The sequence below is a fragment of the Orbicella faveolata genome, unplaced genomic scaffold (genome assembly GCF_042242905.1).
Source record: "Orbicella faveolata isolate gen_17 unplaced genomic scaffold, um_ofav_v1 contig_46, whole genome shotgun sequence".
Taxonomy (NCBI): domain Eukaryota; kingdom Metazoa; phylum Cnidaria; class Anthozoa; order Scleractinia; family Merulinidae; genus Orbicella; species Orbicella faveolata.
The window spans coordinates 14,546,611-14,617,383 of record NW_028301576.1 but is presented as its reverse complement, the minus strand read 5'-3'; the positions used below and the strand labels follow the sequence as shown (position 1 = coordinate 14,617,383).

At 39.1% G+C, this 70,773-nt stretch overlaps 6 protein-coding genes and 1 pseudogene across 6 annotated transcripts; 1 reads left to right on the top strand and 6 right to left on the bottom strand.

Moving 5' to 3' along the window:
- Positions 1-1,050: 1,050 nt before the first annotated feature.
- LOC110054750 (uncharacterized) lies at positions 1,051-6,890 on the bottom strand. Its single transcript, XM_020761106.2, has 2 exons — positions 6,464-6,890; positions 1,051-2,036 (listed from the first exon to the last, which is right to left on the bottom strand). The coding sequence occupies exons 1-2, from the start codon at positions 6,776-6,778 to the stop codon at positions 1,533-1,535; spliced, it is 819 nt and encodes a 272-aa protein (XP_020616765.2). The 5' UTR covers positions 6,779-6,890; the 3' UTR covers positions 1,051-1,532.
- Positions 6,891-11,282: 4,392 nt separating this feature from the next.
- LOC110054749 (uncharacterized) lies at positions 11,283-18,441 on the bottom strand. Its single transcript, XM_020761105.2, has 3 exons — positions 18,138-18,441; positions 12,883-12,969; positions 11,283-12,266 (listed from the first exon to the last, which is right to left on the bottom strand). The coding sequence occupies exons 2-3, from the start codon at positions 12,967-12,969 to the stop codon at positions 11,544-11,546; spliced, it is 810 nt and encodes a 269-aa protein (XP_020616764.1). The 5' UTR covers positions 18,138-18,441; the 3' UTR covers positions 11,283-11,543.
- A 4,051-nt stretch (positions 18,442-22,492) lies between these two features.
- On the bottom strand, positions 22,493-31,681 carry LOC110054732 (uncharacterized). Its single transcript, XM_089277839.1, has 7 exons — positions 31,161-31,681; positions 29,183-29,489; positions 28,678-28,802; positions 27,775-27,877; positions 26,673-26,792; positions 24,895-24,995; positions 22,493-24,187 (listed from the first exon to the last, which is right to left on the bottom strand). The coding sequence occupies exons 1-7, from the start codon at positions 31,557-31,559 to the stop codon at positions 24,026-24,028; spliced, it is 1,317 nt and encodes a 438-aa protein (XP_089133965.1). The 5' UTR covers positions 31,560-31,681; the 3' UTR covers positions 22,493-24,025.
- A 2,526-nt stretch (positions 31,682-34,207) lies between these two features.
- On the bottom strand, positions 34,208-45,694 carry LOC110054738 (snaclec coagulation factor IX/factor X-binding protein subunit B-like). Its single transcript, XM_089277209.1, has 7 exons — positions 45,058-45,694; positions 44,610-44,652; positions 42,656-42,919; positions 38,127-38,233; positions 37,138-37,405; positions 36,388-36,499; positions 34,208-34,542 (listed from the first exon to the last, which is right to left on the bottom strand). Exons 1-4 carry the CDS (start codon positions 45,091-45,093, stop codon positions 38,157-38,159), a joined length of 420 nt encoding a protein of 139 aa, XP_089133335.1. The 5' UTR covers positions 45,094-45,694; the 3' UTR covers positions 34,208-34,542; positions 36,388-36,499; positions 37,138-37,405; positions 38,127-38,156.
- Positions 45,695-47,206: 1,512 nt separating this feature from the next.
- Positions 47,207-49,797, bottom strand: LOC110054735 (perlucin-like protein). The gene is made up of 3 exons (XM_020761091.2): positions 49,269-49,797; positions 48,586-48,697; positions 47,207-48,377 (listed from the first exon to the last, which is right to left on the bottom strand). Exons 1-3 carry the CDS (start codon positions 49,449-49,451, stop codon positions 47,989-47,991), a joined length of 684 nt encoding a protein of 227 aa, XP_020616750.2. The 5' UTR covers positions 49,452-49,797; the 3' UTR covers positions 47,207-47,988.
- A 4,344-nt stretch (positions 49,798-54,141) lies between these two features.
- On the top strand, positions 54,142-58,421 carry LOC110054733 (neuronal pentraxin-2-like). The gene is made up of 3 exons (XM_020761088.2): positions 54,142-54,659; positions 55,762-55,978; positions 56,783-58,421. The coding sequence occupies exons 1-3, from the start codon at positions 54,362-54,364 to the stop codon at positions 57,174-57,176; spliced, it is 909 nt and encodes a 302-aa protein (XP_020616747.2). The 5' UTR covers positions 54,142-54,361; the 3' UTR covers positions 57,177-58,421.
- On the bottom strand, positions 58,157-59,149 carry LOC149098539 (C-C chemokine receptor type 8-like; annotated as a pseudogene).
- Between the last annotated feature and the right edge of the window lie 11,624 nt (positions 59,150-70,773).

Below are 70,773 nucleotides of genomic sequence, written 5' to 3'. Positions count from 1 at the left end.
AGTGAACTCAATTTAGTTCAGGGGCCGGTAATGTAGCGACTAGGACTTTCTCTGCTTTGGATGTCACGTTTCTCCGTGACCCCTGGGAATTATGCAACCCACTCTGTAGTACTTAAGCGTTCTTCATTATGTACAGTTTTGTTGTCATTTTCGCCGGTGCTTGTTAGCACTGAAAGTTCGATCTGCTGGTTTCTACCGCGTTTTCCTCAGCTGCTTCACTGTTGTGAGCACTGAAGCACTAATTCTAGAATTCGAGTCGCCATGGCCACAGTTTTGTAAGTTTATTTTCTCCGTTGTCAGTTTTTTTGTCGTTATATTTTTACTGAAATATTTTGTCCCGTTTATTTTTTCAGTTGAATCACGCACACCCACGATCACCTTTTGTTTCTCTCGTGTTTACGCCCAGCGTGATTAAACTTGTGCATTCAAACTGTGACGTCTGTAGCGCTTACTAGACCTACAAGCTAAATCACATTAGCACACACGTGAGCAGCGTACACTCATTGACAAATAATAGACGATGAATTAACTAATCAGAGCGCGCGCTTTGCTTTAGTTATGTTATAAATCAATATTCTAACATGGCTCCGAGGCTTTCAGGACAAACATCTATATTTGGTGGTGTTTTCTTTGTATCCAAGTATTCTTTTGGGAATTGGGAGAGAAATAATACTCGAAAAATGTACAATTTTGACCCGAAAGCCTCGGAGCCATGTTAGAATACTGATGTATCGAACGTCGCCTATTTATATGCTCGTTTTCTAACGTATAACTTATCAGTTTGTAAACTATTTTTCCAATTTCTTTGGTTTGTAATACGTTTTTCGTTTAATTTAGTGCAATATATACCCAATTTCTCTTGAACAAAATCGGTGTGAAAATCAAAGCCATCTTTCACAAGAAATAGGAGCGGATTCATGTGTAGGCGTGAGTGTAGATCTATGGACAACATTTTTCAACATGTTTTCATAATCTACACGCCATGGCTTTTTTAAATAATTTCTTTGTTTTGTCGATCTGTTTAGCTATCTAGGGTAGGCAAGACGTATATAACTTCTCATCAACTTTATTATCACTTCGTTTGCACCCGCTGTTTTTTGCTTACAACAAACACTGAGGGAGACATATAGTCGTACTCATAGATTATCTGTAAAGATTCATGTTTACAAGAAATTCAAATAAGTAGAGGTCTTTGTTATCTAAACGCTAAAAAAAGATCTTAACACTAGTTTCAAAAGCAAAAAATTATCGACCACATTTACACTATCGCATTTACTGTCAAGCGGGGAGGGTTGGGGCAAGGTTATAAGCCCTTAACGGATTCCAATGGCGGTCGCGTTGTAGCCATACTTGTTCCAGCGGTCACTAGAGGTGTAACAACCGCAACCTCCAAAATGGAGCTCTGTCAAGAAGAAGAACTTGCTTGGCATTATGCGACCAGGGTTTGTGATCGGAGAGGCCTGGGAACGCCAGTCCACTGCCACACCATTGGTTTCGAAGTATTGGGTCGAATTGCCGTTGCTGCTCGGGGTTTACATATTGTGGTTTGGGAGGAACGCAAACAGGCTGTTGGGATTTGAGTCACAGTTTTCAAACCGGATGATGTGTCCGTTTGATCTGAAGCCTTGGTAATTTTGATTTCGTGCGGCTGATTCCGGAATGATCCCAAAGAAGATGTAATCTTTCATGAACTGGTTCTTTGGCTTGGTGTAACCAGTGAAGTTGTTGACCAAAACTCCGAAAGGAAAGTCTGTGTAATTGGGATGTGGCTGGATCAGAGTGTAAGACTCGCTGAGATCAACCTTTCTCTGCAACTTGAGAAGAACGTTTTTCTTGTCCTTGAAGAGGGCGTTGACAATCTGCTGGACATCCTTCCTTAAAGTGAGACTTCCAGGAAGGAAAGCGAAGCCGCCCCCTTCAATTGCCAGTTCACAGTAAACCTCAACGGGTTCCGCTTTTGGCAAGGGATAGATCTTGTACATGCCACTCACTGCTTCATTGTCGTAATGTTGGATCTCTTTACAGCTCTTGTAACACTGAAATTAGAAACAAACAGCGTACCTTTTGTTTATTTAACTTTGAAGCTTTTAAGCTTTTTCGAACTACACTCTTATAGACATTGACTCCGTGAAAATGAGGAAATTAGTTTGATATTTGACCAAGGCGAATGTATTGAACTGGACTGGACTTGCACCAGACTAGTCTGGACTGCACTGGACTGGACTGGAAACCAAGAATTCATGAATGTGATCCTGGCTTAATTGTGGGGTAATGCGAGGATACCATCCAGGGAGAGAAGCAATGTTTCTGCTAGTGTCAGGTCATGTCAAGTTTATACTTTTGGATGATATTTTGAAGAGGTCTCCGTCGTTCCACCTCGTTCAATATGTATCGACGCTAACACTAAACAAACAGCAGTAGAAAGCAAAAACAAGTACTCAACTCAAAGCATCAACCTCAACTATGAACTGGGTTTTGCACCAAGAACATATGTGTTCGTAAACTATATAGTGCTTAGAAAACTAGAGAATTGTCTTTAAAAGTAGCAAGGAGAACGCGTAAACAACAAAAGGTATAGATAAGCAGATAACGCCGTTGGGTTACTGCGAAAGTGACAACACCGAGCAAGCCACACGTCCAACAGTCTGGTACACGTACGAGTTGAGCTAACAGCTCTATTACAAACTTTTGTACCACATGTCGGTAAAGCAATTACTTGTCTTCAAGATATTTAAGAGTACTGAGATCATTTTAAATTTCTGGTGGTGTGAAGGTGTGGTCATGGAAAGACGCGTCTTCCTAGTCTCCGAAGTTAATTTCGTTTTATTGCTTCTTTTGGCTCTGAATATTGAAATTTCTACCTACAAGTCGGACCTAAAGGTGAATTCAATCGAAAGTAATCGGTGTTTCATCGAAACTCCTATCAAATGGAGTCGAAATTCGCCGACATCAACCACGAGGAAATGCAAATGGCTTAAGAGTCGCCCACTCTACTATCACAACTCTACCGCATCATTCAATGCCTCAGCGATACTAATTTGTGGGGACGTTCATCCGCATCCTGGACCCGCGTTGGATACGTCTTCGAGCAACCTAAAACCAAAAAGCGGATTTACTGCCAAATGCCCAAAGTGCTCAAAGCCAGTTCAGCGAAACCATAAACATCTTCAGTGCGATAAGTGTTATGATTTAATTCATGTTCGCTGTGTAAACAGCAACGTCAGTTTCCATAAAATCATCAAAGTTAACCAGCCTGGCATTTGGACATGTAGTACTTGTACATTATCTGAGCTTCCCTTCTTTAAAGTAAAAGATCTAGTCGCTCTGGACACGACAGATGATGCTGCGAGTGATTTGCATTGGAATTCCGACCGCCACTTCGATGCTCTCATTGCGAGACAAAAACAACTTTCTTTTATGCACATCAACACGCAGTGTATGACATCAACATTCGACGAGCTACTCCTCGTCATTCAAAGATATGGTTTTGACGTGGTCATGCTTAGCGAAACATGGCTCAAAGACAACCCACAACTACTTAGCCATGTAACTATTCCTGGCTATGCTAATGAGTTTAGGAACAGAGATAAAATCAAAGGTGGAGGCGTTGGTGCATACATTAAAGAAAGTGTGAGGTACAAAAGGCGTAAGGATATTGAATCAAGATACCCTGAATTAGAACACTTGTGGCTTGAAATTCAAGGACGCAATAAACATAGTCACTTATTAATGGGAACCATATACAGATCCACAAGAATACTAGATACCCAACAGTGGATGTCCCAAATGGAAAGCATGTTGGCGGATCTGTCAACTTCGTGGGACGGTTTATTGCTTGTTACTGGGGATTTAAATATTGACGTGCTGAAGCCAAATGCGCCGTTGACAAAACAGTATACAGATTTATTGAACACGTTTAACCGAACACAGCACGTGCAAAAGCCAACAAGAGTTACACCTCACAGTGAGACCTTGATTGATCACATAATCTCAAATGATCCTAAGCGTGTTACACATGTTGATGTTCTTCCATGCTCAAATGTGAGCGACCATGATGCGCCTTACGCGTGCCTCAACATTCGTGCTGAGCGCTTTGTTCCAAGGTTTAAAATGATTCGAAAAGAGCGTGGGTTCAAGGAAGAAGAGTTCATTCGCGACTTTACATCCCTTCCATTTAGTGTCATTCAGGCAACAGATGATCCTGAAGAAAAGCTAGAGATGTTTACTACACTCATCTCTGACTGTATTGAGCGACACGCTCCACTGACACGCACAAAGGTCACACGGCCACCAGCTCCCTGGTTACATGATGAGGAAATTGTAGGTCTTCAAAATCAGAGAAATGTACTAAGACACAAGGCACACTCGTTAAAAACACCCGATGCCTGGCAAGCTTTTCGCGACGTCCGTAATCGTCTGAAAACAACGATCAAAGAGGCGAAACGATCGTTCATCAATACGGCATTATCATCAACGAAACCGAAAGAGGTCTGGCGTATTATACACCGTATTTTGAACCCATGTCCACAGCCTTTACGTCTGGATGTCAATGAGCTTAACAAGCATTTTGCAGAAGTTGCCCAACGCACCACCGGAAATGCAGGTGTTGACGCAAAAGAAGACCTACTGAACTTTGTTGATAGCTTGCAGCCATGCCTGATGGGGGAAAGATCATTCACTTTGCGCCACGTTAAATATGAAGAGGTCCTCAAGGAAATCAAATTAATTCGTTCCGATACATCGACAGGACCTGACCAAATACCAGCTAAGTTCCTAAAGCCTGTAGCCGACCTGATTGCAGGACCTTTGACAGACGTGATAAATTCCTGTATTGCCACATCAACATTTCCCGACGCTTGGAAAGTTGCGAGGATAACCCCAATCCCTAAGACCAGTGGCTCTACCTTCAGTGTATCAGACATGAGACCGATATCAATACTTCCGGTCCTTTCAAAAGTTTTTGAAAGACTCGTACACCACCAAGTCATCGATTACATTGATTCTCACTGCCTGTTAAAAGAGAATATCTCAGGCTTCAGGAAAGGACACTCAACGACTACTGTTCTATTAGGGATCAGAGATGACATTATTCGCGCCATGAAGCGAGGAGAAGTTACCCTCATGGTACTAGCCGATTTCTCTAAGGCGTTTGATACCATCAAGTACAAGACTGTTCTTGAAAAGCTCAGCCTGTTGGGCTTTTCCAAGGAATATCTTAAATGGACGATCCAATATCTTACAGGAAGGAAACACTTTGTGCAAGTCGACGACAAAACGTCAGAGCTTTGTAGGGTGAGTTTCGGCGTACCTCAAGGTTCTATCATGGGGCCACTCATTTTCAATCTCTACGTGGCTGACCTTCAGTCATATGTACGCGGAGTTAAATGTCATCAATATGCTGATGATACCACATTGTACACACAGTGCAAACCAGCAGATCTTCAATCAACTCTAACTGAACTTTCTGCAAGTATAGGCAAATTGGAAGCGTGGTCACGTGAAGCAAACTTAGTCATTAATCCTTCCAAGACTAAGCTGATGTTATTATCTACTCCGCAGTTATCAAAGGTCCATCATTTAAACACTGAAAAGTTCGACATCACAATCAACAGCATCCCCTTGGAACGAGTGACCACCACTAAATTATTGGGGTCTCACATCCATGAGCATCTGAACTGGGAAGGAAATGTCAGACAAGTAGCAGCGTCCTGCTATGCTACTCTAACAACCCTAAGGAAGTAAAAGAACATCCTGCCTTTCCATATCAAAAAGAATTTGGCACAGGCACTGGTTCTAAGCAAGCTATATTATAATGACATAGTATACCACTCACTCCCAGATTATTTAATGAAACGTCTCCAGAGAGTACAAAAGGCTACAGCGAGTTTTGTGCTTGGTAGATTTGTGTTATCCGAAGACATCCTTACGAAACTCAAATGGCTTCCCGTAAAGGAACAACGCGAATGGAACCTACTTAAGGCAACTCACAAAGCCCTTCACAACCCATATTGGCCAAGTTATCTGAAACTTAATGTATTTCAACACGAAAGATGCTTAAGATCTAGTAACAGCATTCAGTTAGAGAGATCTTTAATTAATAATACTCTACAGGACCAGACTGCAAGTTTATTTAACACATTGCCCAGCAACGTGAGGTGCTGCCAAGACTATATTAAATTTTGTAAAGACACCAAAAACATTATTTTTAAGAGAGCTTTAGAACACCTGGCATAATTTTAATTATTTATTTATTCATTTATTTATTTTAGCATATCTTAAAACACAATTTTATCTCGTTTACATATAGATATAAATTCTTAGATATCTTTTAATCTTTTTGTAAATTGTAAATTTAGTTAGCATCGGGCAGGCGAAGAGCCACCCTGTGGATATACTGCCCGAAATGCCATTATTATTATTATTATTATTATTATTATTATTAAATCTTAGTCGATAAACTAACCTTTCCTTTCCTGATCTGCTGAAACACAAAGCCTCTTGAGTAGATGAGGGACTTTTCTCTTTCGCACAATCTGTCAAGTCCACAGTCATTCAATTCACACAGACCATTGGCGCCTGCTGATCTCTCGTAGTTGTAGGAGATGCATCTTGGTTCATCATGACAGGCCTGAAGACAGCTGAACCAGTCTCTGGCGTAGAATTGCTGCAAAACATGGCCGACCAAAACATGGTTGTTTTTAGTGATTGGTTGGAACGCTTCAGTTATTCCCAGCAGAAGGGCACAAAACCACTTGAGAAAAACGAAACTATTGAACATCGCAGAAACGTAAAATAAATTAAGGAAGAAGCTCGTGCTTTTAGAAAGGTAATTTCGCACACCCAACAAGAAGCCGCAAGCCTTCAAAACGTGTATAACTACTTAGCACCTGCCTAATGACCAAATGGTGATATCCAATGCGTTATTCATTTTCTACATACAGTGCTCTGTAATTGGCTAGATTACTCTCAAGTTGAGCAACATATTTCACGTCTCTGGCTTAATTTTATAACTCATTTAGAAGAGGCACCTGAAATGTCGAGTAATGCTTATCTTCTTTGCTAAGTTACTTTATAAAGGGCGGGAGTCTTCTTATAATTGTAGTTCTCTTGAATGAAATATGTCCCTATAGTGAGGTGTTCAATATTTTCTTAGCAAGCTTAGGTTCTTCCCGTGGAAAGGTTAAAAAGGTAGACGTTACCGGGATCTGAGTAACATGTTGACAGGAGAAAATTTAGACGGAGATTAATTACTTATGCAAACGCGCAAGACGTCGCGTAAGTGTTGTTATGACCACAAACTTTCCATTTTGAAGAATTGCAACGAAAACTAGTCAAAGACTCGCATTTGACATCTAATCTGACACGAATGATATTGAACTGAACGCGATGATTTATTCGTAGATCAGCTAAAGCAATTTCAAGTCGACGGATAATTTAGAGTTCCGTTATTGTCATCCGTGGTGTGGCTTGTAATGATAATGCACAACGTATTTCTTCGCGAATTATCTTAGAAACAGAATTCAGAGGTTTATGATGTGCTTAATTTGATGAACCTATTTCAGTATAGTGTTCTTCTGCCTTGCTCTCCAGCTGAAAAAATTTCCTTTATTCAAATGAATACAAAAAGTCTGGGGACTGACAAAGCTTTCAGAAGGCAGCTGGTTTTCAGCTACAGAAGTTAAACACACAAATGACTCTTTACGTTATTCTTGTGGTAGCGGCTTCTTCTAACATAAAATAATAAGAAATTCCCGGTCGCCGCCTGCGCTAAACATTTTTAAGTGATAATATGGGCATACCCTGCTGGCACAATCTCTTTCGATCTTGTAGGAAGCTGTCGCGTGCATATTTTAGGCATTTTGAGATTAAACACGTTAAGAATACAAGACGTCAAAATGACGCCTCTCCTTTAACCTAATTTTGAAATAATTTGCCTCCAAAATATAATCAACTGCCAGAAACGCTGACGTATTTTTCTTTAATCCCGAGTTCTATTACAGAATTTGGTGAGCCAAGTGTAATCAACTTTTGTCTTTAAGACGCCTATTTGTCGGATCAGTTCGTTTGGGTATTAAACTGCTGCGATAAAATAAATGAACCTGGAAACAATACTGGTGTATTCACCGTTTCATTCTCGCCAAACAAAGGCTTTAAAATGTTAATAAGAGAAAGCAGGCGTGAAAAAAACTTCTTAGAATTTAAATAATGGTTCATTTTAAGTTGAAGTGTAATAGATCCACAAGGTCTACGTGTATGGTTTTAACTGGTCTGTGGAAAACGATACCGACAAAACTGTACAGTTGTCGTTTCCTTGCAATAGATGAAATGTAAATATTTCGCGTTTTAATTAACTTAAGGGTCAATTGACACCTTTTTGCGCGTGTGCAGCAATTTGATTTCTGATCCGAAGAAACAGTTTTCAAATGTTTGTGAGAAAAAACCTTCCCCATTGACCTTATATATGAGGCGTGTGAAAATAATATTGCCGATATTGAAGAACTGTTTGGTCATCTATGAAAGAGTTAAACGGCATATTTCGTGTTTTGAGTTTAATACCTTCGAGAAATACGATGTCCTCGAGAGGGGCTTTTCGAAACGGCTAGAGACGAAAGCCATAATTTCGCCCCGTAGCCGTCTTGCGTCTTGTTTCGAAGCAAAAAAAAAAAAAAAAAAAAAAGAAAAGAAAAGAAAAGAAAAAAAACGAATAAAAGATGGGAGGACGAACATCGGAGACTTTATATAGCCGCCGATGTACATGCAAGTTGGAAGAAAGTTAACTATACGTGCTTGTATTCTGCGGACACGGCCTTCACAAAACATAAACATGATTATTATTCTTTACAAAGAAAAAGATCAAAGGCCGGTGGATAAACAGTGTTCGAAAGACACGTGAAACTCCAAGGTGACTCGTGAGACGGTGTGCGTGATAGTATTACGATTTCTATTGCTTAAAAAAAACTAGTGTCAATCAAGACCGCACATGCCTCGCTGTTAGGTCGAGTAGATTATTCATGTGCATTAGGCAACGTTCGATATTTAACAAATGGTAAACACCATAGCGTACACTTTGATTCATGGATGCACGCGAGAGGTTGCTAAGCACGAAAGAAGCGTAAGAGTCGCACGAGGCGATAGCCGAGTACGACTCTAGCTTCTTGAGTTCTTAGCAAATCTCTCAAGTGCATCCATAACTCAATAGCGTACAGCTGTGGCGTTTACCATTTGTTTTATAACGTAACATTGACACATTCAGTTGGAATAAAAGAAGTCCTTTCATTTTTTTCCCAAGCATCTGAGCAGGCCGGAATCCTAAATACTCGAATTTGATTGGCTAATCACGCGCTCCTGACTAGTCCACGGCTTTTAACGATACGGCCGACGGGCCGGATTTTTTCCCCGCTGATCCTAAATTTCGCTCCTAAAAGTTAGCGGTAATCGTCAATCTTTTGCCTTTTTACACTTCCATCGACGATAAGTCAACGCAAAATTATCTCTGTTCACTTTAAAATGGCAAGGAAAGTCACTTTAAGTAAATTCAATTGAGTGTTTTGAAGTTGCGAGAGTTTGCTTGGTTGTTTGTAGCTTAGCGCTGTAATGGCGCGTAATCCTGTGTTTCTCTCGCCGTAAAATTTGAGTCAATTTCAGTCGAGTTTATCTGTCTGATCGTTGCTGTATTTAGGACAATTTCTGTGGAATACACTTAACGACTTTCCTCGCTTTCTCAATTTACGGTAGAAAAGTCTGATTTCAAGTGATTTTAATAGCAACGACTGACTGAAATTGTTTTTGTAGTAAAACTCTGAACTTCGCACGAAATTTCACACCGCAAAAACAATTTTGGAGAACTTAACTGATAAATTCAACTAAAATAAAGTAGTTCGAAAAATATGTTCTTTAATACATCTTTCTTTGTCTACTTTCTGAGTTACTCGCTCGATTCAAAGATATTTTACAAATCGTTAGTAGACGGCGCGCAAGCCGATTCAATGACAAAGTTGCGTAAGCAAATCTATTTGTAATCTGTAAAACCAAGTTACAGCGGGAAAAAAATAAACATGTTATTTGCCGATTTAGGGTCAGTTCGTATAGTGAAAAACTGTGAACTCGGGGTTGAAACTTTTCAAGACCTTGGTCACAGTTTTTCACTATACAGACCTCCCAGCCGGCATATAACGTATATTATTATATAAACACCAGTGAAATACCAGGATTTTTTCTTTTACTAAAAAATCATGTCTTCATCGCGCGCAGTGAAGATACTATTTCTATCTTTCACACAGTAAAGATATTATTCCTTTTTGATAACATTTTTCTTTTGTTCCATTAACTGCAGTTAAATTTGTCGATGTATGATCGAAACATCCTCGTATCTTCTTCGGTCATCTTCGGAAAGTGTTCGGAAATGTTCGGAAAATAGTCGGAAGCGTTCGTCTGCTCTTCGGAACAACTTTGGAAAATCTTCGGAAATCTTCGGAAAGTGGTCGGAAATCTTCGGAAAATCGTCAAAAACGTCGTCATTAGTATGTTTATGTGATAAACAGAATATTACATGCCCGCTTGTGGATACGAATTTTATCTTCTCGTGTTCAACTCGATATCTCACGAGTGAGCGCAGCTCACTCGTGAGATATCGAGTTGAACACTCGAAGATAAAATTCGTATCCACGCGCAGGCATGTAATATCCTCTATTTTATTGAGCTACATCACATTAGCACACACGTCAGCAGTGTACACCCATTTGCAAATAATAGACGACGAATTAACCAATCAGAGCGCGCGCTTTGCTTTAGTTATGTTATAAATCAATATTCTAACATGGCTTCGAGGCTTTCAGGACAAGCTTCTATATTTGGTGGTGTTTTATTTGTATCCAAGTCTCTTTCGGGAATTGGGAGAGAAAAGATACTTAAAAAAATTACAATTTTGACCCGAAAGCCTTGGAGCCATGTTACAATATTGTTATATCGAACGTCGCCTATCTATATGCCCGTTTTCCAACGTATCACTTATCCATTCAGTTTGTAAGCTATTCCAATTTCTTTGGTTTGTAATACGTTTTCCGTTTAATTTAGTGCAATACATACCCAATTTCTCTTTAAAAAATTGGAGTCAAAATCAAGGCCATCTTTCACAAGAAATAGGAGTGGATTCATGTCTAGGCGTGAGTGTAGATCTATGGATAACATTTTTCATAATCTGCCAGCAATAGCTTTTTAATAATTTCTTTGTTTTGTCGTTTATATTCCATCTGTTAAACTATCTTAGGTAGGCAAGACGTATATAACTTTTCATCAACTTTATTATCACTTCGTTTGCACCCGCTTTTTTTGGCTTACAACAAACACTAATGGAAACATATAGTCATGCTCATAGATCATCTGTAAAGATTCATGTTTACAAGAAATTCAAATAAGCAGAGGTCTTTGTTATCTAAACGCTAAAAAAATCTTAACACTAGTTTCAAAAGCAAAAAATTATCGACCACATTTACACTATCGCATTTACTGTCGAGCGGGGAGAGTTGGGGCAAGGTTATAAGCCCCTAACGGATTCCAATGGCAGTCGCGTGGTAGCCGTACTTGTTCCAGCGGTCACTAGAGGTGTAACAACCGCAACCTCCAAAATGGAGCTCTGTCAAGAAGAAGAACTTGTTTGGCATCATGCGATCAGGGTTTGTGATCGGAATGGCCTTAGAACGCCAGTCCACTGCGACACCATCTTTTTCATAACGCAGGTTTGAGCCACTGTAATCGCTTGGAGTTTGAAGATCATGGTTCGGCAGGAACGTAAACAGGCTGTTGGGATTCGAGTCACAGTTTTTAAACTTGATAGGGTGACCGTTGGATTTGAAGCCTTGGGAGTTTTTATTTCGTGCGGCTGATGCCGGAATGATCCCAAAGAAGATGTACTCTTTCATGAAGTTGTTCTGTGGTTGGGTGTAACTTGTGAATCTGTTGATCAAAATTCCAAAATCAGTGTTGGCGAAAGACGAAAGGGGCTGGATCAGAGTATAATACTCGCTGCGATCGACTTTTTTCTGCAACTTGAGCAAGACGTTTTTCTTGTCTTTGAAGAGCACGTTGACAATCTGCTGAGCATCTGGTCTTCTTGTGAGACTGCGAGGAAGAAAGGTAAAGCTGCCACCTTTTATTGCTATTTCACAGTACACCTCAATGGGTTCGGCGTTTGGCAACGGATGGATTTCATACACGTCACTCACTGCTCCAGGTGCGTAATCTTGAATTTCTTGACAGCTCCTGTAAATCTGAAAATAATGTTCACTCAGTGGCTTAAGTAATTTCCATCGAATATAGTACATACTCGTTCTTTTTACAAAGGAAATTGTACGTCTCGAAAGTCGTGTCACCTACGCGTGGATTTTCGAGGGAGTTTTTGTGATGCACTCTGACGTTTGCGATTGAAGTAGATTCGTTTTAGTCGAGGTCTTTCTCATTCGCGCATAAAACAAATGATCAGATGTAGTATTCCCTTCATGTGGACTTCGAATTATTGCTGAGTTATAGAAAATGTTTTGAAAGAAAAATTTGTCCTCAGTCGTCTTCATACACCGAGCAGCACGGCGCGAAGAGAGAAGCGCGAGGTTGGGGAGTAAGGGAAGATGGTAAGGGGTGAGAGGAGAAGACGACTGGGAAAAACCCTCTTCCTTCCTCGCTTTCTCCTTACCCATGGTAACTTGCGCTCTCACCTAGCGCCGTGCCGCGCGCTGTATGAAGGGGGCTGGAAACGAGGCAGGTTTTGTGGTTTTAAGGGAAAAGGGAGTGCTAGCAAGTCCTAAAACTATTTGCACTTGAATATTAGTGACGATGGTGCTGTGACATCTGGCTGTTTAATGGTTTCGAGACCTTAATAGAGTTGCTTACAGTTTCAGGGTCATGGCTGCAGCGTGCATAAGTAGTAGTCCACTGCACAACAGTCGAGAAAACGAGGAGGAAAAACGTGGGATTCATCTGCAAGAGGAAAACAATTATGAGTACGCGTTAACTAAGGATATAATTATTTTATTCCATATGAAGCGTAGATGTCATTGTGATAAAGCCATGGATAAAATCCAGAACAATAGGTAATCAATCAATCAATCAATCTTTATTTGTACTCACTCTTGCGAGAGAAAAAATTACAATTTCAATAAAATTATTAAAAGTAAAAATTAGAGTACTAGCTGCCTGGAATAACCATAGGGGCTAGCGGAGCCAAGGAGCCAGTTAGCATCAGCATTAAATAGAAATAAAATGCAGGTCAGCAAGAAAACTTGAGCACAAGTGCACACACAAGAAGAAAAAAAAAGAAGAAAAACGCTATTTCTATGCTTCTATAGGGAGGTGATATTGCTTCCCGGATTGCATTGTCAAATCGCATATCCTTTATAACGTGCGTGGACCAGTCATGTTGCCTGACTGCTTTGTATTAAAGCCACTGCCGACTTTGACGCGAGCTTTCCTTCTCCAGTTTTCTGAATGAAATTGCGACATAACGGCTTCGCAGAGATTTGTTCCAGTTTTGACGTCTTATTAAACAATCAAAAAACAACTACAACAAAAAAACATTGTGTAAAAAGTAGATAGAGCTTGTTATCTTTGTATTCACTAATTTTTAATGATATCAAGACTCGCTGGTTTATACTCAGTATTTTTCTGGCCGTTTCTCTTATTGCCAAGGTATATTGTGATTTGTGATATTCGTGGTGATGCCTTCTCAATTTTATTGATTTGATTTTACTGACAAGCATAAGCTGCGCTTACTGAGCCAATCAGAGTGTTTGACCTTAAACGCCTTTTGTGGTGGGCAGTTGAAAACCGGCCCATCCTCCAGACTGCCTGGTTTATCATAGTTTCCTTCGCAGCCGTTATTAGGGTCGTCACGCAACGCTTCTCTCCCACTAACGGCCCACAACTGCAACGTTTACAAAATCTTATCTTCAACTATTCTGAGGGTATGTCTTGGTCTTCTTGTCACTATTGCTTTCTATCTCCACTCCAGGCAGCAATTCTTTCGTACATTCCTCAAACTGTCCTGTAATGCTGTTCCACTACTACCCTGGTCCCACAGGTTTTTCTTGATTTTTCTTCTTTTCGCGAAGCGGAGAACACGAGTAGCGAAGCGGAGAACACGAGTAGCGAAGCGGCGAGAAAGAAAAACCTTTGGTTACCTTGAACTTGAACCTCACTTACATGCAGACGCCAGCTGTCAAACGCGTCAAATTGATAATTACAAAAGGGACCAATGGCAACTTAGCAATCACGTGCTTATCAGCCGCTGATGGTTTCCACTCGGGTGGTGGAGAGTGGTATCACTTGACCTACTTGGCCGGGTCAACGCGCGTGTTTGCAAGAATTAACCTTTTGAATACCAAACTTTCGCCAAAAAATACCGTTTTTAACCGTTTAGCCAGGTTTTTAAGCTGCCATGACGCTAAATAAGCCTAAGTTTTGCTAAAAAAGCTTTTTTTTTTTACTAAAAGGAGAGATTTTTCGAGGATTAGGTACAGAATTGAGCAAAACTTCAATTCCGGGCTTGCGCGTAAGCCGAAATTTGGACTTCCTTTCTTTTTTTTGCCATTAACCGTTCTCAATTTCGTTTGTTGGCCCTTTCCTTTCTGTTGTTCTCGGCGCTATTACACTGGCTACCTTTTGCATTGTATGTTCTTTCTGGCTGCAGTGAAAAGTTGGATGTTAATTACGGGCGAAGCCTAGAAATGGACCTTGATCAATCATAGGCATTGTGGACCATTTTACCACCGTTTTTGCACCAAAACTGATAACGTTGTTTTTCGATTTGTGACGTCGAAATGTCGTCGATATCTAAACCTGACCATTGTGCGGAAAGGGCTAGCCTAGCACTACTATCTGCTTATCAAGAATATCTGATGACATTTAAATTGATGACGTCACAAGTGGTACAAAGAGCACGACCATTAATTACGCTTATATGCGTAGTTGGTATTCAAAGGGTTAATGTCTTCATCCACAACGATCGCGAAGGTTCTGTCTTGTTAATGCATCAGTCAATTCCAGCAGTGCCCATCCCCCCCCCCCCCGGGGCTAACACCCGGGCATTAGCATTTTTTTAAAAAAATGGGCAAATTCCTCGGGGTGGGACGCATAAGTGTGTAAATTCCCCGGGGTGGGGACGAAGAAAGAGGGGAAATGCCCCGCCCCCGGGATCGTCGCCTTCCAACACCTCCGCAGTTTTTTAATTAATCAGTGAATAAAACGGTCAACTGTTCAGCATTTTAATGCGACGGTAAGACTTCAAGGACAACAGTACGTGTTAGTTGATTCTGATTATATTTATTTATTTATATTTGTTTTTAACAGTTTGCTAGAGGATAGCTGGGATTGCGGCGGACGTTCCCCCAGCCGCGAACGATGATAGGCGCCTGTATTGGAAGGCTACTTTTTCTGTGAAGACCCAAAAGCTCAGAAATTCCAGCGAAGTCTATCACAAAACCAAGAACCCACTTGGAGCGAAAATTTGTATGAATATTAGTTTCCAGCTGCACTTATACATCATGAAAGTAAAATCTCAGGATGATTAATAGTTTTGTAGTTTGAATTTTGGCGACGTCATGTGAACCAGATTTAGGGGACTGTTGATTTATCGATTAAATAACCAAACACGTGTTTTTCCTGCCATATGTTTGTCGTTAAGTCGTAAGTCCTTCCATTAGCACATGATAAGGCTACGACAAATAGCCATCGCTGTGAAACGCAATTTAAAAACGTCACAGTCCGGAGTTAAGATAAATCCAGGCGGTTCGATTCTTTGGTCGGTCTAGCGGATCTCAAAGAGTGAGAATCGAGATTTGAACCGCTCCACTATCCCGCGAAATCGATGTGCTTTAATAGCGTGCAATATAATTACAGTGAATAAATTCCACAACTGTTTCTGTACCTGTTGAGTTGATACATGTGACAGAATAATTAGCTTCCGGTGGGAAACTGAGAGATTCTCGTTCACTTTTAGGTAAAGATTAACGCTATTATATATTCCCCATTTTAAAGATTCCCCGTTTTAAAGATTCCCGCTTTTAAAGATTCCTCATTTTAAAGATTCCTGCTTTTAAAGATTTCTCATTTTAAAGATTCCCGCTTTTAAAGATTCCCGCTTTTAAAGATTCCCGCTTTTAAAGATTCCCCATTTTAAAGATTCCCCATTTTAAAGATTCCCGCTTTTAAAGATTCCTTATTTTAAAGATTCCCGCTTGTAAAGATTTCTCATTTTAAAGATTCCCGCTTTTAAAGATTCCCGCTTTTAAAAATTCCCCATTTTAAAGATTCCCGCTTTTAAAGATTCCCGCTTTTAAAGATTTCCGCTTTTAAAGATTCCCCGTTTTAAAGATTCCCGCTTTTAAAGATTCCCCGTTTTAAAGATTCCCGCTTTTAAAGATTCCCCATTTTAAAGATTCTCGCTCTTAGAGATTCCCCATTTTAAAACTTCCCCGTTCCCCGTTCCCCGTTTCCCATTCCCATTCCCATTCCCCGTTTCCCATTCCCATTCCCCGTTTCCCATTCCCATTCCCCGTTTCCCATTCCCATTCCCCGTTTCCCATTCCCATTCCCCGTTTCCCATTCCCATTCCCATTCCCCGTTTCCCATTCCCATTCCCCGTTTCCCATTCCCATTCCCATTCCCCGTTTCCCACTCCCATTCTCCGTTTCCCATTCCCATTCTCCGATTCCCCGTTCCCCCTTTTAAAGATAGCCGTGGGATTCCCAAGGTTTCTTGTAGTTGTAAATACTCTTTTTCTTTGGCCATCGTAGCTTGATAAGAAATAACACGCAAACTGCGGTGATAAACATGCCAATAAACATGCGTTTTTTTGTCATGTTTATCACCGTAGTTTGCGTAGCCTGCGTAGCAAGCGTTTCTGTGGGGTGCGGGAGCAAAGAATTACGACGCGAAAAATGGAGCGAGTAAAAGAGGGGGGAGGGGGAGGGGAAGGAAGGAAGGAAACAAACAACGGAAAGTCTTCTCGGAAAACTTTGGAATTTGGGCAGGAGAGGCTTCAAACATATCTTGACCAGTATCTGAATAAAGATAATCTTCCCCTAGACGGCCTCCAAGTCGAAGTTGTTTATAAAATGTCCTCGTAAGAATTCCCCGCGACGAGACGACTAAATTTTTGGTAAGGCAAATATGTAACAAAAACTGGCATGCCGCAGCTAACACTATAACAAATCATTCAGAAGTGTACCCAGAGGTTCTAAATGCTGTCATTAAAAAATGCTTCTAATGAAATGTCAGAGTACCTACGACAACATGTTGCTTTGTAACAAGCCAGACGAAATCACCAGGTTTTCCTACGTAGTAGTGCGAATTTTCTGTCCCGTGGTTTATTATCTTGCAGTATCTTGTCCTTGGCGCATGTGGCATTCAAGAAAGTGATGTTAAAATTAAAGGAACAGCTGAAAATTGTGTCGCGCTTGCTTCTGCAGGCTTCGAAAAAACCAAAGCGTCGCCATTGCACTACAGGATTTCTACCGTACTGTCGAAGCTGACGACTAAATCCGCGTTCAGCGAGAAAAGTTAAAGCGTTTTGTAAACAAGCTTCGAACGCGTCTTCCCCTTTTGTCTGGCACTCAACGGTATTGAAATACTTTTGATCGACAGATGTCAATAATATTGGACTAGCCCAGCCAATCACGAGCCCCGTTCGCTGGCGAACGGAGGTTTTCAAAATCCAGGGGTTTGTCTGCAAGCGTTTCCTTCCTTCCCCTCCCCCACCCGCTTCTTTGTTTTTTTGGCTCTCGCCCCATTTTCCGCGCAGACAAAACACCGAAAATCCCGTCCCTCGGTCTTTCTTTGCTTCAAAACCCCACGGAAACGCTTGCTACGCAGGCTATAGTTTGCGCGTTATTTCTTGTAGCTGGGAAAGCGCCCGTAGGTGGCCATCCATCACTTACACCTCTAGTGTCCACTAACGAGAACCATTCGTTGCGATCGTATGGATATGGAAGCGATTGAACGGAAACCGGTAGTAGTAGTAAGAATAGCTCAACTGTTCCTGTAATGATCGCAGCGATCACACGGAAATAAGCCTTTGGACGAGAACAGCATCCAAAAGAAAAGCTAACATGGAAACAAACGTCTATGGTCACCGACAATTTTAAACTTACTTTTCATATAGTAGCTTTGCGGAGTCAAAAGTCTTCTTGTCTGGCAATGCTTCGTCCAATCTCTTCTACGACCTAGATGAATGGTCCTTGAAGGCGGTGTGATCAGCTTAAAAATGATCACGAGTTTATACTTAAAAGATGACGTAACAAAAGATCAGGAAGATGATTGACCTCTTGAAGTGGCACGTACCGTGGCGCTAAGACGCATCTTTTAGATCAATTAGCCAGAGGGGCCCATACAAGCGGCCTGTCTGTTTGTATGTTCAAAATTAGCCTCTTCCAGGCGTTCAGTTAGTTGGGGCGCAGCGCGAAAAACAGCGCGCAAAAAAAAGAAAGCGTGGCGAGAGGAAGCGAAAGAACGCCTGTGGGCAAACTTAACAAAAGGTCGTTCCGGTATACCCGCTGATTGGTCAATTTTGACAGATTTTGTCAGCACCTGAGCATTACTTACGAGGATGAGATATGCGATATGGCGGCGGTCAGAGGCCTTTGAAGTTACAAATCTGTGATAAACAACACGCTACAAAAATTAAGATTCTCCCCAAGTGGAGTACCTTCGCGAAGAACAGAAGGGTTGTATGAAAAATATGGTCAATGGGAGATGTCTTTGCAATTTTTTCCACCGGTTTTGGAAAGAGTTTAATCTTTTAACTCTGTACACGAGGAATGTCTTCGATGAATTGAAAAGACGGCGCCGCCTCCACGATCATGATGGTTTGTCTAGCTCTCGTGGCCATAATGAAAGACCAAGTTGAACAGTTGAACAAAATCTGAGTTGAGCAACGGCAATAGATATTGACGAAGAAACCGTTAAGAACCTGAAAGTGCGAGAGTGTAAATACGGTTCGTGACAGCTGTAGATCTCTGTACATTTGCCGTTCTGTTATTATCTTGACCTTTCGCTTCGTAGAGTTTGACACCTCTCTGATTTGCCATGCGGTGTTTACACTTTGTTAAAGCTCATTTCTATTGCAATATACGTTTTTAAGTCTCTAAGCATTGGCTTTTGAGGGGCAAAGTTTGAAATATTCCGTGAACATGTTTCAAATTAAGGTTGACGACTGAAAACCACAAGCCGGCGGTCATGTTACGGGTCCCTGTAGGCGGTCTATAAATAGGCGGAAGGACCTTTGCCAACAGGCGTTCTTTCGCTTCATCTCACCGCGCTTTTGTTTATTTTTTCACGCGCTGCGCCCCAACTAACTAAATGCCTGGAAGAGGCTAGTTCGAAATATAACACAGGCGGCCCAGACGTTGAATACGATTACTACGTGACATTATGCCGTTGGCGATTGCGTTACAATTTTAGCCGTTTATAAGACAATGTATGAGAATGCTTAATTACTCTAAATGCTACGTGTAGAAAATAATTTGAATAAAATGGCTTACCTTATGTTTGCATTGCTTTATTTTGATGTCTCTGGGTTCCTGGAGGTGGTTTAGAGCCATTTAGCCGAGTTTTACTTTGACTGTTACTTGTCGTGAAAGTTCCAATTTAATTGTGTGACAGTTTATCCTATTTTTAAGTTGCGTGATTCAGGGAATTTAGGAATAATAGAAATCGGAAGCACGTGCCTGACAGTCTCAATTAGTTCAGTCGATGATTACCAGTTAATTAGCACCAGATTGTAAACGCGTTTCATCTTATCGACAAAACATGTAAGATTGCGTGTCAGGTAATATTCCGTGATCAAAGAAACTGTTTAGAAAAGATTGTAAGCCAATCAAATTAGGTTTCGCTAAGTTTTTAAGGAGTGCCGTGTGTTGAGTCTTTTTAGTACAAGTACACAGTCAGAGCGAGAGAGGAAAGCGAACCTTGTGATCTTAAAATAAACTTGTAAAGTTTGCGAAGAACGGCCTGTTGAGTCTTGGGATTCGCAACATACTACACGTTAGAAGAAAGAGAGACAGCCTGAGCTTTCCACCCTTGTCTCCTTCTTATAACGTGTAGTACAAGTTGACGCAAAACCCACCAAATCGCTCAAATTCACCATTTTGAGCCGCAGAAACGACAATACACAACAAGTGAGGTTTAACATAGACACTACTCGATATCAGTTTACGATATTAATATTAAGACTCTTTAATATTCCCATACATTTCTTTATATTTCGAACATACAAACAGACAGGCCGCTTGTATGGGTTCCCTGTGAATTAGCTTGTCCACATTTTTTCTTGGTAGAAATTAAGTGAGCGCGCGAGCAGTGGCGAAGCGAACTAATTTTCCACTCCCGCTAATTCAATAATCACTCACGGCTTTTTTACTTCGCTCCCGCTTCTCTCCTCGATGATCTTAGGGAAAATAAAAGGCCTTAAGATTAGTTCTGGTGTTCTACTCGGGAGCACTAACATAGCATCGAAATAAATGTTAATATTGCTTACATTTTTTCTTCTGACACATAAAAGCAGTGAGGGCAGCCTCCATTTGAATGGTACCACCATGCCAACTTTTTATTTGCCAGGGAATAAAATGAGCTGTGCTGTTGTTTTCCAAGTACTGTCGAACCTCTGTTAAGCGGCCACTCTCGGGGACGAGACAACTGACCGCTTAATAGAGGTGGCCGTTTAATAGAGGTTCACCCGAAAACAACGTTAGGCGTGGTCCATTTTTCAGTTTATCAAATATAAGTACAAACAAATGCAAGTGGAGAAAAAGTAGAACATTGATGGTTATAATACGGTCCATAACGTTAACAAAAGCCAAAAACAATTACGCGTACAGACGCGACGAGTCTGTGAACTGGCTCGTGTGCTGTACAAACAAACTAAAACGCTTCGAGACTTTGTTTTGTAATTGTTTAATTAATAAATACTGCTGAAAATGTTTTTTTTCAGTATTCCACATTGTCATTCTTTTACCTTCATCTGGCTAAAAACGTCCAACTTCAAATCTTCCTGGCCGTTTAATAGAGGCATAAAACAAAACAATATCACCCTTGGGACGGCAAGAAGCTGGCCACGACCGTTTAATAGAGGTGGCCGTTGAACAGAGGTTTTTATAACACTGTATAGGTGACAATTTTTCCGGGACTTTGGCCGCTGACCGCCAAATAAAGGTTGGGCGCTTAATAGGGGGCCGCTTAATAGGTATAGAGATTCGGCTGTAGTGTCGCGCGCCGTAGCCTTAGATTTCGTCCGGAATCACTCACTATCCTGTCGGATGCCAAATGCAACAACTTCAGGTTTCGCATCGTTCCGTAGAGTGGTTTCGTTCAGGGCGTCGAGCGTTCCGTCGCCGCTGCCTGAAAACGCGCGGGATAGGGGAACGAGATTGATGACATTGTAAGGTCACCGAAAAGACAATTTAGCGCCTGGTTAGTCAACAATTACTCAACCATGAAAAATCGGTGGAAATTTTTCCGAATTAGTAGAGCTTGCAGGTAGTTCTTCCTTCTTCTCCCCTCCCCTTCCCATTTTTCGCTGTCAAAGTAATTTTTTTTGTTAGCGTGCGGTGAATTATACGTGTCTAACCAGCCATACGGAATCTGGGTTGCAAGTAGGGGGTAGACCGCTTCCAACAATTTGGTACTGTAATTTGTTTCCAGATAATTTAAAAAAAAAAAGAAAAAAAAAAAAAAAACCCAGAAAACAAGGAGACCGGACTCATTTCATTCTTGCATAAAATTTCGAAAAGCTTTGATACTTAAAGGAGGTCGCTCCAAAAAGCTTACTTTTTTGTCTTCGCCTATAGCAAGTAAACATTCAGCTTTTCCACTCAACGAAGTTTCAGCCTCTGAAGTGCCCACTATCCTGAAGAAATTCGTCTCGAAAGCAGCGACTTCGGAGGCCACCATTTTGAAACTGTCTTGGCAGCCTGGCCGTGTTTATGTGACGTCATTCCGTCCGACTCGAAATTGGCGAGGAGAAAAACCTGCAACTGACTTGGCATCCTTCTCAAGGTCAGCAAAATCTATTTTTCCAAGCGATTAGCCACTACACTAACTTCAATTCTATCTTTTCGGAGTTTGGAGCATGTTTGGCTCAAAGTAATATGGCTTAAGAGCAGACAAAACCGACAGTGGTAGTTCAAAGGTCTGTCGGAAGCTATTTAAACAAATCTCTCGGACGGAACGACGTCACGAAAACGCGGCCTGGCTGCTGAGAAGTGTTCAAAATGGCGGCAACGATGTTCGAACTTTGGGCTTCTTTGGAGACGAATTTTTCTAAAGAAAACCTGCACTTTAAAGGCTGAAACTTCGGTAAGTGGCTAAACTTAGTGCAATATTTTTATTACTAGCGTTGAAAAAAAAAAAAACGTTTTTTGGAGTGACCTTCTCCTTTAAATAATGATTCGAAATACCCCCCAGGGTCTTTTACCACATTGTATACAGTAAGTAACCGAGAAGAGATGGATTTGATTGACACGCGGCATGTTATTTTTTTCTAAACCTTTATATGAATTTTACAAGATCAATGTTACAAGGGCCACTAGACCACAGGCTGTCTCTACAAAAATCGTCTTACGAGCTGCTCTCTTAAAATAAAAACTTTTAAGTTTTATATATGGAAGGACCATGTAAAAACCCACAAAAATCTGTATTATTGTTTTAGTCTGGTGCTTGTCGACAAGCTATTCTTGGAGAAAACTTTATTACTTATAGAAAATTCTACGAGATATCTTCTTCATCAGTAAACTCTTACGGTGTATATGCATGGAGTTTATTCTATGGGATAAATAAAAAATTCATAGAAAGAATTGAAGCTTAAAAACACACACAAAAAATGAAAAACCATCCATATAATGACCAGTTATACATCGGGCGCGTCTTTATATCAACATACTTAATATATACTTTACAATTATTCCACGTGTGCGCGTTGGATATGAGTCGGCTATAATCGTATAATATCCGACAAGCGCGAGTGGAATGACTGTTTTATTAAAAACGCGCCAAAATATAGAAAACTAAAACAAAGCAAAGATAAAAATGCACCCCTCCCCCCAAATTACGCGTAAGATACCATATTTGTAGAGCATGGTATAATGGCTCATATAGCCTGATGGCTAAGCCAATGAAAACTCTTGAATTGCATTATCCAATGATCCATTTCTTAATGACAGAATTTATCCCATTCCAAGCTATCACTGAGAGAATGGGGTCATACCAAGGTATAGCCTTTTAGTTCTTTACACAAAGCCCTCAAAAATGTTCTAAATAGTCACAGAGGGTTTAACATTTCGGCCAATCAGGTGCAACAGCAGAACAAATCGGGACCTTTACAGCCACTGCCTGCTTTGCCCGATGACTGGGTTGATAAACGTTAAGGCTTTCACCTTCCACTACTCGAATTTCTTTTCAAAATATTAAAAGAGTAACGCAGCATTACAACCAGCTGGAGGACACGGTTTCAAATTCTCCCAATTACTGTAGTGGGTATTTCGGCAAGTTGCGAGAAACTATATGTTCATCAGCGGTGTAAACTTGCAACATAAAACATAAGACAAACCAGTACGTGTTTCTAAATTTCTCATATTTTTTTTATAAAAGTGTAATAAACGGTTTTAGCTTTTTATATGCTTTTAAAATCTAGATATCTGTACAAGCGCTAAAGGATATTCCTGTTTATACTACGATAAAACATGTTTGCATTTAGCCATTTCTAAGACCTTACGCACTATCTAACCTGTACAATAACATGTACCATCATACTCGTTCATTACAGATGGCTTGTCTAAAATTTGCATTTCTGCTCCAGCGCAATATCAGCGACCACATTAAAACGGACCTGAAGTATTGTGCTGTGTGCCTTACAAGTGACGATAATGATAACGACGATGGCGATGACTACAACGACGTTGACGTCGTTGACGCCGTTGATGCTGCCGCTGATCATACTGATGACGTTTTACAGCAGAGGACCTGCTACAGAATCACATGGGGAGTATCATTGATCTTGTCTCGGTACCTCCACCAGGGGAGGGAAGGGATTTCGTCCCGTGTTAAGGGTCCGCGACTGAAGGTAACTCGTGTCTTTCACTTCCTCGTCGGAAGTCATGGCGTCTTCAGTTTCTCTAACGTCCTGGTAGAACTGTGATGTGTCTGAAGTCTGTAACAGGGAAAAGAGAAAATCGAGTAATCACTGGACAGAATATTCTCACGCTGTTTATAAGGGAAGCTTTGGTTACAATAAGGGTTTATTTCACCCGCTCGGTTTGGGATCGTAGGCTTCGAACGACCAATCATAAAACAGCCATCTCACTACTTTTGTTGCTGGAAATGTTGAGGTTAACTTGTAATGGACTGGGGGTACATTATTTCTGTCACACACCTCCAGTAAATTGGACATTAGCACACAACCCTCAAAAGGTCTCCTAGAGTATTTTTATTGTTTAATTTTTCTCCATATTTTTAATTATGAAGTAATATTTTTTTATATCCCAAAGGTTGATAAGGCTCCTACCCTCTTAGGCGCTTGTTATTAGCTTCTTAAATGTAGTTATTTTGTATAACCTGCTTTTTACTGATCCTTTTTGCCAAAAAATCCAAGGTGAGATGAAAAAATATTCGAGGGCAGGGGGGTGGGGGGAAATCTACATGTATAAGGCTATGGCACCTGATGGACTAGCATCCTAACCAAGGAGGGTTGTGGCAGAACTTCTGTTCTAGTTACTTCGTGCCACAGAAACAAAAGCTAAACACGCGACTGAGGCGGCCACGGAAAACCACCAGACGATTCTCTTTGACAAGCCTGACTGTGTATCTTACACTCGATAATGTCTTGGAAGAAAGAAGCTGCGGAAAGTATTAGCTTACCTCTTGCACACGATCACTAAGTAATGGTCTACGAAGCACATTTGCAAGATTCTCTGGCTCCATATTTGAAATTGTCAAGCCAACAAACACAAGAACTATACCTAGAGAGTATAAATAAGATCAAAGGTTAAAACCCTACATGCCCTTTGGTGCTTGGCCCAGAGGCAGGAATAGACCAATTTCGATATATCAAAGTTCAGCCTTAAACAATAGACCTCAGTATGAGGCTCTGGGGAATAACTACAAACTTTGTGGGGTTTATTCCCCAGTGCCTCGTGCTGGGGTATATTGTGTTAGGCTGAATTTTAATATGTCGAAATTGGTCTGTTGTGCCGTGTAAGACTGTACACATGACCAGCCATCTACATTACGTGACTTGGAATCTATTATAAGAATCTGGTTCAGTGTTGTATGTCAGACCATGTGATAATACCCTTGGGAATTTTCGCTTTCAAATTTTATAACGAGTTTATATGAATAAATATTATTTAAACGGATAATATCAAGTGGTCTGAAATGGGAAAACAAACCGCCCAAGCTAAAAAGGTCTATTTAGTGCCATTTGCCCTTTCAAGGTAAAGCCCACATGTACGTTTATAACTGGCTTAGCCCAGTTGCATAAATTGTGCCATTCATGACTATCATAGTCTGGGTATGACCAGACCATATTGGGTACTTAAGTCGGCTGGAATTTCCTATTTACTTGTAAATGTCTGGTTTGGTATTCAGTGTCGTTTGTCCTTTCAAAGTGAACACTATAAGTACTATGACTGGCTTAGTCCAGTTATACATGTAGTACTTGTACCATCCACTACTGCAAACATGGCCAGACCATAGTGGGCTACAATTTACTATTAAAATCTTGTTTGGTATTTAGTGCCATTTGTTGTTTCAAAGTAAACCCACATACACTTCAACTAGCCTGGAATTGTGCATGCTTGACTATGCATGACCAGACCACCGTAGCTGTTGAGCCCAGGGGATGGGGGAGGAGAATCCCATATGAAAAGGTCGGGGATGCTTGTTGTCTCACTTAAGGGTGTAAATCAAGGTTTTTGGACTCATTTAGCATGTTGTTAACAAATTGCCACTATTTTTAGCTGTCAAAGTATCTTTTGGAGTGCACTCAAAGAAATAACAATGAAAAAAGTGCTACAGTTCCCATTTTTAGCCTTGATTTCCTCTGCTTTCTTGAATCCAGTCTACTTGGTAATCGAGCCTATCCCATTTTAAGTGATATCTTTTAGGGATCAAATAAAGCTCCAGCCACGCCCAGATTGGACTCTTTTAGGGGTTTAATTCAAATTTCCTCAGGAGCATCCCAGACGTTTTCATATGGGAGGCCCTGTCCCTCTCCCCTCTGTGGCACTGCTAAGAGGGCTGGGATTTGCTACTGGAATCTGTTTTGGTACTCACTGTCATTTGTACTTCAAAAGTCAGCCAGGCATATGCATAGATTTGTCTTTTTTCTTTTTTTTTTGGGGGGGGGGGGAGGGGTGTTCAAGTGTAAAACTTCCATGATGGGATAGATATAAAGCTTTTTTGTAAGAAAGTTAAGGTTTTGGGTGTTGTACATGTATTGATTAATTGTATTCGATTCTTTTACTTAAGGGGTTTCATTTGGCTTTGTAAAACATCCTCCTAGACCCCTAGCAGCTGGTCAGCCCCTTGCAAGACATTTTTGGCAGTTTTATGTTTAGCCTGTAGAAATCGGTCTCATTAATCAGTGCTTGATGTAATGCATTAAAAGTAGTTTATGTAAACTGTGCGGTACTTACCAACAACCTCAATAGTGACGTACAAAACATTCAGCATCTCAAATTTTCTGACAAACATCCAGTCTTCAAACCAGGCTACTAATGGAACAAGGCATAGCACTCGGTTGGTCACCAGTGCACCTATAAAATAAATCAACACCAGACAGAGAGTTGTAAGGGATAGAGGTAAAGTGAGCAGCTGTACAGTACAATGGCAAGCTGATTGGTAAATAAGAGAGAGACCCTGGACTTAAGTATGTCTGTTGAAAAAACAGCATATATACAAATGACATGCACTGTCCAGTTTTATGCACTATACATGTACAATGTATATGCACCTTCCTGTCTGAGCTAAACATGGGCCTGCTGTTAGCCAATCGATTGTACCCTGATAAGATGACAAACTGTCGTGAGCTTTCTGAGCCTTCAGTGTAGTATTAATGCAAAACCAAAACAAAAGTGAATTACCTTCCACACCAACAATTGCAAAATATGTCCAATTAAAATATAACAAGTGTACATGCAATTACGCCTAAGCAAGGTTTTGACTTAATTACTAAACAAACAATAGCCTCCATTGGGCCCAAAAATACATGTATGCAAGGGATTTTGTGTACAGACATTATCAGTTCTGAGAAGCAAAACGTTTCCTGAGAGCATAGGTCAAGGAGAGCTGTCAGCTTTGAGGAACAGAACATGTACTGTATTGTCCAAGGACACATATCTGAGCACATGTTTGCACCACATGGAGGCTACTGTATTGTGTTCATTATCCTTCAAATATTTTTTGCAACATGGCAGTGTGGAAATTGGGGAATATCACTTGGATATTCCCCTGTTTTAGCTGGGGTACAATGTACATGTATATTTAGTCATGTGATTCATTTAGACCAATTGCGTGTGAGAAAAATATTTGATGAATTACAAGCATTGTCAGTATTAGGAGTAGCATTATTTTCTCCAATACACTGTACTGGTGTACAATATACTTCAACACATTACAGAAAATAATATATCCCCCCCCCCCCCAAAAAAAAAGTGACAATACATTACCTGTATACATGTATGTGTTGAATAATATAAGAGATCAAAAAAATAATTGTTTTTTAAAAACAACACTCACCAACTTCCTTGTACATGTAATCTACAATAACAGCCGCCAGCCAACCAGAAATTATTGTGAGAAATATTATGGAGAGAACTGCTGCACCATCACTCCAGTTTATCTTAAAGAAAGTACATGTGAAACAATGTTATTTGAACTTGCATCTACTCATAAACGTTAATACAGTGGTTCCATTGTTGAAGATAAAAAAGCCCAACATATTATAATAAAAGAAGTACAAGATCTGTCATAAAAGATAAAGATGTATACCATGCCATAGAAACTACAGCCAATCAGAATACAGGAAAGCCACTGTACTTTGAATGGCATTACACCCAAACTTCCAATCATGCGCTGCATGCGCCACGCGTATGTCGCATTGATTGCGTTGGCCACTGTATTTTCTATGGCATGGTATACGTGTAAAACAGTTATGCACTGTTCCGTCCTGGTTTGGGCTTGTGTGTGTACCAAGAAACTGCAGGTGACTCGTGGAATATCCCATGGTATACCAATAGAAAGCATTGCATAACTAGCATGTGTACATGTTACCAAACTAGTGAGGGATCCATATTGGAGTAGCATTGCTTAAAGTCTTAATTTCAAGGTTATCGACTGACCTGCTGGCAACAACCTTCAACTTGCAAAACACAGTAAGAGATCAATGTTCCCCAGTATGGACTGAACAAGGTACTTCAATAAAATACAGCACTGCACACCACAGTGCAAGTTAAACAAAACGACATTGGTGTTTTTCAGGCCACTTTCATGACAATGAAGTGAAATTGTCAGTTGAGCTTAAAGGAAAAATGATTTCTGTTTTCTTTTGTCCAATCTTCTGAAAAAAAGTAATTTGCGAGAATTACGTTCCTGAGAAAGCCACAAATTACAATTATTACCACATACACTGTACAACTGTACCTGATCAATTTCCTCAAATCGCTGCAGTATTAGAAACAGGAGAAGGGCAAAGCATCCACCAAATATATTGTTTCCAACACCACCACTGACATAATGAATGTTCCCTCGGTTAGAACGCCAAAATACTGCGAAGAAATGAAAACTCATTAATGCAACATTGGGTAAAGCTAGGTAATAATGAAACTTTAGATCAAATATTATTTTACATGAATTAAATCTAAACTTACATGTAGAGGGCTATGCAATAAAGTTTCACTCAGCATGAATGGATTCAAGGAAAAACCATATTTTCAATCATTAAGTATCATATAATATCGTCATGATGTTTTTAAGTGCCCACAGGGTGATCTTTTATACTTTCTTCACTTGAATCTACACATCGTTCAAAGGATGATCAGATGCAGATGCTTATACATGTACAGGGTAGGCAGGAAAAACATGTGTGACAAGCCTCAAGACCATCTTTGTCATATGAAGGAGGCTGCTGTGGACTATGGTAACTTACTTGAACTAATAGACCACATCAACGATCCACCAATGAGAGCCAGCAAAGCTGTTGCTAGCTCTGTAGCTGTGAACGGAGTACAATATTGTTTCCTTACAGTGGCATCTGTTACATTAGTAGTGTTCATAATTCTTTTGCTGACTTCCATCACTGAAGTTTCATTTGTATCAGGTGTTGGTACATCTTTATAACCACAGTGACCCTCACTTTCTGCTGCTAAGCCAATGCCTGAAACAGAGACAAGGATGATACCCACACAGCCAACAGCAATTGCAGCAAACTTGCTTGTGGGTACTGGATAACCAGTCTGTAGGACGAAAAAAAGCAGGCGTCAACTACAAGCCCAGGCTGTGCTCTAGAAGTGCCTGGGTGCCACAGGCAATTAACTTTTTGGGGGGCGACTGGGAAAACTTACTTTTTCATATAAGCTTGGGTGCTGGGCACTCAGGATTTCATGGTTAGAAACCTTTGGGCTCCTTACAATATATCTCAGACTACTGAGCCTTGAAGCCATTAAGTTACAGTGTATGTTAAAAGTTTTTGTTGAATCATGAGCAACTCAGAACCGTCAGTGGAACCTCTCCTTACGACCATGCTAGCTAATAATATGAACACTAAGGCTGGGTTGTTCAAAGCCTGATTAAACTAACCCAGGATTAGCGAGAATTTTGATTTCAGTTTTGCAACTTTTCGGTTCAGTTTTCTGTTTAGGTTGTTTGTCTTTCAGTTTTGAGTTTGATTCATCTTAAACTACACAACCAGAAAGATATTTCTATACAAAAAAAAAAAAAACTTCTTTTAACTTTAAATCCTGGGTTAGCGCTAACCGGCTTTTGAACAACCTGGGCCAGGTTATTAACACCCATTTTAACCTCTATGATACCGCTACAAGTTACAGACAAAACTAAAAGGTGGTTGCATTGAAAGGGTTTTACTGTATAGATAGTGATATAATTTGTGTGGTCTTATTCTAGGACAGGGGTGAATAGGGGTATGCAAATCTGCTGATCTGTGCCTTTTTTTCGCCAAATCTGTCAATCCGGCAATATTTTTGTTCAAATCAGAAACCACAACCACATCTGGAAACAGAAGTGTAATAGTTCAAAAGTTAACTGGTAAATGTGAATGCCATTGTTTGTGTCTCACAAATAGTAAAGAAGGCAACATGCTTGATGACTATAACACAGTACAATTCCACTAACAGTTTAAATGAGCTTCATTCGAAAACAAAAATAATTTGGATGAACTCATTAACATACCGACCAAGGCTGAAGAAAGATCTATGATCCAAATTTCGTTTAGGACCCAAGATCCGAACTTGAGGAAAGGCGCGATCCGGAATCCGCGCCAAAATTCATAGCTGATCCACGATCCACTGTGTTTTCAAAATCTGTGAATCCGTTCGATTTACTGCAAAAATCCACGATCCATACGCTTTTTAAGGCCAAATCTGTCGATTCGAAAACCTATTCACCCCCTTCTTCTAGGTTATTTTACTCCAAATGGGAAGATGTTAGTTTGTGTTGAGAACTGGATGAGTTCTCATAATCAATCACTAGAAACAATTTTGATTGGTCAGTGCAAAATGTGGACCGGGGACTGCAGACTGCGGACTACAGACCAAGGATAAAATGCTGACTGAGGGTAAAATGAAGACTGCACTGAGATGAAGGGTAAAAATGCAGACAGACCACAGTGTATCTACATTTCAAACTGCATTGTGTTACCATTTCCATCATTGAGAGCTAACCATAAACAGGCTAACCCGAGCATTATTGGGGTTAACCTGAGTGATGTTCAGGCTTACAGGAGTGATGTTCAGGCCAACTAGAACGCTATTCAGTAGTCCCAGTTATTTCAACTTCCGGTTTTTGTAACAAAAGTGACAGCTTAATATTGACAATATTACATCGTCAGCAAGGATTCAAACTGTATCAACAGCCTACCAAAACAGAAAAAAAAGTGACAAACTACTCACCCTAAGAAAAGGCAATCGCTCTAACAAAATAGACAGCCATGGAGCGGCCGCCATGAATACACCACCGGTTGAAGGATTTAACACTTTCAGTCCATACATAAATAACATGTATGGAGCAGCAAGCTGTACAAAACCCATCACAGCAAACCTCCAGTAATTTTTTGCAGTTCTGAAGTTGTTGCGGAATATTTCCTTGCCTTCGCTGTCTCTACTAGAAAGGAAAACCATAAAAACAAAATACAGTGCCACAGTCCCTGGTGTTCGAAGAAGAAATACGAGGCTCGGTGATTTGTAAGAATGAACCGCAAAGTGAATCGCCACAGAGAAAGTTCCTCTGATTATTCCGAGGAAAATGAATGCTGAAAGACTTCCTGTGGTAAAATATCCTCTTGGAGCCATATTTTTAAACAGCTGAAAGACCTGTTAAGTGGTGTACGTTTTCGTCAATTTACTCTTTTGGTTGTTCTGCTTACTGAGCAGTTTCAACTTCTCATCTAAACGGCTCGCAAGGCCTCATGGACCTTACAAGTGTACTCATTCCCAGTTTCTTTTGCTATTGCTCGTTCTCGTCCCCTTTGCACAGTTCCGGTCAACAGCAAGATCCAAACATAAAGTTTTCGCCCGTCAAAAAAAACTCTGACATACACTGTACTTCTGAATGTGTAGTAACTATTTTAACGAATCCCTCACGGACCATGGTAATATGGAACGAGGCGCAATGCGTTGCATGCTGTTATCATATGCACTTTTCTGTTTCTTTAGCTTGGCAAGAGCCCGCCATTATCTGAACATGACTGTAAACAAATTAATCCTGTCCCAAATACTCAGCTTGTATCATCAAAAGGAGACATTGCAAAATTTTCAAGATGACTTCAGCAACACAACGCACACTATTTGACCTATTTGCCTCCCGAAAATAATTGTGGAACAGGGGCGGATCTACAGGGAGGGTACAGGGGGTGAGCACCCCCCTGAGATGAAGCCCTCTTCTTCATGTTAGCCCGTATTTGCTTCCAAAATTTGTTTACCACACCATTCAGTTACGCTATTCCTTAGTGCTACAACCCCCCCCGCCCTGTAAGAAAAATCCTGGATCTGCCCCTGTGGAAAACAAGTTAAATGATTTAACAAATAGAGAAGCCTGAGCCGCGAATTACACTGTGATAAAACACGACGGGCATTTGAGAACACGAGGGAAATGCTTCGTGATATAGAGGTAATGTGGCAAAAAACAATAAAACACGCTTTTTCTAAGTTTGATAATCTGATAAAACATAGTTTTTTGACCAATCATAGCGGAGAGCAGGGTTCTATTTATATTATAATGAATGATGAACAATTAGTGAGCTCCTGGCTTTATCGCAGAACAATATGATTTTTCAGTATCGGTTATAGATCAATTATTTGTTGTTTATATTTTTTTCAATCTTTGAATTACCTTGCTGGATCTCGTTGAGGGGAGATTCAGTTAGATCTAACGCCGATTGTTAGAACAAGGATGTCCAAGAAGAACCACAAGAACATTTCTGCTCTTGTGCATGAAATATTTGCAATCATATTTCCGTTTTTTTTCTGGGAAACCTTCTCTTGATAGGACAAAAAAGGGAGCAAGAAACTGTTGTATCAGTTGTATCGGTTCACTGGTCGACTCTCAAAATTAAGGGAAGGTACGATTTTTATTAAGGTGGGAGGGGGGGGGGGAAGGGGGTCGGGGTATTTTAGAAATTTTTTGCGAAAAAAGTCGTGGCCCTCCCACTTCCCAGAATGGATTAATGCATGACCCTTCACAAATACCTACACAAAAACATCTGACCCTCCCCCCACCTCCTCCAAGACAAAAATAACCGGAAGTGAAAATAACTGCAAGTCCAAGAGAAGTGCAAGTCCAGAGAAGTGGAAAGATGAAGACCTGGGGTGGTTCCCGAACCCAAAGGGCGAATATACTGAATTCTCAAATTGTATTCTGCCAAAATTCTACCTGTCCTTTTGGACCACTTGTCCCTACAAGGAACGCTTTGGCCGCTGTTTCGTGACTGAAAGAAATTGCCAGTGGGAAGTTCGCGAGGCTTTGAAAGCAATAAATCACAAGTTGGCCTTTGTGATTAAGCGATTGTTTGAGGAAAGTGAACTAGTCAGTGGGGCAGTGAGGCTATTAGAAAGTTTTCAGATAAATACATTGTCCCCGAAAAGCTTGCGGCAGAGTATGTTGAACACCTTGCCCAGATAAAAATGCGCAAGGAGAAGAAGAAAGAGGAAACAAAAGGGAGCGAATCGAACGGCTGAACCGGGAGTACAATGACATTGACTGGGCTGGACTGTACAACTCCAATAAGCTGTCGTCCTTGAGGGTGGACGAGCTATTCTTGCACTTTTCCCATCACAAGATCACCTTCAAAGGAAAGAACGCTGAAAAGGTCGCAATGAGCAAAGCGTACATTGGCAGCTTGCTGTACGGTTCAATGGAGCGTCAACAACCTCGGCAGCCCCCGCTAAGAAATGTGCAGCAACAAGTGACCTCATCACTTTCCGAGATTGAAACTGACTCGCCCAGTGTTGCAGTAGATCGAGTTGTCGGTTCAAGCCCGAGTAGCTTAAGTAACGAATCGTCACCGGAAACTGCTTTTATACCAGAACCCCGCGCGGAAACATTACCGCCGTCAAAATATAGACGAAAGCGGGCACGGGTCGAGAGAGACAATTATGTTAGTCGGGACAAGATAGCTTTTTGATATGATATTTCGACACCTGTAAATAATTTAGATTAATCTTGACTGGTAGCTTTGCTTGTATATACAAGTTTAAGGTTTCGATACACTTTGCGTGTTTGTTAACAAATACGAGTCAACTAAGCGACAAGGAGTAATTTTTTCCTTGCCAAAAAAATCTGTGACCCTCCTCCCGTTGCGAATAAAACAGGTTTGACCCTCCCCAATTTGTAAAAAATTTACTAATGACCATCCCTTCCGAAGCCCCGGCCCACCCCTCCCCCCAATAAAAAACGTACCTTCGCTAATGTCTGTGAAAACACAAAGAAAATTACGACGGTAAAACCCTTGGAATGAGACCTTTAATAGCAATCTACGCTTTTTCTAGGTATCAAATCAGCACATCTTGAAGCTAAATATGTCCAAACATAGAAAACAAACCTTGCACTACAAAATACGTAATGGGGTCTTTTCTATTTGTTGAACATGCATGCAATGTTGTCATATTACTCAATATCATGTTTTAGTGAAGACTATTTAGGGTGTGTGAAGCTTAAGCTCCTTCTTAGTTGGACTTCGTCACTGGTGCAGGTATAACTGGTGTCATCTACAATCTTCTGTGAACATCTTGTACCACGGATGGTCATCGATACTCTGTTAGCCAGTCTTTCAAAGATCTTCATAAGTATAAACAGAAATAAATGTGAATAAATTTTAATCCCAGACAAACAATGTAGTTCCTAAACTTTCTCCTACAAGGTCCACAAGGTGGATGAAAAGGTCAAATAACAACTACGCCAACAATAAAGAGAAGGGCTATTCGACGTCAAGAATACATTTTCTCCCAGGCAGCGTCAGTATATTGTGGTAATGCCGTCTTTAAATCGCATTTAGTTTACAGTAATAGTTAAATATGAAGAAATTTTTCTAAAAACGATTCAAGTAGGAAACGTTGGTGGAAATTGTCTTTCGTGTGTCTGTTGAGTTTCAGTAGAATTATACCCGAAAACTAATGTAAATGCTGCAATCTGATTGGCTGAGCTATCATAGGGTATCAGAAATTATAGTTCACTACTAAATTTTCCATTGTCATTATTGGTAAAAACTGATCATGTGGTACGATCTCGCGCGGGACTACCGCTATTTTACAATAGACCATTTTATAGTTGTCTGCTTAGTCACCTGGCCTTCGAATGGCAGCGAGGCTTGAGGTGACCTTGTTTTGATACAGACCTTACTGCTTTATTGTGTAAATCAAGTAGTTCTTATGCTAACTAGTTGGCATTTAAATAAGAAGAGCAGAGAGGTCTGTATCAGCTCCAGCCTCGCTGTTACATTCATGGCCAGTTAACTAAGCATACAACTGTAAAATGGCCTATTCTCTACTTGCACAAATCCCATAATACACCTCTTTTACCCCCCAAAAATTGGCATAGGCATTGTTTTAGGTTTCTCTTGGGACATCTTCATGTCCCAGGAGAAATTGCAAACAATGATTATGCAAAATTTTGGGGGGTAAAAGAGGTGTATTATGGGATTTGTGCAAGTAGAGAATTAAAATAGGAGCTCGAGATGCGCTCTCGTCATGATCAATTATCACGCATAGAAGTATGGAGCTCATAATCAAATTGTTTTATTATAAATTTCCCTGTCGTTCAGAACTTAATTAAACAACAAGGAAGGTTGACGTTTTTGTTAAATAATAAGGATAATTTACAATTAATTAAACTCATAGATTCATTAAACTCTTTTTCAGCTCCTGTTCTTAGTGTAAAAAATTTTCGTTCCGCGTTTCGTTGCAACTTTTGTCTTCTCTAGAATCGCCTCGACTAGTAAAGAATCTAAAAACTCTTCACAGACACTTCTAAAATGCAAAGAAGCGACCATATGCTGCTACCAGCTATTCACTATCTACAACAGAATAGATTGTGAGTAGCGTAGAATGTTAGTACTGAAACTTGTTAACAGAATTCTACTCATATACGTATGCAAATGCTGCAATCCGACTGGCTGACCTATCTTACACTATCAACCATCAGTGTGTAGTGGCTGTAGGGAGTCCACAAAATGGCGTTTTCCCATTTTTGCGAAGTTTTGGTGGAATATGATTTTGAAAAAAAAATATTTAAATTCCTCAGAAGACTAACGGAAGGACATTTAACGTCTGTTGATGTTAAAATCTCAAAATTGTTAAAAAAAAAGCTGATTCTCGCGTACACAACTGCAAATTTCAAATGACAATTCAGTCCGCGCGATTTTCCTTAAGATAATACTACGCAGTAAAATAAGTGGGAATCGCCGTTTAAACAAAATACAGGTAGGATTCTACTAAAAACACTTCGGCCGAATCACTGAACTATCACCTCATATGCATAGAAATCGAGAGGGTCTGATAGTCTAATTGTTAAATAGAAACATGGGAAATACTATCTATCCCTCGGGCTCCAATTCCTTTCCCTTCTACCCCTGTTTTTGTGGTCAAACCAACACGACCATACCAGCAAGATGTAAAGTTTACTGACCTTGTGAGCATGTTCTATTTCTTGTCACAGGGTGTGTACAAGCACATTGCGGCGTGTTATTTTTGTCAGCAGTGAAACAAATGGTTCCATTTAAGCAAGGAGAGGAGAGACACTAAACAATGAAATCAAATAATAAAAAGTCAAGGAAAAAGGTTAAGTCTGTGTTCGAGACCAGTGGCCCATCAGGCCGGTGCTTATCTCTATCGGTATCACGAAGAGACCAGGAGTATTTCTGCTTTTTTGTATTTCTGGATAAGATGCTAGACCATCGCAGGGTTATCCCCCAACATTAAATTCGCCAGTAACACCTTGGTGGAGAGAGCCATTGTGAGAGTAAGGTGTCTTCCCCAAGAATACGTAATGAGCCCGACCAGGGGCCCGTTTCTCGAAGGTCTCCAAAATTTTTCGCACCCGAAAAGCCGTAGCAAAATCTCAAACCTTATGATTATAGAACTGTTTTATTCACATATTCTTAATATGAAGAGAGGTTATCTTCATACAAAAAGTTTCAGGCGTATACACCTCTCTATTTTTAGATACAGACTAGTTACAAAGGGCTTTCTGGGCCCGAAACGTTTCCGGGGCTTCGAGAAACGGGCGCCAGGGCTCCATCCCGCACCGTTCGATCCGGAGTCCATCGCGCTAACCATTAACCCATCGTGCCCCCAAGCAATACAAGGAATCAAATTAAATTAGAAATATTAATATACACAGCTCTTAGGTCTGGCTTATTTTGAACCAATCTCTTGCCTTTCTTGCCCTGAAGCTCCATCCCTTCCTCAGTTTCACGGTCTGGTTCCCAACGCCATACCTCAGAACTTGGCAGGAATGACGAAGGACGAATCTTGATCTCCGAGATTGTACGAGTTGCACATTCCATCCAGAATGCACAGCATTTGACATTCTTGATCAGTTGAAACTGACTGACTTGAAGCAATGAATCCTTCAAGGATACGATCTTTAATTGTTTGGGAAAAGACGACTTGTTCTAGTCGCTCACCTGACTGACAATATCCATCTAGAGAAAATAATAAAAAAAAAACAAGTTAAGGTTGAGGAATGATTACGGTGTTGGAGAAAATGTAGAAACAGAAACAAGGCTTTATAATCGAAGACTCCATGTCAACTCTTCCGAATTATCAGGGATTCTCCCAAATACCTCAGGGCTCTCCCGATCTCCCGCACGGGACACAAAATCTCCCGTATGCGAAGTAAAGCGTTTTCCACTCTTTGGGCAATGCTGAGGGATATTTAATCTTAGAGTTAACGCGGTATTTCTGTGGTTGAATCGGCAGATGTCAGTTCCGTGCTACATTTTTGGAGCTTGAGGCGAGGTAATCTCCCGAATTGTGCATCGGTCTGTGACAACTTTTTGAAAGAAATCGAGTTATAAGCTTGATTGAGAGCAGGTTTCAGGGACGGATCAAGAATTTTTCTTAGGAGGGGTGCACCACTAAGGAATGGCGTAACTGACTGACGAGGTAAACAAATTTTAAAAGCGAACATGTCATCTCAGGGGAAGGGGGTGCGCACCCCCTGCACCCTCCCCCAAGATCGGCCCCTGGGTTTTGTGCGTGGTGAATGCTTTCGTGCCTTAATGATACCAAGAATTATGCGGGCGGTAGCACTAGCTCCTGGTATATTTAACAACGACACATTGGCTAAGGGCCAGAGGTTTTGCAAAGTACTGTTCTTTGCCATCCATTGAATTTTCAGTGGTAATAAGACGATCGGCTCACCGGAGGCTGTTGGCTTTGAGATCGCACTGATTAGTAAACTGACGAATACTTTTTCCACAACGTGCATAATGGTTTTCTAGTTGGACGGCCAACAAAGTGAATCCAACCTGTAAGTAGACAAAATACAAATTTATCTTAGCCATGCCTTAGCAAAGGGGAAAACGTCAGTGATACTCTGTTGTCAATCAGCTGACGAAAGCTGAACCAGTTCTCTTCATATTAATCTTCAGTTTGTTTTTAAATTAATAAAATAAATAAAGTAGTCCAATGCAAAAAAGGAATATCAAGTAACCTTGGCTTGCTGATTGATATTTTGAAAGAGAAATCTTCATGTGCTTGCCACGTGCAAGAGTCCCCTAGGAAAAGCTTTATCCAAAAATGTAGACACAGGGTTTATTTTATGAAGCTAACGTTATCAGACCTCAGTCAAAAATACTGCTAACTCTGAAAATAAGCTCTGTGCTTATTGTTTGCACAGAAGAAATTTTTGGTGGACAAATTGCTAGGATCAGCCTGCCTAAGCTGTACTTGTAGTATCATAATTAATCAACAAGGTCCTTGTCGAGTATTCATAAATTAGATCAATGATCTGGCTGAAACTTCTAAACAAAATTGCATGAACAAACGTTTAAAGAAGTAGCAACATCGGAAAGTAATGTTAAAGATCCGTTGATAAATTCTACAGCACTTTGAATCAATCAAAAAACGGAAATAGACTATCCCAAACGTTTTCTTGATTTTAATGTTCGGCTGTCATCCACAAAAACACAAGACCGTAGAATTTAGCATAAAAATACGAAAAATGTTTCCTTTTCCCCCCCTCCAGAGCACGGCTATACATTGTAGCTTAATAAAATTTTCACGTTTTATAGGCATTTGTTTGTCTTGTTTGCATGCCAGTTGTAGAGGTTAAATATTGTGCATATTTTCGTCCTAATGCAAAAAACACAATTTCACAATTCTGGGAGAGCAATATTGGGCGACATTCAAGTTTGGTAGCTTCCCAAAGTTTGTTTCAAATTCTTTTATATAAAAAGCCACTCTCCTTTCGCGACACTCTATGTTGCAAAATTTCTCGTTAAAAGGGAATAGTTCAAAAGTTATTTGAGGTTAATTGTTTACTAGTTCGAGAAAGACTCTGCAAAATGACATTTGAGATCTACCTTCTCAAATTTGCTTTTAATTTTAACTCCATATTTTTCCTTTGCACTTTCAGCAAAGAGTTCAGAAAATACATGTACAAACTATGCCTTTAATTTTACAGGGTAACGCAGGAATCGTAAAATACCGACACTCTCTACATTTTAAATTGTCGTTTTGCAAATTTATCGTTTTAGGTAATACATACCTCCAAGCTCTTTTCTAAATAGGTGTTGTGAGAAATTATGATAGCATCAAGTTCATAATTAAAGACATCTGCCAGCAACTCTTTTAGAACAACATTATTCAAAGAAATGTCCCGAGCTTTGTCTAATGACTAGACTGCTTTTGAGTTTCCTAGATCCTTTGTTAAACACTTGTTTATGTCTTCGCAAAGTCTGTATTTCGTTTGGTCGGTATTCTTCGGCCTTATGATCTTTTTACGCTGTAGTTTGAATTACGTCACGACGTACATGGCCACGATTACGTTCATGTTTCCTTAGCTTATTTAAATTTCACCAAGCGTCAAGTTTCTTGCTTCATTAAATATTAAGATTAAACGAAAGGTTGATGAAGGCTTAACTCGAAAATTTTCATGAATATTGTGTTCTACATGTTTATTGCTTTATGGTTTTTATTGTAAACGATTTGTTCACTCCTGCCGAAAGCACTTATCCAACCTTGCATTTGTTAATATTGGCAATGAATATTGCTAATAATTAACATGTGGAAGCATTAAGTTGAACTCCTTGAGTTACGTATATTTCTCTTTCCAGTAGTTTTTCAAACTTTTGCACATCTCGGACTACATGTGTATCGGGTTCTTATCAGATTGCCAGATTACTGCGTGTTGAACGTCTTGAGTACTTGAATATAAAGTTGCTGAAATTTAACATTCGATTTCATTTTCGTGGTATTCCATGCTTCACAGATACACCTGCAAGTAATACGCTGCTAGCCCTTAATCAATATGGCTTGCGTTTTTAAACTTTTTTCTCCTTTTCGTTTAAAAACGTTTTGTCTGTTTTGTTTGACTTTTCGCGAGGAAAAAATGTCACAATTTCATTTTCATTCGAGAGAAAGAGCACACTAAAAGCCCCGCTGGAGTGAAATGTATACAGGTTGAAGACTTGTTCTTGGTTAATTATTCATCAAAAAAGAAATACAAAAGAAATACTTTTTGAATTAGGCCTCATAAAAACTGCCTGTTTTTGAAATCTATTTACAAGTTAAATTTGTGGTTCTTTTGGAAGTCTAAACATTTACAGAAGAAACGAGCATCTTGAAAGTTTTTTGGAATAAAATACCCTATTTCAAATTTTTACTTAAACTTAATTTTGGCTTAGTTTGGCGACTCCTAGTTTTCACGACCTTACAGAGTCTTGAACTAATTTCTTCGCTCAAAACACTTATTTTCGTTTTGCATGACGTCAAATGTTCCACATGAAAAAGTTTCGCCTGAAAGGGAATGTTAGTAAACTTGTGTAAGTATTATTCGAAGCAGTTCGCAGATGCAAATAACTTATTCGAAACAGCTCGCAGAAAGACCTTTGCAGTATGTGACGACGGCGATCCTACTGTAATGTAAAATTGTAAAAGAACTTTCAAATCTTCTACTATATATCTTACCGTAAATTGAGCTGATTCAATGAAAACCGCTTTATAGTCCTTCGTTCTTTTGTTGCATGATTTAGAAACTAAGCACTATGATCTTGGATATATATCCATTTATGAGACGGTTAAAATAGACCGTAAAAGGTAATAAGATTAACTCATTAACATTGACAAAAAATGACGGAGATAACTAATACCCTGTCCAATGACTTGCTCAAAATTTCATCAAGTTTTTCTTTTTCCAATCGCTGAAAGACAGAGGGCAAAATATGACGCAGAGACTGAAACCTCTAATGGTACTCTTTGTATTGGCCAAAATGTTGTTTTAGACATGTGCTTTCAAGACCCAAGGCCCGCGAAGGTATTCACTCGGCAGCTAAGCTGTATTCGTGACTGGCAGGGGTAAGCGCTCATGTCCAAACTCTTAACCATTTATGTACCATTTATTTAAAAGAAAAGGTAACTAGTCCACGTAACATCCCCTGCGAAACAAAATACATGTTTGGCTGTGCGGAGAGCTCGGGCGCTTTCCATTCAACCAAAATTCCCGAAAATTTCAAAACGGGGAAAACTGGTACAAGAATTCCCCGGGAAAGTTTTCCAGAAAATCCGGAAATTGTTAAATTTCCTGAAAGCGAACCATTCAACCGAAAATTCAGGAATTCTGGGAGCAAAAACAAACCAAACGGATACTTCCGGAAACAAATTTTCGAAAATTCGGGTACTCTTCGAGAGGTTCTTCTTCTCCGGAAAATCCGTAAAATGCTATTTCAGTCGTCACTGAAAATTTTCGGAAATTCAAACCAGAATATTCATCCAATGGAAAGCACCCTTGGTGTCTGTTCTATGGAATCTTATCACCTGAAGTCAAGAGACTTGGCACCACTAATTCGTCAAGAAACACTTCATTGTAGATTGACCACCGTGTAAAATTTAATGACTTTAATGGGCCTTTATTGTCACGTTTTATCTGCTGCATATTCTAGTAATTAAGTTCGTTCCAAACCTTGGTACGATTTTGCAACCGAGTAGTCCTACAGTAACTTGATAGAGTAAGAGAATAAGTCGGTTGGAATAAGTTCCATCGGCTGCGGAACGTGACAGTGACAGCTGCTGCAAATTATATATCACGTGCAAAATATTTACAAATTAATGCATGTGACCAGAGAAATCCTTCTGAAATTCTGCCCTGATAAGTACTAAGAATGAAATGAAAATGAGTACTACCAAGATGTAATATTTTCCTAGTCAGTCCTTAATGAACTGTGTAAGAAAGAACAGAAACAGAAATGTCATATTTAATTTGTCGTTTTTATCTCCAAACAAAAACAAACTTAACTTTCTAAACCGAATCTTGTCATCTACAGGCAGAATTTTTAACGCTATTTTCTTAACTATTTTGTGAAACTGTAAAATTTAAACACGCTAGTCGTTGATATATTTGCAGTATTCTGTTAGAATTAGAAAACACAAAAAAACCTGTCATATTTCAATTAGTTTTGCCATCGCTCACTAGTTAATTTGGATTTGGCGGATTTCTGGACTCAGAAGCAGAAGAGTGAGCAAAATAAATGGGAATTAAGCCTCGATCTAAAATACTCTAAAACACGAAAACAACAGCAACAACAACAACAACCAAAAAAAAAAAAAAAACGTTTCACATGTCGTGTATTTGCAGACATAAGGCCTGGTGTCATCGCACTTTATGTCGTGGAAACCATGTTTCTGTACGTACTCTCCACAGTTTTCCTTCTCACCGCCATCTGGATGCTTACCATGCCACAGCGGGTCAAGCTTTGGGAGGCTTCCATCCATCCACACCCATCGCCCCTCTTCTGCGATGTCTGTCATACCCACGAACACTTCTTCACCTTTTGCTAGAAGTGTGTCGAGGAAATCTAGCTCGTCTGAGTCCTCAATGGAGACCAATCCGGCACCTTCACTGATGCAGCTCATATTAGCTTTGTAAAAATTCAAACCTTCATCGAAGATCTTATAGCAAAACCTGTTGTATTCTGTCCAGCCAGTCTTGCAGAGATCTGTCGGATAAAGAGGAAGAATTAGCCACCAATAGCAAACGATACTGGCCAATTTGACAGGCTTTCGAAGAACTTGCGAACTCTCTCTAAGGCCCCGTCCACACGTATAGGGATATTTTTGAATCCGCAACTTTTTCTTTCCGGATACAGTTTCCGTCCGCAGGCATCCGGCGAATTCGGCAGTGAATCCGCATAATTTTGAATCCGCTCCCCAGAGTGGAAAAAAATAAATCCGCAACGAATCCGATAACGTGTGGATGGTGAATCCGGATATTTTCGAATCCGATGACGTAGCAAATTCGTGTCCGGTCTCTCACCAAACAATAAAACAATATGGCGGCACAACGTTTAGGCCTAGTTTCTCTAAAGTGAATCCGGATACCATCGGGTGCGTGTGGACAGGCGAATTCGATTTGAATACGCTACCTGAGGACGAGGAAATGTTTTAATCCGGAAAGAAAAAGTTGCGGATTCAAAAATATCCGGATACGTGTGGACGGGGTTTAAAGCTGAAAGTTCGCCGTGGGGGGGAGGGGAGGGGGAAATTAGTAGCTGCGTTTCATGTTGTCATTTATCGAACGTTTCAAGAAACAAACAAGTTAATTTCAGCAGGTCCAAAAGACCACGTTCGAAGGTTGTGATTGGAACTCAAGGTTTCAGTCCATATTCTTAGCTTCGTTTCTGTCAAGCTCCCTTTGCTTATTGCCGTAGTTATGGTGGATGGCAGAGCTAAACGTAGTTGCTTAATAACTGAGGGTTGACTTTCAAAATTGGTGTGATTAAAAGACAGTGATAAAAAACAGGTATAGTTATCCGCTCTTTGCGTAACTAGCGTGTTTTAAGTTGTTCGTATGACTTGTATTTTGTGGGTAAATTTACGCACAAGTGTAGAGGAGCTTTTTGAAAGTTAGGCTGAAGTTTTCTTCTGGCAAATAAAAAGAGTCTTAGCCGGCTATTTTGGTTTCTCCGTAACTGTTTGGAATGGTACTCTTTGCTTACAGTTATATGTGAAACCCTGTAATACTATTTCTATTGCATATTTAAAAAATATTTAGGGTGGTATGCGCGCTCTCATTGGCAAATAGGTGCGTTTAGATGAGAGTATGTAAACACGGTTGTGACATTAAATATTTATTATTTAAGAAACAGAAAACATGTTCCATGTTTCTATTGAGTTATAGAAATACGAGTGGAAGTTTAGGAGAGCGAAAAAATGCCGTGGGAACACGAGCCGACCGGCGAGTTTCCCCACAGCTTTCTCGAGTTCTATCAAACTTTCACGATTTTAGATAAAGATGAAGTTTTTAACGACTAGTAGATTTATACTAAAATAATTACATTATTCGCTCTCGATTTCTATGCGTGACGTTAACTATCGCGCGATAGATTTCTCGAGCTCATAATCTAAGTATTAAATAGAAACACGATTTCTAACCAATCAGCGCCCGTATTTTCTTTGGGCTATTTTTTAATAAGCAAAAGAGGACTTTTCCTGCGTTTATATAGCCCCATCTAAGCACTTGCGCGGTTGGGAGAATTCTCGACAGTTATACAGCCCCTCGACTGCGTCTCGAATTCTGCTAACCCCCAAGTGTTTCAATGAGGCTATGTAAACACGGAAAAAATCCACTGTTGCTTAAATATATGCCAGATCCTGATGTTTTCCTTTGTAGCGAATTTTTCAAAATACCTTTTGAGTTTGACTCGCTGTCTCTACAGCTGGAATCATCTCCCTGAAAAAAAAATTAAAGAATACTACTTGAACAAGGAATCAACTGAGAAGAACTCATGATCTGTCTACTTGGCCCATTTTGCAAACAAAATACGATCGAGAACTTTCCTCGATTTGCAATTCTCTGGCTGGTTATAGTCGGAACCATTCACACACCAGGTTGGTAATTTATAGCAAAATGAGATCATTATTCTTAGGTTCCATGAACCACTTGCATTGTTTCTACTTCTTCTGAACAATACAATACAGTAGCTCCTTTGCAATTTAAATTCCATGACTTTTCATCTGCATGGACTGATAACTCACCGGTTACCATTTCTATTAACAAATAACAAACAAACCGAAAAAACTACTAAAAATACTAGTTATCGCAAACAGCTGTGACAGATTAGCACGACACACGTACCTTGCCTTCTCTTATCTGCTGAAATACAAAACCCATCGTGGAAATAAGAGAGCTGTGCCTGTCGCATAACCTTTAAACGCCACAGATATTCAGTTCACACAAACCACTGGCGCCTGCTGATCTCTCGTAGTTGTACGAAATGCATCTTGGTTCATCATGACAGACCTGAATACAGTTGAACCAGTCTCTGGCGTGTAACTGTTGAAAAACATGGCCAACCAAAACTTGGTTGTTTTCTGTGATCGGTTGAAATGCCAGTATTTTGGGTTGTTTTGAAAATTGTAGAAGTAAACCAAGATAAATGAAATTCTTAAACATTATCAAGCAGCGGACTTTTTACTCTTTTTTTCGGATATAAACACGGCTGACATTACCGTCGGTTACTAGTAATGTTTAATGCATCGAAAAGAAAATGGATTTGTTACGAATTTGCGTTGCTATTTAAATATTTGTCCAGTATTGACTTCTGTAGCTTAACAGTGCCCAAGTTAACAGATCGGTGCTGACTCTGTTTGTTTTCTGAAATTGAGCTCTTTCACCTGTCTCCTGTTTTGGCGACTTGTACTCAATTTTAAAGCAGCTCAGTCACGATATTTTGAGTTATTTCAACCACGTACAAAATTACCTTTAAATTGAAGGAAATCTAAATATAGTAGTTTACTAAGATAGAAAAATATCAGATAGATAATAATAAACCATAAAGGAACATGGATGGCTAAACATAGAGAATATTAACACGGATTACAAACGACGAACTTAATAAAATTTAGGCTGAACTTTTCAAGATTCGCAAACCGTGACTTAGCTCCTTTGACATTCTTTGTTCGACAAAACTAAGCCTTGGACTCCGTGAGTCAAAAAATAGGTATTTATGTAAATGCTTACCACATTTGTTCGCAAACAAATAGACGTTCTCTGAGGCTCTTTTTGTAAATGGAACACAATAAAATTTAATATATAAATATCTGTGGACAAAAGAAAAAGATACAGACGAAACAATATCAGAGAGAGGAACCTCACGTACCACAACATGGGTGTTTGCTTGAAATCTATAATTATTACGTTTATTTACACTCTTACACCTAGCAAAACTTATCTATGGTCAGCAATAAATAAAAAGTGAACCCCCTTGATACGACTTTTGGTTTCCAACACGAATATATGGCCCTTTTAGAAAGCTTTCCCATGGCACGAAGCTTGGCGCTAAACGTGAAAGCATCGTACATGAGAAAGTTTTTGCAAAATTTTCTATCTTCGTTGTTCGTAGGCTATATCAACTTGCTTTCGCAGTCATAAACGTCCTCATTGTTCCCTTCTGATTTGTTGTTATTTCTGTTGAGACTCCACCGTGGACACCATTATTTTGTAGATAATTTGCACATTATGTGATATTTTTTACTTAGCGGCCTTCACTTGGGGGCTTTTTAACCGCGCGCCCTGTTCCTTGTGACGTCATGAGTCGTGGTTTGCGAAAAGCGACACAGAGAGTATAAAATAAGGTGTTTTTCAATCAACGCCCTCTTCACCTCTATGTGAGATTTCGTGCTGAAAGTTGGTCGGATTACCCAGTTTGAGGTGCTATTAGTATTCGTATCGAATATTTTTTGATAAAACAAAAATAACAAATGTTCAAACGAGTGTATAGTGGATTGTTTATACTACGCAGTGACTATAATCGCGGCAGCTGGGAACGATGTTACCGGATTTTCGACGGAAAGCGCTAGCTAGCGTTATTTAAATCTCTTGAGAGTATCTTATGTTCCTTTGGAAATGGTAAGCGATTGATAAAGTCATTTTGGTTGTCAAGTAGACGTATTATTGGAGGTTGAGCTGTGTCCGACTTTAAAAATTCATGGGCAGATTGAAAGTTGGAAAACATTACAGAATTTCGACGGAGATACTAGTTTAAATTTTGTAAGAGTATTTGATGTTTATTAAGAAATAGTAGACGATTGTGAATACTGTTTGGGCGTTGCTGTGGATGAACGTTTCTCGGATTGGTTATGCACCTGTGCTAACAAAACATTCAGTGTGATCTATTGTTAGCTGCAAGGTGCTTACGATGAAGGCTATTTTCTCAGCTGTGTAAATGCACGGTATATGACATATGCAGAATCTGTATCCAGCAAAGGTACACAGGCACACAATCTGTGCTGAAATGATTAGTTTATTTTGCTTTCTCAACAAAGGTGCTTAAATATTAAATCAGCATACCTGTCTGTTAAAACACGACAGGAGTTTGGGAAACTGTTTTAATTCTTGTGAAAATTATTCATGAAAATAACTCATTCTGTCCAGTTACAAAGGACGCAAACAAACCAGTGAAATAATCAAAACTTAAAGAGAATACATGTAGCTGACGCGAAGCGAGGGAATACGCATGCCAGCCAGCCACGATTGCTTTTGATTTTAGTTCTGATTGGGCTACAAAGCAGCACAATGTTTTCAAGCCAAGCGCGTAGTTAAGTTATGCCGAACCAAAGCAAACGTAAATTACTTTTGACAGTCAAGTGAAAAGTGCTATGTTGTAAGCAACCAAGGCTATTATAAGCTGCATACAACCAAAGTTCTCCGAGAAGAAAATGCCCAAAGGCAAAATTTAGAGAGCCGGAATTCCTTGCTTCGCTTTAGCTACAGGGAGGGGGTGTTTATAAGATAAGGGCGAGTGGTGGTTTAATATTAAGGTATTTGTGAAGGGTTTGACTCCCAGTCTACACTTTGCTCATGTCCTGAAATGAATTGTACAATTACAAACCGCGCGGGAAAATCCAATTCGTTTACTTTTAATAACAAGTCAAGATTTTGTGTCGACGTTTGCTTCCGAAACAAAAAAAAGATACTTTCAATGTTGTGTACTTAAGATGAAAATTAAGGTGAACCATGTAACAATATTTTTATATAATGTAAAATCAAACAATACAGTAGAAAGTTTCACATGTCGTGTAAGGAGTATTTGCAGACATAAGACCTGCTTTCACCGCACTCAATGTCATGGAAGCCATGGTTTTCCACGTACTCTCCACAGTTTTCCCTCTCACCGCCATCTGGATGCTTACCATGCCACAGCGGGTCCAGCCTGGGAACGCTTCCATCCATCCACACCCATCGCCCCTCCTCTGCAATGTCTGTCATTCCCACGAACACCTTTTCACCGTCCTCTAGAATGGTATCTAGGAAATAACGCTCGGCGAAGTCTTTAACAGAAACTAATCCAGCTCCTACGCTGATGCAGCTCGAATTAGCCTGGTAAAAGTTTTCTTTTGTGCGGAAAACTTTATAACAAGAAAGTTTGTTCGGTGCCCAGCCAGCCTTACAAGTATCTGGAAAATAGCGTAAAAATACTTCACTACGAAACTCGTTTGTTGGAAATCCGGTTAATTCTAATCGAGGATCACATCGTTTAAACGTTGCACTGCAATTTATTCTTTATGCATTCCTTGTGATTAATTGAAATTTCAGGTTAATCATCAATTTTTGAATTTTAGAAACTGACACTTATTCGGGAAAATTATGTTGAACTTTACTTACTCAGTTCAGCGCATGTCTTTCCTTTCCAGCCGTCTGGGCAAGCGCATCTCGAAGTGCTACCTACATCAATAGAGTAGCAGATGCCAGCGTTCTCGCAGGGAGAGGAAAGGCACTGAATCAAATTGTATGCAAAAAAGACGGTTGTTTAAATTCAACTCTTAATGTAATCCGTAGAACTAGTTTTCAGACTTTCCAGTAAGGACCGAACGTTTAAGGTTAATAAATTGTTTATTATATGGCCTTTTGCTTCGTTTTTGCAGAATTAGCCAATCAGAGTGCACGTTACATGGGCAACAAACACAAGCCATATAACAAGCTTATAATAAAAACAGGCTGATCTTCTCATCTTTTGTGCATCTGCAGTTTTTGTTCCAAACATTTTGAGGAGAATTTTAAAGGTCACTGCCACTTTAAATGACGTCAATTACTCGCTGAAGACACTCTTGAATTAAGAAATCATAGCAATGGTATTTTCAAAATTTCTTCAAACATCGCTCACCGCGAAGAGTTTCCTCTTCACACCAATATAAGTCCGAGGGCTAAATTACTCGTCAGGACACTCTGTAGAATAGTGCGTAGCCATTGAACAGCTTCTTGATTATAAAATGTAAATTTATTGGCACTTTTAAAACTGTCCGCTTAATGAAGGATATAAACTTTGAAACAATGCAAGCCTTATTTACCTTTCTTGCTCTGAAGCTCCACCCCTTCTTGCGCTTAAGACTATACTTTAGAACACCAAACCTCAAGATCTGACAGATGTAACGGAACGATTCATCGCGAGGGCCCAAATTGAAGGTGTCACACTTCATGCTAAGGATACAGGCCATTTGACATTCTTTATCGCTTGAGACAAGTTTGGTCATGACAATAGGGCCTGCCAAGACATAGTTCTCTATTCGTTTGCTAAAGACAACTTGCTGAGGACGATCACTTTTGCACGTGCCATCTGAAAGTGGAATCAGGTTATTTGTTGTTGTAGTTTAGCTGAATTTTGCACAACGCCTGTTATGACCACATCAAAGGCTGGAAAAAAATTTCTTTGCTACTTATATTAGGTGCAAAATTTGAATATTTAACACTAACCTATTGCATTTACAAAGTGAGGCACACGGCAAATGTACAACAATTCTTATAGTAACACGTTTAAAGGTTGATCTTCCCTTCTAAAATTATTCTGAATTAAGAAAAAATAGTCTTCTAGGTGTTTTTAAAATAAAGCTCTGACCACAGACATACCACTTTTAACTGGAGGAGAATTGTACAGTAGGAAGACAGCGACAAACTTCACGCGCCAACAACAAATCATCGCTTGTTAAATTGTCAAATGAAACGAATATTCATCACTCCATCAATGATGTGTGTGAATGATTTAGCGACTTACTGAAAAGTCGCCAAACTTGGAGTTATAAATAATTAAGTGTAAAACTGAATTGATGCAGAATAGAATTTTGCAAAACTATAATGATAAATTAATGAAAATGACTAAAGTTATAAGAATTTTATGCAAATTAAGATCCTGTCAATTTTTCTTATAAAACATACACAATCTGACTGGTGCATCAAATAATCCCAAATAGCTTAAAAATTTGTTTGAATGAAAAAAATAAACAAGTAAATAAATAAGTAAATAAAAAAAGAAGAAAAAATCAAGCAGATTCAAAGGCCAAGTTTAAGTTAAATGTTCGTCAGTTCTTATAAAATTGTGCTCCACAAAAAATTCTTAGGAAACACGGCTAAAGAAAGGAAGCAAAATCTGATAGCTTCTTTTTGACCTCTGTTCATAAATAATAAATTAAAGCTACTGGAAACTTTATTTTATTCATCTGTGTTCACAGCTACGTTAGCTATGCAAATCAAATTGTCTTTTTAAAGAAAAGCAGTTTGCCCAATCAAGTAATCCTTCACTTTTATGTAAGTGTAAAGGTACAATAGACGGCTTTCTACATAAATAATTTATGTTGAGGTTGAGAGTTGAATAATTCATTTATTTTGTTTTAACGTTCGGAGCTAAGTCGGACTGGGAAAACTAGGTTATTCTTTGAGCGATGAGACACCCCTTTTCGTGTAAATAATGGAGAAACTAGGCTCTAAAAACACCACAGTTTGGCAACTGAAAAGATGAGCACTAGAAAATCTCTGATCTTTTATTTTCTGACTGACGTAGAGGCTAATATACACTATAACTATTGCAATTTCAGCCGCTCACAATGTTATTTCAACACTTTTAGATTGATCAAGTATCCTGCGTTCCTTTGCACAGCTTTCTGGAGGCTCATGTGTCGGAAGTCCCCTTCCTTAGTTTTCCTATATAGTGAAGGTGCCCCCCCCCCCCCCGACACCGAACTTATTTATTTGCGCATTAACAACGTGTTACCTCTTACTGGCAGGAAATATTTTTTTCCATTTTCTTCGAATTTTAGTAACCTGTACCAAGAGTGTGTGTATGTTTAACAAAATTGTAGTAATGTTTTCGCGAGAGTAAAATCGTTCGAGACATCTGAATATATTTAAATCCTGATTTGTACAACAAATACCCATAATTTTGACCTCCTAGGCTAGATATTTTCTTTACTTCATCAAACAACTGCTCAGACCTCAGAAGTCGTGTATTTGCAGGTGACAAACTGCCCCGGGAGGAATGTGGAAAAATAGCCAGATACCTTGCGTATAAAATCAAAAGAGTGTACAAGGGTTTTCATACAGTGTTCGTTGCAGTCTAAATAAACACGGTTAGAGGTGCTATACCCGACTTAGTAGGTTTATCCCTCCCTAGAAAGGATTCAGGATTTACCATAGATGTTCCTCCTTTTTGTCATGAAGGTAGAATTAGATAATCAGTCGCATGAAAATGATATCAATTTCAATTTGCGTGTCCCATAATCACGGTCTCTTGTAGCGCTGACTACGTCTGCTGTAGGTTTTTGCCAAGTCAGTTTCTTTCAGTGAAGGCCAGCCTTTCAGATATATCTGCGTTAGCTAACACAAATGCATTAGCATGTTATATTCAGAGTAACTTTTGGAAGATTTTTGTGCAGCAAGTTTTGTCGTTGTGATTGCCTTGAAAAGAGCACGCAAAAACATCGAGATACCGGGCTTGATCGGCTTGTTTGATGAAATAAGGAATTTTCGCCGTCGGATTTCAAAATTGATTTATCTGCATTTTTATGTAAATGGTTCGTTTTAAAGTTCGGCTACTTTTAATTAAAATTAAATTACGTTTAATTAATATTGTCAAATTTAATTAAAATTAAACAAGGCGCTTCGTCTGCTCCATAATGAAAAGTGAGAATAAACATTTTATTTTCCGGCAAAGAAATAGCTTCTGTAGAAAAAGGGTTCACGAGGAAAAAAAAGCAAAAAGCTTGACAAAAACATGGCGTTTGTTACCATAGTCAAATGTACATATGCAGAAGTTAGCAGTCCAGTGCTAACCAAATCTTGATCATTATAATGACGACACGGAGTCGCTTCATCGCTTGTTATGGTTTCGACTCTGTGTGTTTACTCTGACCAATTTTATATTATCTAATTAAAGCGTATCTAATTAAAGAGTATAGAGCTGGCTATCAAGCTTTGCGAATCTTGTTTTTCGTTAATCTAATTTCTTCCTCAGTTTCCGGAGCCAAAGGGGAGAAAACGTGTCTACATTTTGCAATATTCAATTGCAAAGAAAAGTCAGAGATCATTTTCAAAATAGCATTAAAAGGATGTGGATTGATCGTACAAACAATGCTCTCAGAAAAAAAAAAATTCGAAATAAAATATTTCGTAGACAAGTTTTTTGTTGTTTATATATTAAACTAACTACTGTGCAAATATGAGGGCAAGAGAACAAATTTCCTTTGACTTGTAGGCTGAACTTTCAAAAGGTGATTCGGACGCGCACATTTAGAGGTCGTGAAAAATTCGACAATTCATTTTATTTTAAAATTCCTGGTACGGTTTAATAGCCCGCTCTATAAGGTTTAATTTGATATGGGGTTTTGGTACCTACTGTTTAAACCGGACGCGCCATATCGCTTTGACTCGAGACACCTTTAAAGGTATACGGTAACCTTAATTTGGTGTTGTCGCGTGACCTTGACGCATTCACCTGAACAGCGTTGATTAAAATATCTGTATTGAAATAAAGCCAGTTGTAGGAAAGCAATCTAGTATTATATGACGGCAGTTTCAGTTTCTTAGCAACAGACGTTTTGACAGATGTTTGTTTCTCTCGTTTCTGCTAATGCAATGCAACATTCAACATTTATCCCGCTACCGATGGTACATCACAGCACGTTTCACGGATGAAAAAAAGCCGAGGTACGATTTTGAACTGCTAATACAATGTAGGAACTTTCAGGTCGCAAAATTCCCAGGAAACTTTGTTATAATTGTTATTTCATTTTGTTTTAAAGAAAGTAACTGTAATTTAGAAATGAAACGTCTTTTTAACTTTATTTCTGACAAGCGATACGGCGTTTAAACGGCGACGTTAGAAGAAAGGAAATGGCGGAGATCGACAACAACTGTACAGCGGAGGAGAGAAATAAGGAAACTTGCGTCTTCGTTGTTTTTAATCGTTCAATAGCAAACTGGTATTTTAACAATCCTCCGCGATCTTCTAAAGCATGGACAACTTGTTATTAGGCAAGGAGAATTAACAGTCAAAAAACTTCCAGATCGAAAAGTATCGATAAATATAACTTCTCGTCAATCAATAACATACAATTATTGCCTTGTCTTGCTCACTTTTATTTTGTATAGGTTGTGCTTGATCGGCATGACACTTCTCCAATATCTAAAATAATTAAAAAGAAAGTAGTTTTCATAACTTGCTACTTTAATCATGTTTCTATACGTCTTATATGACATTATGATCTGGCAAAAAATAGCATATGCCGATAAAACAAATAAGGCCAGATGCTATTTTAGCGACGAGCGATATCCAAGTGCACTTTTCGAGAAATAAGCATGAGGAATGGTGAGTCTTTAAGATGACACTTAGGACGTAGAGAAATTTTGATCAACCAGGGTTCTTATTCGGTTAAGAGTATTTTCGTTGTAACAGAGTTTTTGGTCTGTTTTTTTTTTTCTTACAACTTTTTGAGATCTTATGGCTCTGTTTCAACTAGCAAGATGTGAGAGGCAGAGATGTCAATTAACAAAACTGGCTAACAAACTCAACAAACTCTCCTTCTTGAAGTTCTTGCATTATTTATGGCCAGTTGGAAGAAAACCAGCAGAAGGTTGACAAAAATTAAACAAAACTTCGTTCAAGTGGTATTGGTGCGGCTATCTGCTCTGGAAACTTGAGGAAATCCTAAAGTTAATCTTGTCGTGTTTAATTGATGGAGATATTTTGAGACAACAGATTGACTGCCTTATCAGAATTAATGAATCGATCAATACTTGCAAATCTTCTGCTCTGTTTAACTAAGAGAAACAGAGACGCCTTATTAAAATCAGTCTAGCCAATCAGGGCCAGAGACAGCTATTGTATGTACTTAAGTCAAACCGTTTTCAGTCGGTCGAGAAAATGAAACTGCAGCTGCCTTATTGCGACGATACCCCTGATCCATGAACTTAAGTGGCTCATGGCAAGTGTCTTCGTCGGTTGAGAAATTGTTACCTTTGAGAAATTCTTGATTAGTTGCCAAATTTGACATACCGTTTAAAATATGTGATTATTGATCTTTTGTTTTTTATGTCACTTCAGGAGAAAAAATAACCGTGAGCAGTTCTGCATTTAATTTTCGTTTGCTTTTCAGAACTGGAATAACTTGTCAAAATGACAGTTTATGTAAACCTATTCCCCCTCTTGGCATTTCTTGACGTAGCCACTGGTCAGTGTTTCACACAAGAAAATGTACCCAGTATGGCTCTTAAAGGTCACACCTTTAAAAGGGTTGTAGTGAAAGCTGTGTACATATGTGACTTCAAATGTGAGCAAGACGTTAGATGCCAGAGCTTCAATTACGTCACCCAGGAGAACATTTGCGAACTGAACAATAGAACGAAAGAGGAAAAGCCGGAATACTTTGTTCGAGATCCAGAAAGGTTCTACGTAAAACGATTATCTAGGAAAGGTAGGTCTTGCAATTTTGTACCGAAGATATTAGGCATCAAAAACCTGAGTCCATGATCAGTCTTTGGGTAGGGGATAACAGACAGAGATATAGCAGAAATTTAATTTGACTTGAGTTGCTAAAACACGCGTTTTAGCATTTACTGCACCCAAATTCGCAATTCAATTAGCCAATTAGAGCACGACGGCTCTTGGAAGATAAACGTATAATCATTAGTTGTTGCTGGGCTTCTTTATGACTTCGTTACACGCTTCGATGCTCACTGGCGGACCATGTTATTTCGAACTCAGTCGTCGGTCAAACCCATTTCCTTTGGATTTCTCTCTTTTTCCCGTCATCTGCTGACAAGGTCTGAAAATGACAGTTCTCCATTCTCCAAAAAAGGTTAGAATTACTGCGAAAGATGATAAGCTGAAAATATCAAATTTGTCTTTCGATAAAACAGATCCTCGCTAAATAAATTTGCCGGCTGGGTGGTCCGTATAGTGAAAAATTGTGGTCACAGTTTCTCACTATACGGGCCGACCCTAAGCCGGAAAATAACATGTTTATGTTTTTTTGGTTTGAAGTTGTACTGCAAAAACAATTTCTGTCAGTCCTTGCGAATCACTCGAAATCAAACTTTGCTATTGTAAATTGAGCAGCAGAAAGCAAGGAAATTGATTAAGTGTATTTCACAAAACATTTTCTTAAATACAGCAATGATCAGAGAGCTAAACTCGACTGTAATTGACTCATTTTTGCTAAAAATTGTGCGGCGAGAGAAACACAGGATTACGCGCCATTACAGCGCCGAGCTACAAAAGCACAAATAAACTCTCACAACTTAGCTCATGAGCTGAGAAAAAATACGTCCCTTAATAAAAGGGATTAATAAAGTTTTGCAAATTGCACTTATTTCCAATTTCACTAGTTCGAGTACAGTCGCCCGTTCTCCCAAGAAACTTCGGAGGGAGAGTCTCTAGAGAAGAGCGATGGTTATACACGGCCTACTACTTCAATAGTCACCATTTAACTACCTATAATCTTGAAATAGTTCCAACCCTGTATTTGCAGTTTCATTGACTTAACTAATATGTAGATCAACAATTTTTACTCACAGACTATGCTTTACAATTTCTAAACGAAGAGAGTAAAGATTTTGTGCAGGTGGCCGGAGGTTTGCCAGATCTAACACAGTTTACATTGTGTTTTTGGATGAAGTCCAATGACACTGAGAATAGAGGAACACCACTCAGTTATTCCTTAAAAGAGGAAGATAATGAGCTGCTTATTTATGACTACATATCATTTCGCCTTGGTATTGGTGGCAAACTGGAGTAAGTATAGAGCCGTCGCCCCAGGTTTAAAACTTCTTTTTTCAATAACAGAGATATTGCAGTAGAGCTAAGGAAAAGTAGAAGTTAGGGAACGCTATAAGGCTGTGAGGCAGAGCATTAATTTATTGTCGAATCATGCTTGAGTGTATGGAAAAATGCATTTCACCTCAAGTCTTCAGCTCGTGAGGCATCAAAAAATCTGAAATTCTCTGAGCAACCGTGTATAAACGTCCTTATGAATTAGTTTGTTATCTGCAACTTTCTGAAGATTTTCAATCATTGCACCAAGGTCCGATCATTTTCCGGGTATTTCCGACGACAGTTTTTGATCGATGATTGTCAAATCATTGACAAGGGTGCTAGCAAGACATTGAAATTGCCCACCAACGAGATTCCACCTCGTTAAGGAGACGTCAACGGATATAATCGACGTACCTTTTTGGTACGTTTCAAGTGCATTTCAGGCGAGTTTGGACGAGCCATGGCATGATTTATATTTTGACGAGCCGAAGTCGAGACAAAATATCCATGGCGAAACCAAACGAGCCCGATATGCTTCCGAAGCTTGCCAAAAAAAAGGTACGATCACAAGACTTGTGCTTACAAGGGAGACGAAATGTCTATCACTCTCGAAACGAGCCTTGTTTCAATCAAACAAATTTGTTAAAATGTTTTTGGGCTTTTACCGTGTTCTATCCTTATTGTGAATGCTATGGCTTACCGTGTGCTTAACAACCTCCTGCCTGCCTGCATAACTCAATGGTTGAACATTGTACGTTGACCATTTGTTATATTGTTTTACAGAACTACATCAGTTTCTGCAAACGACGGCAAATGGCATCACATATGCGCATCCTGGGAAAACAATGCGGGCTCGTGGAAATTCTATAAAGATGGACGCGTAAAAAAACAAGGGGAAAGCTTGAAGGTTGATCACGTGATTAGATCGGGAGGATCTTTAGTTGTGGGAATCGAGCAAGATCCTCCTGGTAAGTTCCAACCTAACCAGTCGTTTAAAGGAATGATGGCAAATTTGAATGTATGGGATCACGTGTTATTAGCTGAAGAAATCGAAAGCTTGTCAAAGTCGTGTCTGTCAGGAGAAGGGAATGTAGTCAAATGGACAGATTTAATACATGATCGTAGAGGAAAGACCAAGCTGGTTATTCCATCTCCTTGTAAGTCGCTAAATGGGTAGCGCTCGTGGAATACTGCTTTGGTCTTTTTTGTGGATGATGCCAAACTTGTGAAGTGCTGAAAATGACGTTCGTGGTGGGAAACAATATTGTTCGGATATTCGAGGGAAATTACATCAGTATAAGATTACTTCCCTGCGTGTTCTCAATGACTAAAAGCGAAGTCAATGACAATTTTGTTAGATAACTTGATCTGGTGTGAAAAAGAACCCTCAGTTACTATAAACTGCCGTCGAATTTTTTAGCAACGAGCTGGTAGGACATTACAAGAAGAAGATTGCACAATTCGTGGGTTGGCCTTTCTTAAATTCTGAACCTGCCTAGCTCCATATCATTAACTGTACGTGCTCTCAAGTTCAAACATATTCAAGGAGTACTCACCATGTTATTTGCGAAATGGACGCGTTTGTTTTCATCGTGTGCGAAGTGTGAACGAAAAAAAATTTTAATCAAACAACCGTATTTGAATGTCCAAAAGGGACGATTAACGAACAAAGTTTAGCTGAAAAATTAGATAACAAAATCCTGATAAGTCATGGAATCCAAAATTATTATTTCCAGGAAAGGCGCTTTTAAAAACTAGACATCGGTTTTATTTCATTATCTCGGCTGCCACCAGTTAGAAGATTAACCAAGGTAAGTGTAAATACGGTTGGGAATGCCGCAAAATAATGGCATTCAATGGAATATGACTGGACTCCAGTTTTCCCTTCTAGAGTACCAACATAACATAATTAAGGAGAAGGTATAATTTGATCAGTAAAGAAAAAGAAAATCAAGTAACCTTTTTTAATACCCCGAAATATCCCACGATTATATTATCCTGCACCAAAAACAAGTTTTCCCTTAATAATTCAATACATGCTAGATAAATTTATCGAATACATTCTGGCTCGCGTTTTTATTCTTCAACACATTTTTGACAGATTGATACTTGCCATCCACCTTTCCTTTTCTTTCCCTAAGCAGTTCTACCAAAACATCAACCTGTATAATTAACTGTATATTGTTTTGACCTCTTACAGAGCTTTGTTCTTTTAAATATTTCCTTAAACATGGGAATTCGAAAACTGTAAATAATAGGATTTAAAAGAGAATTAGCCAAACGAAAAAGGTTAAAAATGTAAGTCCAAAGTAATGGAATACACTTGAAACAGAGATAACGAGTGCAGTGAACTACGATACCTGGAATCCAAAAGAGAAAAGATGCAGTTATCACAATAAACAGAGTCCTAGAGAGTTTCACTTTCTGTTGCGACTCATTTCGCTTGTTATAAGCGGTGTCTATGACAGGGTCTCCGCAGTTAAGCCTTTGTAGGATTTTCAGATAAGAAACGCAGATCGTGATCAAACATTAAAACAAGACTCCGCAGAATTCAACTGCATAGTACGAAAAATCCAATATGTCGTATACAGCTAGCAGAGCCAATGCCCCGGCAAAGATTGCAGCTACCCACGCAAACGTGGCTGCACAAAGGCAGCTTTTAGCACTTGCTACTCGATGGCGGAGCGGCCAAATCAAAGCATATGCACGTTCCAGAGAGATGAGTGCGAGGAAAAATACTGATACAAAAGAAAAAGTTACTTGAAAAGCAGTTGAAATCTCTCCATGAGGAATGTTGTTGACGGTTGGTTTTTCAAGATACTGAGGAATATGGAAAGTTCTTAACGCTAATGGTTCTGTGACTCCGACAAGCAGATCAGCAACAGCTAAGTTTATAAGAAGAAAGGAAGTTCGCTTAAGTCTGTTGCAATGCTTCCCTCCTGTGATTTCCGATAGCGGGAGGGATCTAAAAATAGCAAGTGAGGGATATGGGAGATTAACTCTTTTTCCCTTCATCCTCTCTTTTTCCTCCATGTAGTTCACGAATAAATGTACCTTTGTTGGTGCTTGTTTACTACCTATAGCACCTCCATAAATTTGTTTTAAATCTTTACTGTTGACAAGTTCTGTTATAAGAAGTAGAGTATGCATGGGAGATTCAGTCTAAAACTCAAATTTGAATTGCTTTAGTCGGTCAATGAATATCGCGATGACGGGGTTGACTGTCGAATGTTTCTTGTTACAATCTTGTCTAAGAAGAAAGCTCAAGGCTCGGCACTGAATATTGCTATTGCATGTATTTTACTTGTTTTCTGCTGATTGTATAATCTGAGCATGTTTTGGATATATCTAGAGCTTTTTTCAGTTGCTTCGTACTTTTGCTGTACGCGATTTTGTCCTGCCAGTATTTCGGAACGTAGAATTTAAATGTATGTAGCGTTTATTTTATAAATTGCCCATGTCTCACATTTATTAAAGATGCTTTGGTCGATGCGTATCAAGAACGACTTTAATTTGCCTCTGTCCGACCTTGGCGTTGAAACAGCTTGAGGTCTCCGGCAGTACCAAAGACCTCAGGCAAAATTTTTCATGTATGGACCTCCAGCTGGAAAATATCGCAGCGGTACATATGTATTTGATTTTTGTTTTTGTAACTCCTCGCTTTTCTGTGTGTATTTCGATGTGAATTATTATCTTTGTTTTTTCTCTTTCCTTCTTTTGTCTGTGAATATCAGCAGCTCATTCAACTCGAAACGCTGCAACTTCGGCTGCTACATGCGTATTTAAAATTCATATATGTCTTAGTTATATAACCTTTATTGCGTTCGACGAAGTGGAACGCAAACCTAATTTTGACCTGTGGCTTTTCAGAGTTGGTCTGCCTGTGCACGGTTCTAAGCCGAAAAAAACCACATTCCTGTAAGGACACCAAAATGGCCACCCAGCTTGATTTTTGCAGGGGCATGTCACGGCCAGTAAACTGGTACCGTTTAGTACTAAGACATGTGATAAGACATGTGGCGAACATGTGAGTATGTGAGCAGGCTATGTGAGCTCGTCTTTCCGATGGATCTTTTTTTGACTTCTTTCCATCCAGTTGCCGTACGCCTCGCTATTATGTGCTCTCAGCGTTAGATTTTAGCGAATTTAAACGCTTCGACGGCAGCATTTATCGCACTCTGGGGGAATTGTCCTAGTTTATTAACACGACTTGGCTTTGGGATGATAACCGTGGGAGCAGCTACATTTTGATTGCATTTGTTGATTAGTTCCAGTCGCGACAGATAGCTCAGTCTTTATCCGGTCGAAATTTTATTGTTTGGAATCGGTGGAAAAGTTCTCTGAAGGCAAGCTCCATAAGACTACTTTATTCGTCTGGGAAAATACTCGAATTAGTCGCGAAAAGAGCACGCGACGGCAAATGCTAGCTTGGAATAATGTACGTAATTTAAATATTCTATGAAACTTGAGAGACCACAGAAACTGGCAGCGTCACGCAACGTATCAACAAATCGTGACCTCTTCACTAGCATGGACTTTGACACTATGCATATCTGACTGTAAAACCTCGGTTGATTTTAGCAATAGACAAAGGTTGCAAGTCAGTTGGTGAAATTATTTATTTACGATATATAATTATATATTAAACTGAGCGCGTCGAACGCACTCTCATAATCTCTGATTACTACTAGTTTATTTCGTACTGCTTCCTATACATTTTCTTCTGTGATCAAATAGTAGGAATAAAGAGATGATTTAAATTGTCCGGAGAAAGCAACAATGCAGTGTCTAAAAAAAAAAAAACAATTCAAAGTCTTTCACCAAAATCTGCAATTAACGAAATTCACGATAAACGATAATTACAACGTGAGAAGGGTGAAGCTCAACCTCCTATAGGTCCCTAGGGTGTGTCAGAATTGATTAATTGATTGAAAAGCAACTAATGAATTAAGTAGGATAGTTATTAAAGAAAAATGTAATCACTGGAGCCTTGTGAAGTGTCAATTCTTATTACTTCTTATTATTTAATTTGTGGCATTTACACTGGCCGGAGAATTAAAGTACAGCCAGAGTTAGACTATGAATTGGTGGTACGAATTTCACGCGAATGGATTCCACAAAGACAATCATTTGCCTAAAAAAAATGATACACAGATACGAATTTTAGAATTCTTTGACAGGTTGAATTATTTATCTCCTTCAATTGTTATTTTGTGTGTGTGTTTTTTTTTCGTGGGAAGTATTAGTACCTAGTATGAGTTTATGGAGATGAAGTAATTCTCTACTTTCAATGATTACAAAAGCGCAATAAATAATTTTATATGGGTAGTGCAGGAAAGAAAAACTGATTACTGGTAGCCCTGATAAATTAAAGTATTGCAACAATGAAAAGTTTTAGAACGTCAAATTTGGTGAATAGAAGCTCACTTTGTCTTGTTAGAAATATAACCAGACTGTAGTTAATTATAAATTGGTTTGCAGCTTTCAATGTTATGGTAAGCTGTCCTAAATATTAATAAGTGGAAGCAATTTTGAAATTGTTTGTCAAGACAATGCAATTTAAGTAATAAATAAAAAGATTACCAACGCTAGGAAACGAAATGGCCCAGAGATGCCTACAGCAATAACCTTGATCGTATTATCGAACATGCCAGCAAAATATGTACTCTCTCACATACAAGAGAAGAGAGAGACGTTTTTAGAAGACTGATCACGTGATTAGATCAGGGGGGTCTTTGGTACTGGGAATCGAGCAAGATCCTCTTGGTGTGTTCGAACCTTAGGAGTCATTTAAAGGAATGATAACGAATTTGAACGTATGGGGTCACGTGTTATCTGCTGAAGAAATCGAAAGCTCGTCAAATTCTTGTCTGTTAGGAGAAGGGAACGTAGTCAAATGGACAGACTTAATACATGGTTGTAGAGCGGGAAAGACCAAGCTGGTTATTCCATCTCCTTGTAAGTCGCTGAATGGGTAGCGCCCATGGAATAATTCTTTAGTCATCTTCGCAAGCTGTTGCACACCAAAGATGCTGACATGCTCACATAAGGACCATATCTGTTGGATCAACAGGTATGTTTGACAACGACAAATACGTCAGGAAACGCAGCCATGGAAGTGTTCTTGTCTTGGCCCTTACCTCTCAGTAACCCCAATCAAAAAGTCGCGTAATTGCAACTCTAAATATTGTTTTGATGATCAGAATTATACAGAGAGCCATCCTTCTGATAATTTGTCTTCAAAATGTCTTTAAAAATTGAAGCTAATTAAGGAAAATTGATCCCTTAACGCTCAAGACCTCGGTTTCTATAGCACAAGGATTTTTGTGCTTTACCACCTAGAGGTTCCTCCTAGCATTGCCGACACTTAGGACTCGGTTATTTAATATGTTAGCGTTTCGTTCCTGGCATTGGCTCATGAACACGAAAAACAATACATTACGTGTTACATTGTGTGTTACCGCCATATCGCGAAGCCAATCTCGACCGGTCTCCAAACATCGTTTTAAAAAAGAACAAACGTTTAAGTTTATTCACGACAACGAGTTTGACTGAAAATAAAACAAAAATAAACAATTATTTACAACATTAGACGGCTGAACGGACAAACCCCGAAAAACACAAAACTCACAGCTTTTTCCCGAAATGAATGATTGACCTCTGGTAGACGATGATCGCGAAAAGGAAATTACAAGAACAGCGACAAGGACTAGCTCTAATACAACTCGAAGGATGTTAGTTTGACCGTTGCCACAGAGTTTAAACTACTAGTCTTATTAGCATATTGACCTCACGCGCGCTCGAAAATAACAGATGTCCCGCGGGGCCTCTTGTAAGCATAATTAGCAAGAGTGTTACAGTAACCCTGACTTAAAAGAAACGTGCAAGCAAAAGTAAAGATGGTTGGAACAAAAGAAGGGGAGAAGCGACACTCTTATTGGGTATTCGGATTTAGTAAACTCCGATTTATCAAACAACGGGTAATAATGAGTTTTGCTGAAAAACCTGTTTTACTAAAGCGTTTGAAAGAAAATCGAAATAATCAGAGATGTGGAAAAACATTTTACAAGAAATAAAAACACTACTACATCACGCTTCAGCGTCATCTTGACGTCATTATCAAATGCAATTTGTATGTTATAGGGTTCGAATATATATTAGTTAAGGCGCGAAAGTTTAAGAACAATATCAGCTAATTAAACAGTTTTACATGAATGGAGTCCGCTTATATGTTAAAGGTTAGTCTCTTTTCCCTTACAAGTAGAATCTCATAAAATTTATTAGGAATTCCAGCTTCACTCCTCACTTCTTTAGACTCTAAATTATTTGTGCATATTTAGCCGCTCTAGGTTGTGACACGTACCCATATTCGGAATTAGCCAATCAAGACATCGTGTCTACTGTCCTGATATCCTACGATATCAAGTCACTGGCCTGATATGGCTACGAATCATGGTCACTTGGCCGAATTGGGGCACAGTAAATACCTAGTCGTACCGTTTCTGATACGCTTCGGCGGCATTTCAGGTTCGTTCGGTCTTACCATGGGTATTTTTTCGCCAAAGTACGAACCCTGGTTTTATCGACCAAACTCGCCTGATGTGCCGCCAAAGCGTACCAAAAAGCAACGATTAAGTATAAAGCTCAATACTTATGTTGGTTACCACGTTGAAACCGGTGTCGACGTGTGTATCCCGCATAACTTGAATCGCTCTTGGTAATCGTACGTTGTGTTCCCAATTAGTCGTGTTATTGACGCGCAGGGCACGCAAGACCTCCATTTCGCAATCTGTAAGCATTGGAACACACCCGTTCCAGGTTTAAGGATTCTCCAATTAGATACGTGGTACATTTTGTGAGCTTCAAGCTTTAAAATATTGCCAAAACGTACAGGAAATCCAAAAGAAAACGCTTCGACCACTGATAAGAAGAGTGAGTAATTTTCTTTAGTTATTCTTCCAAGTGTCTGCATGTTTATAACCATAGGTCTTCGATTCCTTCGTGGAGAATGTAAAAATACATGGAGATGTACATAAGTCGTCAGTCCGCAATTTTCCAGAAACACAACATAATATACTATAGTTATCAACTAAAAGGTTCAGTTTCCAGATGAACGCTAAATTGTTGATTGGAAATCAGTCTATACTCTTTTCGTAACGTTCTTTCTACGACAATAATTGTACAATTTCAGATATTTAAGAAAATCTAGAAGCCTTTGCGACAACTTACTTTACTGCAATTTATGTGGCCTTGCTCAAGGCTACAAGGCAATGTATTACAGAGCAAAGCATGTAAGGGTAAAATTACGCTGTATAAATAGGAAGACAAAGCATCTGAGGATATTGTCATACTGAAACTGTCGATCGTCTTTACTCGTTTGTTTAACTTAGGTGCACTCTTTTTTTTTTTATAAGAATATTGTTTTCCCTGCCGAGGCTGAATATCATTATTTTTCAGAGGATCCGAGTCTTTGTGTTAATTATAAACCAATTTCTTTGCTACCAAATTTCTCAAAATTCTTTGAAAAGGCCATGTATAATCGCTTAGTCGAATTTGCCGAAACAAACGAAATATTCTATTTTCGTCGGTTTGGTTTTCGTAAAAATCACTCGACATCGCACGCATTAATTCATCTGCTTAATAAAATCTCGTCTGCAATTGACCAACGTGAAACCACTGTAGGTATCTTTCTGGATCTTTCTAAAGCTTTTGATACCATTGATCATGAAATCTTATTCACCAAGTTGGAACATTATGGTAGTCGTGATGCGGCTCTGCAGTGGATAAAAAGCTACTTTTTTATCGCTATCAATTTGTTCAGTTCAATTAGAGTTGTTCTCCGATGCAGACCATTAAATGTGGTGTACCGCAAGGTTCCATTCTTGGCCTATTCTTGTTCATACTTTATATAAACGATCTCCCAAATGCTTCAGAATTGACAGAGCTGCTGCTCTTTGCTGACGATACTAGTATTTTTTATTCTCACTCCAGCCCTAATACCTTAGAATCTGTACTAAGTAACGAACTAAAAAATATTGAAGTTTGGCTACGTTGTGACAAATTATCGGTGAATGTAAAGAAAACGTCTTATCTCATTTTCAAACCTTGGCAGAAGAAATGTTACCTCAAATTTTCTATCTCCCTTGGTGGCCAACTTTTAACGCAAACCAACGCTGCTAAATTTCTTGGGGTATATATTGACGAGCACCTTACTTGGAAAGATCATATCAGCTATTTATGTAAACAAATCTCCAAATCAATTGGAATGTTATTCAGGTCCCGCTTCTATCTATCCTCAAAAACTAAACTCACCTTGTACTACTCGCTAATTTATCCTTATACCACCTATTGTAACTCTACATAGTCGTCTACATACGTAATTAACTTAAATCTGATAGAACTTATTGTTTGCAAAAATGGGCTGTGCGAGCTATTACCAATTCAGATTACAGAGCACATTCTGCTCCTTTATTCTCCAAATTAGGAATTTTAGACATTTATCAAGTCAACACTATTCAAATAGCTAAATTTATGTACTATTATCATAACAACCTGTTTCCTCCATTGCTTTTCAACTTGTTTTTTACAAACAGTGAAATTCATGGCTATAGCACCAGAACAGCCAATAATTATCGCGTGCATCACTGCGGGACTAATCTAAAAAAATTCACAATTCTTTACCAAGGTCCAAAGATCTGGAATTCCCTTATTGTTACAATCACTTCATTGTCAAGTTTTCCCAATTTTAAGAAAAAACTGCAAGAGTTTTTAATAAAATAATTACTGAACTGGCAAAGCCGCACATTGTTACACTATTCATGTAACCGTATTTTTACGTACGAGGTGGCCTCAACTAAAAGCCTGATGGTTTCTAGAGGTCACCTCGCCTCACATTAAAATACTTATAACTACTGTACATTAAGTAAAAAGGCAAAATAACCAGAATGAATGAATGAATGAATTTTAGGCTGAAAATATTCTTGTGAATATTCTCATATTACAGGGTTTGACATTTCTTTTTTCGAATGTATGTGGTGTCTGGATGGTGTTAAAGTAATTTTGGAGCCAGCCTGTAAGCATTAAAGCCTGCTATCACGCACATAACTTTTTGCAGAAACGTGCTAGTGCTGTTTTTGTTGCTTTTTAGCTAGGCTTGCCTTTTAGAGAAAGGGAGTAATTTATTGTATTTACAAACTTTCAACACAAAATTATTTTTCTTTTCAAAATCTCAGCCTGGCTTTATTCTTAAAACATTCTTAAAATTTCGCAATTTTCAGCTTTGATACTGTTATAAAATATACTCTTATAAAAAAGACAGAGTGTATTTTTAGATTTAAGTACAATTTCTTTAGTGCAGCGATATTATTTTTGCTATAACATCGAGAGATTCCTGGTAGCAATTGCCACTGAAAATGTAGGATTCGGCTATGTAATATGTTAGCGCTATATTTCTCACATTGTTCGTATGAACTCGGCTTATGAACGCAAAACACTACCCAATAACCGTATTTAGAAAAAAAAAAAACCTTGTGGGAAGCGGTAAAGTCCGTAAACGTGATTGAAAAATAAGAAAGGAAGAAGCGAAATTTAGAATAGGCCATGTTCGATATATCAATATTCTAACATGCCTCCGAGGCTTTCGAGTCAAAATTTTTAATTTTTTTAAGTTTCTTTTGTCTCTCAATTCCCAAAAGAGACTTGAATATAAAGGAAACAACACCAAATATAGAAGTTTGTCCTGAAAGCCTCGGAGCCATGTTAGAATATTGATATATCGAACGTGACCGATTGGGTATTGATTTAATTAAACAACGAGGTTTTTCTTACTGTTTTTTTAGTAAAGCGTTCGAAGGAAACGTCGAATGTTTCAGCTGCTTCGGTGTCAGGCAGAGCAGAAGCCGCCTATCATTAACCAGCAACATGTTGTTTACTACTACAAGTGTGGTTTGTGCCAAGCAGACTATATCGGGTATACGTGCCGACACCTCTGTCAGCGCGTTGAGGAGCGCAAAGGATTATCTTCAATTGGGAATCACATTAAAGAGCAACATGGAACAGTCCCACATGACATATATCGTGATTTTAAGATCTTGAGAAGGTGCCAAAGTAAATTCGACTGCCTGATCTACGAAATGCTCTTTATAAAGGAGCTTAAGCCAACTTTGAAAAAACAGTCAGATTCAATCCGTGCAAAGTTATATATATATATAGAGGCACTGCAACTGATGAAGGTCTTTGACCGAAACGTTTATTTTTATTAAATTTTTAAACTTTTTTTTAGATTTCTTAGATTTTTTACTGTATATATATATTTTTTTCGCTCGAAGTTGTCCGTCCTCGTTTTCCACAATTGCCTATATATATATATATATATATATATATATATATATAGGAAGTCTGTGTTTCGATTTTTCCGTAGTACAGTGCTCGATACATTATAGTAGAGCGCAATATATATATATATATATATATATATTTATAGTATTTATTTTTTTAACACTTACATTTTAGCGCTTGTATTTACATATTTTATCGTTTGACATTCTAACGCCCTAACTTGTACTTATATATGTATATTTCATTCTTTTTTTCTTCAACTTGAAAATGATCTCAGAGAGATCGAAACGTCGTTTTTTATCGCTAGTTTTTATTCTGGAATGTTAAATTGTAATTGGAAATCATGTTATACTTTTACCGCAGCAGGATCGTCTTCAACCGGGAATCACATCAAAGAGCAGCATGGAACAGTCCCAAGTGACATATATCGTGATTTTAAGGTCTTGAGAAAGTGCCAAAATAAATTCGACTGCCTGATCTACGAAATGCTCTTTATAAAGGAGCTTAAGCCAACCTTGAACAAACAGTCAGATTCAATCCGTGCAAAGTTGTTTATATAGGTTTTTTTATATAGTATTTTATAATTTTAATACTTACATTTTAGCGCTTGTATTTACATATTTTATCGTTTGACATTCTAACGCCCTAACTTGTACTTATATATGTATATTTCATTCTTTTTTTCTTCAACTTGAAAATGATCTCAGAGAGATGGAAACGTCGTTTTTTACCGCTAGTTTTTATTCTGGAACATTTTTTAATCCAGATTATTTTTATAATTTCAGATATTTCTGAAAAAAAAAAAAACCAAAAAAAAAACGCCTTTGTGACATCTAACTCCACTGCCATGAAATTTTATGCTGCCTTGTTCAAATTTTTGTTGCTTACGACTGAGGCTACCAGCCATTGTATGCAAGAGCAAAGCTTAACAGCCATGGCTCTCAAGGGTCACTCTTTTAAAACTTTTGTGGTGACAGCCCCGCACTTGTGCTACTTGAAATGTGAACAATACCCCAGATGTCGGAGCTTCAACTTCGTCATTCAGGAACAAGTTTGTGAGCTGAACTATCGGACGCAAGATGAAAAGCCGGAAATTTTTGTTAGAGATCCAGAACGGTACTACGTAAGAAAACTAAGCACAGATTCGGGTAAGTGTTTCTTTTTTTTTTTTGATTTCGATTTGGAGGAAATAATGTACGACGCAGAAAATGACCAATACTTTATTAATTTTTTATACAATAACTGCAGAATTCTCGCGTGCTCATTGGCTAATGTTTATCGCCAGTAATTTGACAGACACATGAATTCATAATTGATGAGATGTTGACGTAACGAGCGAGACGCAACGAGTCTGCGGATCCAATCGGCTTCCGCCTCGTGGATCCACAGCTACTTTATTTGACAATGTTACGACAAAAATTCATAATCAATAACAGGACATACGCATGAATAACTGACGTCAATTTGTTAACTAACATTTTAGACATCTTATTATTGTATTGTTTCTTTCAGAAGATTACGCACTTCAGTTTCTAAGTGAAGGAAGTGACGACTTTGTCCAAATAGGAGATTTGCCAGATATGACGCAATTTACAGTGTGCTTATATCTATTCAGTACATCAAATTTCCAGAGCTGAGATCATGTTTGTTCAGCTATGCAACAGACTACAGCGATAATGACCTGTGCGAATACAAAGTTTACTTCTTTCTATGTTGGTGGTGATCGAAGGTAAGTACTGATCTAATCAATTTATTCTATGCTCTATATCACCGGGAGACTAACTTAGAGAGCCATGAGATTTTGAAAAAAGCCTTTTAAAAGTGGTTGTTTTACAGCGCGACTACTGAAAGTAAAGGTAAAGTCTGCCTAAAGTGGCCCCTCAGGTCGGAGCTTATCTTGGTTTCTGTGGCATGAAGCGACTGGGAGTATTTCTACTCCCCTTTGGATGGTCTTCTTTCCCAACACTCTTTCACCTTTTAGCCACGGTCCTTTACCTTAACAATAGCCGGAAATTCCTTCTAGAGCCCTGCACCTACTGCTGGACCCCCCTGGGGAGAACTCTCATACAAAAATGACGGGGTTGCTCGGCGTAACTTTTAGGGGTTAAAAACGCGGAACCTCTAGGGTGCTTAGTGTCAAAAGGTCCACAGCGGGAGCTTTTACAGTACCTTTAAGGGTATTGAGCCGAAAAAATATGACTTGAGGTTATAAGTTATGTAAGAATTAGTGCAAATGAATATATGAAATATCAAATATTTGAACTGCGGAGGGTGCTGAACTTACTGCTCCGCCCTAATCCAAGTTTTGTGCGATAGTTAGGACATATCGTCGCATGGTGCGCAAACTTTCGCTTTTGGTGAACTTCGCCGCTCGGCATAAAATCAGCTCGACTCGTTAATTTATTGGTAAACTTATGATTTTTGATATCTTTATTGCACGAAAGCAACGGAACAATCTCAGTTTTACGCTTTCGATCTTAAGTGCTATAGCCACAAACTCCACCAATATAGCTCATAAAGAACAACGGTCCTCAATCATACCAATACCTCGCCACTAAGCGAACAAAACACGCCAAATAAAATGCATGGCCAGGGTTTGTTTACTCAGGCAATTACTAAATAAATATAGTCTCTTCTTTTCACGAATTAGTCACGTTTTGATTTCCTTTCTTTTTTTCAGCTATTTCTTGCACCATTGATCTTTAATTTGTTTATATGGCGATTTTTTTTCAAATTGCAGTGAGTACAGGCGCTAGCATCAGTTATCAACTGTTGTCTAAAACATCAGAAAGAGTACAACAAACGTGATTTGGACCGAGGCCACTTGCACTATAGCATACGATTACCAAAAATAATATGTATACACTTATTATTATATGTATGAACAGATAAACAATGAATAAATTGTTTCACTTATCCTAAGAGTGCTCTATACATAATAGATCAAAATATGCAGCATATGACGTGACAGCATTGCGTGACGAACGAAAACTAACGGTTGTAAGATTGTGCTGCGCCGACACGCTTATCAGCAATGGTCAGCAATCGATCAAACGTACTATTTTGGTGTGGTGCAAAGCAAGCAACTATCTACAAATGACTCAGTCGTTTTTGACTCACATGCAGTGGCGAGGAGCCGAAAGATGGTCACATATTCATGGTATTTGGCCATTAATGACAGTTGGCGATGGACATCGGACATTGTGTAAACAAAAGCAAACTTCTGCTTTATATGCCACGAATGGTGAGAGAAACACGCCAAATCGGCTTCTAAACCTGCCTTTTACAGCAAATAATGTTAGAACATTTCGAAATTATCAGGTCTGTGTCTATTTCAACTTTATACAGGCCAAGTCATGTGGCGCATGCTAAAATATATGAGTAACCCGTAAATTTTTTTTTTTTTTTTTTGTAATTTTTATTTTTTTTCAACATTT

Coding starts and splice junctions, on each gene's coding strand:
- LOC110054750 (XM_020761106.2), bottom strand. CDS start 6,778: ATGTTCAATAGTTTCGTTTTTCTCAAGTGGTTTTGTGCCCTTCTGCTG. Junction 2,037..6,463: donor AGCAGATCAGGAAAGGAAAG/GTTAGTTTATCG, acceptor TTCTAATTTCAG/TGTTACAAGAGCTGTAAAGA.
- LOC110054749 (XM_020761105.2), bottom strand. CDS start 12,969: ATGAATCCCACGTTTTTCCTCCTCGTTTTCTCGACTGTTGTGCAGTGG. Junction 12,267..12,882: donor GCAGCCATGACCCTGAAACT/GTAAGCAACTCT, acceptor CATTATTTTCAG/ATTTACAGGAGCTGTCAAGA.
- LOC110054732 (XM_089277839.1), bottom strand. CDS start 31,559: ATGGCTCCAAGAGGATATTTTACCACAGGAAGTCTTTCAGCATTCATT. Junction 26,793..27,774: donor TTACATGTACAAGGAAGTTG/GTGAGTGTTGTT, acceptor TTTATTTTATAG/GTGCACTGGTGACCAACCGA. Junction 24,188..24,894: donor TTAGTGATCGTGTGCAAGAG/GTAAGCTAATAC, acceptor TCCCTGTTACAG/ACTTCAGACACATCACAGTT.
- LOC110054738 (XM_089277209.1), bottom strand. CDS start 45,093: ATGGGTTTTGTATTTCAGCAGATAAGAGAAGGCAAG. Junction 44,653..45,057: donor AGCAGATAAGAGAAGGCAAG/GTACGTGTGTCG, acceptor TTTTTTTTTCAG/GGAGATGATTCCAGCTGTAG. Junction 42,920..44,609: donor CAGCGAGTCAAACTCAAAAG/GTATTTTGAAAA, acceptor TTTATCCGACAG/ATCTCTGCAAGACTGGCTGG.
- LOC110054735 (XM_020761091.2), bottom strand. CDS start 49,451: ATGACCAAACTTGTCTCAAGCGATAAAGAATGTCAAATGGCCTGTATC. Junction 48,698..49,268: donor GGAGCTTCAGAGCAAGAAAG/GTAAATAAGGCT, acceptor AATTTGATTCAG/TGCCTTTCCTCTCCCTGCGA. Junction 48,378..48,585: donor AAAGACATGCGCTGAACTGA/GTAAGTAAAGTT, acceptor GCTATTTTCCAG/ATACTTGTAAGGCTGGCTGG.
- LOC110054733 (XM_020761088.2), top strand. CDS start 54,362: ATGACAGTTTATGTAAACCTATTCCCCCTCTTGGCATTTCTTGACGTA. Junction 54,660..55,761: donor AAAACGATTATCTAGGAAAG/GTAGGTCTTGCA, acceptor TTTTACTCACAG/ACTATGCTTTACAATTTCTA. Junction 55,979..56,782: donor GGTATTGGTGGCAAACTGGA/GTAAGTATAGAG, acceptor ATTGTTTTACAG/AACTACATCAGTTTCTGCAA.